A 60,948-nucleotide genomic window follows, 5' to 3' on the forward strand; every position below is an offset into this window, starting at 1 on the left:
GGCATTACCAAGGCATTGTAAAGTGGTATTAACACTTCACGTAATCTTGATTCTATCCCTCTGTTAATGCAGCCTAGCCATGTGTTGGCTTTTTTTGGCAGCTGCAGCACACGGCTGGCTCATATTGAAGTGATTGTCCAGTAGGACACCAAGATCCCTCTCACAGTTGCTACTATTGAGCAAGGTACCACCTCTACTATATCTGTGCATTTGGTTTTTCCTGCCTAAATGTAGAACCTTACTTTTTTCACCTCTGAATTTCATTTTGTTAGATAGCGCCCAGAGTTCAAGTCTGTCAAGATCCTTCTGTATCTTAAGCCTATCTTCTGGAGTGTTGGCTATTCCTGCCAGCTTGGTGTTGTCTGCAAATTGGTATGTTCCTTAAGGAGCTGACTAGGGTAGCCGAGGACCTGGCAGCACAAGAAAACAACAGCCAACCACTGGCCATCCACACACCAATCGATCAGTAGGAAGGCACCACATACATACAAAGCACAGAATAGCCCGAAACACAAATTCCGCTAGAGAGATGTTTCCTGTACATGAAAGCTGAAAGCTCGGAAGACTAAACCTCTGGTCTTGGTGACTGACTCAGATTGGATCTTGATTAGAGTAGATCTAAAAAAATCTTCATTCCACCTTCCAATGGAACAGAAATTCACTTCCATTTCAAAGTATATAATGGAAGAGATCAATGGGAATGAATGCATCAGAGTACCTCTCTTTCAATCAATGATACAATAAACTCTATTTACTGTTCTAGAATAAATGGTGATTTCTCCAAATGGTGAATTATCAGTGATAAAATAAACAAATTGTGGGTGAACCATCATTTAAATATTTGTATTTATATCGAAATCTGTACGTATGACATCTTTGGGAACCTGGGGCAGGCTTATTTTGGGTGTTACCTTCACTCACGTGTCTCCATGCTCTGCAGGTTGGATTGCAACATTAGGAATAAATGTAATTTGCAGAGCTGTAGAGAAGATAAAGAGCAGTAGTGTATGTGAATGAGAAGAAGGTATCGCAAACCATCCAGTGCCCTCAAGGCATTGGTAGGCTTTATCGTCTAAACAAAGATCTGAGACTCTAGTCAAAAATATACGATGCAACGTTTTCTTGAAGCTAAACAAGTCTGAGCGATGAGCGTTTGATAGAAGATTGGTAAAAACCTGAAGGAGGCCATTCTGGATTATGTAATCGAAGAAATATGGGATGAATCTAATAATTACATCGTAGTAGCTTGAATACCAGCCCATGAAAGAATATATTTTGCAGAGCGGTTCCACTCAAATGCACACACCTGAATTCTTCCAATTCCAGAGTGAAAATATAGAAATGTCAAAACTAGGGGGGGGGGGGGGGGGGAAGAACCAACCAACCTAGCTATCCATCAGTGAATAAAAAAAATCAGGTTTCAGGATGTCTGGGATCATTTTCAATGCACAACATCTTCCGGATCAGCATGGATTGAAATATTTAGTTAGCATGGAATACACCATCTGTGAATGTTGACCTTTAGTTACTCACCTCACTACTGAGTTCTCCGAACGGTACCATCTGCAGAAGCTGTGCTACTTTCAAGAGATCTGACTTTATGACACTACCGTGCCACTGTTTCTCCACATAGTCCCACTGGGAATTCTCCTGAACTTTAGGTAAAGGGCAGAGGCTTTAAAAAATACTCCTGCCAGAATAACATTTTCTCCATAAATACAGCGGCTCTCCAAAAACTATCTTACCAGCGGTGTGCAGAGCAGGTATGCCTTGAGAATAGAAAACAGAAATGTCTGGTAAAATTCCTTGACTTTTGTTTGCTTCCTCACATTGGACATAGTTGTTTATTTTAATTTTGAACTGCTGAAAACAGAAGTGAGATTTCTGTATCATCAGAGCGGCCCCTAGTGGTCACATGTTGTACACCTTCAGCAAGGAAAAAGCTGGCGTGGTAGAGCTAACATAGAAATATAACAAAACACACATTTGCAGTGGATTCATAGCACAGGAACTGTTGAATCTTGGTGGGCTTTACTTTCCTTTTGAAAGGAGACAATAGATCGCCTCTAGTTGGGGATCTTCTCCAAACATTTCTATAGTTCTGTTTCCTAAGGTAAAGGTTCCCCTGCACATGCGTGCTTGTCGTTTCCGACTCTAGGGGCCGGTGCTCATCTCCGTTTCAAAGCCGAAGAGCCGGCGCTTGTCCAAGGACATCTCTGTGGTCATGTGGCCGGCATGACTAGACGCCAGAGGCGCACAGAACGCTGTTACCTTCCCACCGGAGTGGTCCCTATTTTTCTACTTGCATTTTTACGTGCTTTCGAACTGCTAAGTTGGCAGAAGCTGGGACGAGTAACAGGCGCTCACTCTGCTATGCGGCACTCGGGATTCGACCCGCCAAACTGCCAACCTTCTGATCGACAAGCTCAGCTCCTAACCCACTGAGCCACCGCGTCCCCTTCTGTTTCCTAACACCACCCCATATCCTGGGAAAGAATCTAATGCTGGAAAGATGGAAGGAAAGAGAAGAACGTAAGGACCAACCACAAGGTGGATAGACTAAGTTACAATGGTGATGAGCGAACCATTGAGATACAGGTTAGGGATAAATCCTTATAGAGAAAAATCTATGTGGTCACTAGGAGTCAAAAAAATGACTTGATAATCATTTATAATCAATCAATCAATAAATAAACCTGTATACTATATTTCACATGTCCCAAAGGTGCTTTACCAAAAGGCAACTGGACTTTCTCGAGTTTTTATCTTTGAAAACATTTGTTTCACATCCTAGAAGTTTCTTCAGATGGGAAGCTTCTGAAGAACTAAAGAAGTTTCTTGGATGAGAAGCAAAATGTTTTCAAAGAAAAAAAACAACCAAGAAAGTGCAGTTGCCTTTTGGAAAAGCACCTACGGGGCAACCATGACCTGGATGGTTGAGAGTCTCCATAGATATATCTCTTTCATACATTTTCCCCCAATGTTACTATCAAAGAATAACTGGAACTGGCATGCAGTTTCTAGATATAACATGAGGGAGAATTGGACTCAGTCTATGATCCAGGGATCGCTTGAGTTTTAGGCTGTAGTTTTTAAAAGGATCCATTTTTAAAAAAACTGAGGATGCCACTTGAAATCCCAGGAGATTGTGATGCCCCTCACCAAAAGCTCACAAGATTTCAAGTGTCAACATCAGATTCTTGCAAGATGTAGTCATCTAGAATGATCCTGGCCATTTTTTAAAATATCATTTAATTTGGGGGTCCCAATGAGGTCATGAAGTGTCCTGGCTCCATGTTTTTCAGTTGATTGTTTATGAGGAGATCCTCAAAAGCTTGTGATGATTTTGTAGAGTTCTCCCAAAGACGCTTTTTCATGAGGTGACTGGACTTTCTTGTTTTTCTTTGAAGACATTTTGCTTCTTATCCCAGAAGCTTCTTCAGCTCTGACTGGATGGTGAGTCAGAGCTGAAGAAGCTTTTTGGATGAGAAGTGAAATGTCTTCAAATAAAAACAAGAAAGTCCAGTTGCCTTGTGAAAAAGCATCTTTGGAATAACTATGACCTGGATGACTGTGAATCTCCATAGACATTTATTTTGTAGCATTTAATCTCAGTGAAAAGACTGGGAATACTGATTTATGAAAAAATCTGGAGAATAAGTAATGCTAAATGAATACAATGCAGACCACCAGCGTTTTAATACCTCAGGGGCCCCCTTCCCCAAATTTTCTAAAATATCATGACATCTGCTATCTCACCGTGAGATTTCTTCAGATTTCACACAAGGTCCTCTGAGATAGGCTTTGGCATTCACAAATGAGGAGATCTTGAGAGATGGAACATTCCCTCAGGAAATCTCATAAAAAAGCAAGCAAGAACGCCAAAGGCTCGATATATTTCAGCCATGTATTTTCAAAATCATTATTTTAAATTTATTTTGGGTGCCCCGGGGGTCACTTGGGGCATAAAAGCACTTCAGCATATCCAGGCCCCACCTGACAACCTTGTATGTGAAATGCATGGATGTCTCTTTGATCTGATTTGATTTCCAGAATAAGTAGCTGCAAAAGACTTGGCTTTCTAACTATATCTTATATAAGAAAAGATCTCTGCTGTGACAGTTGTCAGAAACTATTCAATAGTTGGATAATCTTTTTTTGAACAAGACATCCCTCTTTTTCTACAAGTGTAAGCAGTCAAAGTAAAGTACTGTGATTTAAAATCAGGGAGAAAAACCAATGGACAGATTTTTTAAAAAAATATATAGATCATCCATGAGACTGGTGCTTTGTATTTTGTTAAATTAAAGTTATCTAAATAAAATAAAAATCTGAATCTCTGCACTATCGCCCAACTGGATTTCCAAACTAAATCAACAAATTCATTCAGAGCATTGGTTTGATGATCCGTTGAGTTCTAAGCATTTTTCTCATCTGTTTAGCATTCAATTCAATTCAATAATCTTCAATAGTCTTAACTGGACATCCAAACCAAATCAAATTCATCTGGCCAAATCAAATTATATGTCAGAGTTCGTATGAAAATCTAAATTAACAATTTGAAGTGATTTCTCTCTGATTCATGCATTCCTATCAGGAAATATAAACCTTGGCAGTTGCCTTGGGACATGTCAGTGGACATATTGATTCATTTAGATGCCATGATAAGGCTTCAGGAATGAAGAATCTAGGGCAAATACCATTAACATGGCATTTTAGCTTAGATTTTAATTTCAGAAACCAAGTAGACCGTTCACTGTAATCAACTATCTCAAGAATTATGGAGCTGTTTGTTATTCTCAAATTCTCTCTCTCTCAAATTCTCTCTCTCAAATTCTCTCTCTCAAATTCTCTCTCTCTCTCTCTCTCTCTCTCTCTCTCTCTCTCTCTCTCTCTCTCTCTCTCTCTCTCTCTCTCTCTCTTGTGTGTGTGTGGTCTCTCCAATGTTGTCAATTTCATCATAAATGGGATGGAGGAGGGGGATGAAATTGCAACTGCTCCATGCAAATGTCTTCAAATATCAGATTCTGAAGTTAAACCTCTAGTAGTCCCAATATATAAAGGGAAAGGGAAAGGTTCCCCCGCACATGCGTGCTAGTCGTTTCTGACTCTAGGGGCCGGTGCTCATCTCCGTTTAAAAGCCGAAGAGCCAGCGCTTGTCCGAGGACGTCTCCGTGGTCATGTGACTGGCATGACTAGACACCAAAGGCACACAGAACGCTGTTACCTTCCCTCCGTAGTGGTCCCTATTTTTCTACTTGCATTTTTACGTGCTTTCAGACTGCTAGGTTGGCAGAAGCTGGGACGAGTAACAGGCGCTCACTCGGGATTCGACCCACCAAACTGCCGACCTTCTGATCGACAAGCTCAGCGTCCTAACCCACTGAGCCACCGCGTCCCTCCCAATATATTTGGAACATTAAATTGGGATTGGCACCTTTCTTCTTTCTCTCTTTCTTTTGAAGTCCCTCTTTCTGAGCAGCTAAATGCTAGACAAGTGGCTTCCTCTCTGTAAAGTAGAGCATAACCCAACAGAAAAAAATGCCAATCACTGAACATTCAGTTAGACAAGATGCTCTACCTTGTCCCTTGCTATCCATTATAGGATTGGTTTAATTAGTATTTTGTATTTTAAAAAAGAGAATTCTGCCCACATTTTTCCTTCCCCCTCAAAAAAAAGAAAAGAAAAGAAATGTTTAAAATCTGCAGCCATGTGCTGCAAGAGAAATATATTAGTGAATAATGCCAGTGACATGATGTTGTTGCTACATCCAACAGGGTTGGCAAGAAAACCATTTGTTACTCCAGTTTTGGAACACAGTTGCCTGTCTTCTGACTTTCTGGCTGGCTGACAACATTACTTGGGAAAACTTTAAAAAACTGAAAATGGTGGGCTTCTTCCACCACATATACTCTATAGCCCCACAAAATGGAGTGCCTGGAATTATAGTCTTACAGTTACAGATCTGGGGAGAGTCTCATCAAGGACATCCAAATAGAACAAAATCCCAGGATATCAACATCATCTTCTCAATAGTAAGAAAAGTTAGGGTTAGGGAACCCTAACCAATAACCTAGAAAGATAGTGGGCATCCTTTTATTGGATTTGTCCAAGCTGAAATGGAACAGTTGTTTCTTATGGCTGTTTTAATTAGGATTGCTACACTAAACAGAAGCATAATTTTGTTCCAAATCCATGAGTTTTTCATTTATGGATATTCAGTGACTTCTGATGCTTTATCTTGGTCAAGAGAAGCAATGACCTATATACATTCTCAGTCATCTTTTCAGGGATTCTTCCATGGTTTAATTCTATTTCCTTCAGGATTATGGATTGTCCACTTGTTAAGAAACATAACCAGTCCAGCAGTAGAGGGTACATTATCTCCTGATCTCCTTGTCTCTCTCTCTCTCCTTCTGATGGAGCTTTCTTGGCTGCCTGATCTACTTCTGCATGCCAAGAAGGAACATTTAATCAAAACAATGGCCTGATCCCCACCCTGAAAGTGGCTAAGCTATTCATCACTGAGAAGACTGGGGGATGAGACAGAAATAGCTCCCAATTTTCACATCTGCCTGACTTCCCTTCGTTCTGGAGACGAGCTGTTGACATGTGGTGCCAGGCAGCTGCCCAGCCATTTCAAAACACCTCCGTTTTCATTAACCAGTCAGAATGGCAGCTTGCTGGTTCTCTTTCGGAACCTTCCTAGTTAGCATCCAGTGAAAATCCCACAGACATGCCTGTCAATGAAAATGACCTGCAAGTGGCTGGCTGGCTGGCAGCATAAAGCCAAAACATTTATCCACCTAATTTCATTTCTCAAAGACTCTTAGCTTTAAATGCAGATTTACAGTTGAGTGATAGGATTAGACAAACTCTTTTTCTGAATGTAAGCAATATGCTGAAGAGTGTTCAGGGTGCAGAAAAACAGCCTTTCGCCCCTAACCAGAGAAATAAAAGCATAGAGCAGAAGGAAGTTAGCCATTCTCCCTAGGATTACTCACCCAGGATAATCTGGCGGATTAGAATGAAGCATACAAATACAGTTAATAAACCAGGCTGGATTTACAATCATCCAAGTATGCTTATTTCCGCATAAATATACTCCAGCCCAGGGTGCAGGATTTCTCAAGAGCTTTTGGCAGGGTGCAATGATGTAAGTCAAAGCTCAACAGGGTGTTTTTTTTTTTGTAGCCAGAGGGCAGCCTAGCATGTAAGATGATGGTCCCAATCACATGACTGAGAGTGGAAAGTTTCTTTTCTTGTTCTTGCTTGTGTGTTTTAATTGCGTTGTGCCTAAGCTTGGCATTATTATTTTTAGAGCGTTATTTTCCCCATATGAAAATGACAGGAAACCACACTACTGATCTGGAGTACTTGAATGCCAAAATTCAACTGTAGAATTAGAGAAGGCTTAGAAGCCATAATCTTCTCACTTATGGCATTAGCACAACAGTACAATGGATCTTAGGTTGCACTGTGGATCACTCAATCTACATTTAACTGCATCCATGCTGCAACACACACTCCCTTCTTTGGTTGGGCCTGTAAAGTCGCATGCTTCACATAGAGACGGACACAGAGCTGGGGTAGAGATGAGTTTATTCTGAACAGAACGAACTGGGGAAACAGGGAAGCCTGGCGTCTATTTGTACCTGCCCAGGTGGATGGCATCCAATCAGTTCAAACCTGGGCTTCCTGCCAGTGCAGGTGACAATGGGTGTAGATCCTGGCTTCCCACCAGGCTGACCATGCCTGGGGCTGTCAACAGCTTAAGTCATTAGGCTTATCCTGAGTGAGCAGTCATCGCCCGGAGCTGTCCAGCCCCTCTGCTGATCTGCACCATCAGCCTCCTGCTGTGCTGTCCTTTGTGTATGCTGGGAGGCATACACTGCAGGGCCCAGCTTTAACGAAGCAGATATTTTATTATCTTCAGTTAGATGTCATGTCTGCATCGTACATTTTTCCAGGTCTAATAACTGAATGTCAGTGGAGATTCTCAGTCATCTAGGTCAGATGCTTTTTCAAGAGGCAGCTTGGACTTTCTTGTTTTTCTTTGAAGACGTTTCGCTCCTCATCCAAGAAGCTCCTTCAGCTCTGACTGGATGGTGGGGAATGGAAGGATTTATATTCCTTGCAGACAGCTGGTCATTTGCATACTTTTAGAGAGTCCTTTTGGCCACTTGGACATTTGTCTGTGTCCTCAGGGTCACCTGAGTAGTGAAATGGGTGTGGAGCCTTCTTGGAACTGCTGATAAGGTTGGGTTGTGGAGCCGCAGGATGTTTTTTCTGCCCTGTGTCCCTTCACTGTTGAACACAGGCACAGGCTGTGGGGATGAGTCAGTGTTGTCTGCATCTCAGACTGAAGGGCAAATGGTCTTGTAGTCTGCAATTTTTTCTGGAAATCCATTCATACTCCTGCACCATTCGAAGGATGTTCATCCCAAATACATTCAGGTTAAATAACTGAACGTATTTGCCAAGTATGTGAAGTTTGCTTTAAACTTAGCATAAAACTTGATTGAGTTAGTTTGATTTTCTTTTTATCATGTGAACTCAGAAGGTAATCTAATTGGCTTTGGGGAAGAATGGCAGACTGAAGCGAGCTCAGTGAAAAGCTTTGAGTAATCTCTCCACAATTGGACAGAACTGGGGTTGGTGTTGGAGTTAATGTTAGGGTTAGGGTTAACATTAGCCTTGGCATTAGGTCTCTCTGAATTCAGAGAGCAAACTGGACATCACCAACGGATTGGAAGACATGAATTTGGGGGAGAACCTTATAAAAGAGGTAAGATCAACTTACACTTCAGAGAAAGGACAAATCATTGTTGATGTAAATCCAACAAATGTTGCTGAAAAAGGGACAGGACAGGGATGTCTACAGTAGCTTCCCTCCTTTATCTTGGTTCTTGAAATATTGAATAGAGATGTAAGACAAGATCAGAGTGTTGTAATAAGTAATATTTTTAAAAAAGATAAGAGCTTCAACATATGACTTGGTGCTTGTTTTAGAAGATCCTTTAAAATTAAAATATTAATGGGCAAATTAAAAGAATTTAATGTACGAGCAGGTTTCAAGATTATTAAAACAGAAATTGAAGATGTTAGCATAAAATGCGGAGATAGATAAACAGAACTGATGAATAAAACAAATTTTAAGACTGAAAAGGTAAAATATCTGTATATCATTATGACAAATATGTATTGTATGTTATTTCAAAATAACGTTAAGACATGAAATGACATTTTTTTTAAAAAAAAAGCATATTAAGGTGAAAGAAACTACAACTGTCATTGCTGGGGAGAATGTCTTGCCTAGAATGATGTTTTTGTTTCAGACAATACTAGTTTTGACAACCGATGCACCATTTAAACCGTGGCAGAAGGATATACCTAAATTTCTGTGGCAAGGAGAAAAAATGTGTGTCAGGTTAAACACAGGATCTTTACAAGATGCAGAAGAAAGAGGAGGATTGGTTTTACCTGATTTGTAATTATATTTTGCAGCATTCAGTTTGATATGTATGAAGGAGTGGATGCTGCTTGTGGAGATAGAAAGGCACAACATGAGACTTAGATGGCATGGATATATAATGATGATGATGATGATGATGATGATGATAATGATAATAATAATAATAATAATAATAATAATAATAATAATAATAATAATAATAATAATAATAATAATTGGAAGGGACCTTGGAGGTCATCTAGTACAGTCAGGCAGGAAACCTATACCATCCCAGACAAATGGTTGTCCAGTCTCTTCTTAAAAACCTCCACTGTTGGAGCATTCACCACCTCTGGAGGCAGGTTGTTCCACTGGTTAATTGTTCTAACTGTCAGGAAATTTCTCCTTAGTTCAAGGTTGCTTCTCTCTTTGGTTAGTTTCCATCCACTGCTTCTTGTCTTGTCTTCAGGTGCCTTGGAGAGTAACTTGACTCCCTCTTCATTGTGGCAGCCCCTGAGATATTGGAAGACTGCTATAATGTCACCCCCTCATCCTTCTTTTCATTAAACTAGACATACCCAATTCCAGCAACCTGTTGTGATTCAGGGTCAGCCTGTGGGTTCGGCAGTTGGGTCGGACGATTCAGAGGAGGAGGAGGGGGGTGTTGGAGAGCTTGCTGAGGGTGTTGGAGAGCTTTCTGATGATGGCCTTGAGGCTCCGCAGAGCCCTCAGCCAGGCCCCTCCCATCTGGTTACGACGCAGACCCATCTGTGTGAGCCTGACAGCGTGGATGAAGATGACCCACAGCTGGCCCTGTTCAAGGACGCCCGATGCAGGAGGCAGTCAATCAGGAGTAAACAGAGGAGGGCAATGGGGCACCTCAGAAGGAGGCAGAGAGAAGCCACGCCCTGAACTGTTTAAAAGGGGAATGTGTGGGAGGGCTGGTTTGCTGAAGGCAACCGTTTGAATACCTCCTGTTTCATGGTTCGTGTCTTGTTTTGCTCTGTTTTATGTTAATAAATTTGGCAGGCTTAGTTCCAGCCTCTTGCCGTTTGTAAAGGGGTTGTCCCTGCCTTTTCTGCAGGGCCGGTAGTAGGCTGGTACAGAACACAACCGTCCCTTATATGTTTTAGCCTCCAGTCCCCTAATCATCTTTGTTGCTCTTCTCTGCACTCTTTCTAGAGTCTCAACATCTTTTTTAGAGCGTGGTGACCAAAACTGGATGCAGTATTCCAAGTGTGACCTTACCAAGGCATTGTAAAGTGGTATTAGTACTTCATGTGATTTTGATTCTATCCCTCTGTTAATGCAGCCTAGCAATTTGTTGCTTTTTTGGCAGCTGCAGCACACTGCTGGCTGATATTTAAGTTTGTCCACTATAAAGTCAAGGTCAACATGGATATTAAAAATCATTATGTTTCACATGTCATATTAAGAACATGGAGTAGATACAAATCCAGGTTGTGTCCAAAAACACCTTTGTGTCTCTGAGTACAATAAGCATTTTGTATATTTTGTTGTCTAATGAAAAGAAGCACTAAGGGTGACATGATAGCAAATTTTGTTGTTGTAAAATAACAACAGCTGACTTTTTAATTGCACATTTTTCCATCAATTTTCAGTTTCTAGAGCAGTTTGTACCGGTATTAACTGATCTGAAAAAGATCCATATGGACAATTCTCTCTACTTTATCTTTCTGTGAAAGAGTTGAATGCCAGAGAGGCTGCCCAACCTTAAAGAGATAGTTATACAATGGAAGACATGCATTCTTCACCTTATACTGAAGGCTACTGGAAGATCCCTGCATTCAGCCATGATAATTTCACCAAAATACTGTATTCTTCCCCTTTGCAAACATTAAAAAAAACCCTTTAAAATTAAAATAATTTTATGTACATCAGATTGAGAGTAAAAGGTGGAGAAGAACAGAAAGAAAATTCTCATTCCAGATTGTTTGGAAATCTGTGACACTCTACCACCCTTATTTTTTCTCTATTTTTTCCTTAGTCCTGTTATGTTAACCAAAATAGGTATTCCCTACTTGACTTCAAACCTGACCTAGCAACCAAGACCTGCCTAGCTTGAATTTGCCCTTTTGGGGTCACATTCAAGTGCCCATTCCCTGTCAGACAATGGGCCCACCGTCATTTGTATACTTGCACATACACTTCCCAGGAATGCTTTGCAAAGGGCATTTCTCCTGTTAAGCCAGCATGAGCAACTCCACACGCTTGGAAAAACACAGTGGGTGGGAGGGTAGCTGTGCTTCTCCCGTGTGGTGTGTGCTTCCACGTGTCTCTCAGTCAAAGCAACTCCCTCTCCCTCCCTCCGTCTCTCTCTCTCCCTCCCTCCCTCTCCTTCTCTCTCTCTCTCTCTCTCTCTCTCTCTCTCTCTCTCTCTCTCTCTCTCTCTCTGTGTGTGTGTCTCTTTCCCTCTCTCCCATCCATTGTTGGATAGGAAACAAATGTGTCCCTGGACATGCCAGGGCTTAAAATAGATGTGAAGACTGCAGCCCTTTTTCCTCCTTGCAGCCACAGCGTCGGGAGCAGCAGCAACAACAGGAACAGCAGAACGGAGAAGAGGAGAAATGGCTGGCTAGATCTGCCAGCTGCCTGAGGAAAGGAAAAACAACAATCACAGCGTTGACAAAGGTAAGGGAACTGGGCTGTCTCCCACCCGCCTCGTGCTCTGCTTTTCTCTCTTTGTTGACTGCCAAGCATGCAGAATTGATCACTCCCTTCCTCCCCGGGGCCAAAGAAGTCTATGTCTGAAGCTCTTGCGTCTGAGAAGCTTGCTGTGTAGGGCATGTTTTCATCAGACTGGGGCTGAACATCAGGCTTTGGTTGTGATGGAAGGTCAAGGATGGCGAGGGAGAGGGACAAAGATCTGGGTGGTGCTCCAGCAACTGGGATCTCGGTCCTCCCTTTAAGCGTCTTCATTCAGGGATGGGATTCAGATCATTTCGACAGATATCCGGATGGGACTTTTGTAGGTCGCTTCAGCCTCCTCTTCTCTCTAAGGCATGAAGGACTGATTTCATTCCTAAGCATCTCAGCCTTCACAGTCCTCAGTGACTTTCCTTTCCCCTAAATAATGCCTGTTGGAGCATGAAGGGCCCTTAGATATTTGAAGTGTTCATTGGGCCAGGATACAGAGACCATTGCAGGAGAAGCAAAGGGCTGACAGAAGGGTGGAGAAGGTGAAGACCTCTGACCTTATCCATAGGTTGAATTGGACACTGAAGACAAGATGCCCCTGATCCAAACTGTACCTAGTTATTCTGCCTATGTAAAATAAAGCTACGAATGGTCTCCCATGACACCGTGATTGTAAAGCTAGATCAGATAATCCCTGCATCAGTTGCTAGGCTTGCAAAAGAACCTTGTGTAATGCACAGGGTGGAAAGATGGCTTCTTCGCTTCCACACATGAGGCTGTAGGAGTAGGAAGTGAGGCAAACTGAACAACGAGGAAGAACAAGTGAGTTGTTGTTGTTGTTGTTTTTTCCTCTGCTAATGATCCGTGGCTATTGTTAAGAGAGAAACGCATGGCACGTACAACACTGTGGAGCAGAAGAAAAGGTGGAGCTGAACACACACAGCCAAAAGCCCGGCCCTCAGCCTGTTGCAATGGTCACCGGTTGGAAACGTGCTTTAAAATAATGAATAAACAAATACACAAACTAGAGTTGCTGAAAAAGATGCCGTTCAAAAGACACCTGTTATGATTTGGGAGCACTTAGATTTTCTCCTCCCTTGCTCCCTTGCTCTTAGCTCTCTGTCCAAAGTGTTAGCACCTGCCAGACCTTTTCATGTACATTCTGCCCTTGGCAGCCCTCATACTGGCATAACTGTGCCAGCAAAAACCTTGTTTTGAAGGAAAGCAACAGCTGAGCCCAGACAGATCCTGATTCATGCAACTTTGCCAGTTCGGGCATTGAGAGAGAAAGAGTCTGCTCCCCACCTTCACGTCAATTTCATTAAAGCTGATGCAAAATATTAGAAAACTCATTGATAAGTCCCATGGGTGGCATTTAGAGCTCAGCTTGTCTATTTGCTTTAATGGAAGACCAGGCTCAATTTGTCTAAATTGGAGAGCAGCAACTCTGCGTGGAGTTGAAAGAAAAGAAGAAGTTGAGTAGATGGAAATAGACAGAGTGAAAAACAGTGATTCTGTAGGATTCAGCCAATAATATTTTGCTCTTTGATCAGCCTTCACTTTAGTAATATGAGAAGGGCATCATTGGCAGGGATGGGTTGGCCTAGGTCAGGAGTAGGCAACCTCAGCTCTTTTATGACTCATGGACTTCAACTCCCAGAATTCCTGAGCCAACATGGCTCAGCTTGGAAACCTCTCCCTTTCCCCTCAGCATAGCTGACTCAGGAATTCTGGGAGTTGAAGTCCATGAGTCATAAAAGAGCCGAGGTTGCCTACCCCTGGCCTAGGTTGTCAGTATATCTCATAGATCTTTTGAAGATCAGAACAGATCTGTTCCAATTCTCCTATTTGACAAAAGCATCCTGTTTTTCTGACTTCCTTTTTTTATGTTCTCAGAGTGCCTCAATCATCTGTACGCTGGATGCATCTAATAGTAAGTGCAGGAGTTGGGATTTCTCCCAAGGGCATCAATACAGAGCATTTGGGCAGGGCTCAAGGCCAGGAGACAGTGCAATGTTTAATGTATCTGATGGACTTTTCTGCTTGCATAAGAGAAGTCCCTTTTCCTAGCCCAGTACATAAAGCACTGTTCTATACTACAGAATCCAAGACGCTTCTGGGGAAAAATCCAGTTGTGGTCACCACGATGTAAAAAAGATGTTGAGACTCTAGAAAGAGTAAAGAGAAGAGCAACAAAGATGATTGGGGGACTGGAGGCTAAAACATATAAGGAACGGCTGCTGGAATTGGGTATGTCTAGTTTAATGAAGAGAAGGGTGAGGAGTGACATGATAGCAGTGTTCCAATATCTCAGGGGCTGCCACAAAGAAGAGGGAGTCAAGCTATTCTCCAAAGCACCTGAAAGCAGGACAAGAAGCAACGGATGGAAACTAATCAAGGAGAGAAGCAACCTAGAACTAAGGAGAAACTTCCTGACAGTTAGAACAATTAACCAGTGGAACAACCTGTCTCCAGAAGCTGTGAATGCTCCAACACTGGACATTTTTAAAAACAGACTGGACAGCCATTTGTCTGAAATGATATAGGGTTTCCTGCCTGAGCAGGGGGTTGGACTAGATGACCTCCAAGGTCCCCTTCAACTCTATTATTAGTATTAGTATAAAAAAATTGCTGAAAAATCAAACTAACTACAGGTAGTCCTTGACCTGGAACCATTCGTTTAATGATCGTTCAAGATTATAATGGCACTGGAAAAAGTGACTTGTGACCAGTTCTCACACTTGTGACAATTGCAGCAACCCCGCAGTCACAGATCAGACTTTGCCAACCAGCATGTATTTACGATGGTTGCAGTATCCCAGCATTGTCATTCGCAGCCTTTCTAAGGAGTTTCTGACAAGCAGTCAGCTGGGGAAGCCAACCATGTGAGTCGCTTAACAACCATGTTTAGCAACAGAAAATTTGGGTTCAATTGTGGTCCTAAGTCCAGGACTTCTTGTATTCCAGCAAAAAAACAGCAAGCAAACTAACTGATTATTACTGTAGTTCAAGGTGCTGGCTCTTACTTATAAAACCCTTCCTAGTGTAGGACTAAGTTTTTTGCTGATCTTCAGTTATTTCTGCCTGTTCAGTAAGATCTGACCTGGGTAGCCTGCAGAGCCTCATCCCTTCATCAGGACTCAGGAATCATGTCTTCTCTGGCACTGCCCCCATCTTTTGGAACATCTACCTAAGATCTCCCTCCCTTGTCTGTCTTTCCAAACCAGTCAAAGACCCGGGTCATTCAGCACCGGCTGAGTAGTATGATTTCAGTGGGTGATGATTCCATTGGTTGAATGTTTTCCACTATTTTTCGTCCTTGGGTCTTCATAGTTTTGATTGTTTCTCCATCATATTATTTCTGTAAGGATTTAATTGTTATCTACCGAAGATATGCTTTGCTCTAAGTCGAGCAATCAATAAATCCATTGATCCGTCAGTTGTCGGAATGAAGTTTGATCTGCAAGCTCTTATTCTCCTAATAGAGGAATTGATGTAACTCAAGGACTGAATTTTCCATGGCTGCCAGCTTCACCCAAGAGAATTATGGTAGCATCTGCAAAACAATAGGAAAAGGCACACTAAGATGACTTTGTGTTCTAAATACATGCACTTGCAGCAATACTTTTCTCATATACACACAGCTTTCCCACAAGGAAGCAGTGCCCGTATAAGGAAATCATTGGTTGTGTTCCCATAATTTAAAATCGAGTGGCCGCAGTGACACAATATGCCAAGCTTGGTGAGCTGAAGACTGGTTAGTTTGTTTGCATGAGCCTGGGTGCTTCCTTAGATTCCGATTCATGATATTTTGCAAATGGGCTTATTCAGAAACCTCAGATAGTCTCGACATACCACAGTTCACTAAGTTAGAGGTCCCCAACCTTTTGGGCACCAGGGACCAGTTCCGTGGAAAGACGTTTTTCAGCAGACCGAAGCACATGTGGTTTTGTGTGCTGCCTGCATCCCAAGGATGGGGCTTTGCTTGTTTGTGTGGACTGGTTGCTGGCATGCTGTGGCCCAGTATTGGTCCATGGACCGGGGGTTGGGGACCCCTGCACTAAGTGACCAATCAGAGTTACAATGGCACAGAAAAACATTCACACTGGAGGTGACTGATTAATTAAAATCTAATCCCATGATTTTAATGATTTTATCAGCTTTGTTCTTTTATAATTGATGATTTTAATGGTTGTTGTTTTTTTAATGTTTTATATTATACGCTGCCCAGAGTTGCTGGACACGAGATGGGTGCCAAACCAATTTCACAATAAATAAATAACAAATAAATGCCCTGGGTGGTGGAAGAAGGAATCTTCTTAAAAGTGCCTTCTTTTAATTTTCTTTGCAGGATCGAGATCAACATTCAGAATGCAGCCAATACAGGAAGTGCCCAACCTCATGAGAACCTCATGAAAGGATGCTTTGGATAACGTTCTTCTTTCTTTTTCAGACTAGAAACCGACCGTGGGTGGTGGGCACAGCAGAAATACTGACCGGGCCCCAGCCCAGCGCCCTGAAACAGCCCGGGATGCAACAGGGGGCACAGCGGCACCCACGTCCTTCATGTCTCTGTTCTCCAGGAACACATCCAGACCTCCTGTCTGGAGGACTCATGATGACACAGTCCACCACCCCATCCTCAGTGTTTTTGAGCTGGAGAGACTCCTGTACACGGGGAAGACAGCCTGTAACCATGCGGATGAAGTCTGGCCAGGACTTTACCTGGGAGATCAGTACGTATTGATCCCAATATTGGAGGCAGGCCAATTCCGGGAGGTGGGGAAGAAGCAAAGAGGCAACATAGTGATGATCAGGGAAAGGATTCAGATGGGAAAAGGAAAGAAAGAACCCATGAGTAGTTCCCACCTTACAATCACAACTGAAACCAGAGTCTCATCTTTAAGTGATGAGGTCATTAAGTGAGTTACCGCATGACTGGATCTGATTTTACTGCCTTTTTTTTGCTGCAGTCATTAAATGAGTCTGGCTTTCCTCATGACTTTGCCTCTACGAAGCTGGCAAAGAAGGTCGTAAATGATGATCGCATGACCCAGGATGCGGCAACCGTGATAAATACATGCTTAGTTGCCAAGCACCTGAATTTGGATCATATGATTATGGGGATGCTGTGACTGTCCTATGGGGGAGGGCCAATCATAAGTCAGTGCTGTCATAAATTTGGTCAATAAACCAATGTCAGTAAATCAAGACTGCCTGTCCTATATTGCCACAAATCCCTTCTTGAATATACTACGCAACATAATTTGCAAGCAGGATTCTATCATTACCGGTTCTGCTATTAGTCACTGGGGCCCCAGGCACAGATTGGAGTGGGGGAAGGAAGACACTGATGGAGGAGGAAATTGTCACAAAAGTTGCTGGGTGCACAGGAGGGGAAGATACTCTCATAAGATTTGGGAGACGTTCAACAGGATAAAAACGTTATTGTGTAGCTCAGTCTGAAAGGCTCCTCCATCAAATGATAATCAGAAAGCAGCAAGAATCCAAGATCAGATGGGATATTTGCACCGTGGTCTCTGGGCTTTTGTGTCAACTGGTCTCAGGCATGAACCTGACCACAAAACTACCACTTTGCTAGGAATGGGCTTAGCAAAACTCCCACCACATATTCTTAGAACAGGACAGCTAAGTGCAGATTGGAAAAAAAAAAATGTGAGAAAGAATAGAAAGAAGCAGTGATTCTGAGAACAAGAGGATTTCTGAATGACCCCTACTTTATCGTTCCCTCCGTATAGAGATATAGCAGCAAACCGACGTGAGCTGGCCCGACTGAACATCACTCACATCCTCAATGCTTCTCACAGCAAGTGGCGGGGAGGCGCAGAATACTATGACGGTACCGGCATCTGCTACCTGGGCGTTGAAGCACACGATTCGCCCACCTTTGATATGAGCCCCTACTTTCAGCCTGCTGCAGATTTCATCCACAAAGCCCTGAGCAAGAGGGGAGGTGAGTCCAGAGAAAAGGGTGACTTGACCCACAACTAGAAGAGGTATACAGTATGTGCATGTTTCTCATTCCAACTGTACAACCCATTGATATTCCACTGCTGACATAATAGAGTCTCTCTCTAACACAATGTTGCTGAGATCCAGTTCATATTCTCAGGTTGTCCTACCTGTCTATCCAGCTTGAGTTTGGCCTATAACAGCTTCCCAAAATATATCAGTTCATATTTAGTAGATTTAATTTCTTCTCCTCTTTTGCTTTCTAGGTTGTTGGGGGTTTTTTCCCAGCTAAATCAGAGCCATGGGGGGGGGAGGGGGAGAGACGTTCGAACAATGGAGTGCAAACTAATGTAGCAGAAGGAAGTAAAGACTCCTTGAAATCAAGCTGGACCTCTGATGATGAACATGTTTAGGCAAACTACTGGTATTCCTCAAGCAGAATGTACATTGCTAAGCAAGGTGGTTCTTAAACAAGTCGCATCTGATTTTACAACAATTTTGCCATGGTTGTTCAGAGAATCGTGGCAGTTGTTCACTGAAACATATGGTGGTTAAGCCAATCTGCCTTCCCCATCGACTTCGCTGGTCAGAAGCTGACTGGGAAGGTCACAAATGGTGATCACATGACCCGAGATACTGCAACCGTTGTAAATACATGTTGGTTGTCAAGCACCTAAATTTTGATCACATGACTGCTGCAATAATTGTAAGCGTTAGGACCAATCATAAACGACCCGCATTGCTTTCAGTGATGCTGCAATTTCAAACGGTTGTTAAATAAATGGTTGCGAGTCAAGGACTATCTGGGCCTGGGGATTTTCCATCTGTAGTTCTGGGTGGGGTTGCGCAGGAATCCTCTTAGAAACCTTAGCTCTTGCCTAAACAGCTAATAATAGTCTGTAACCAATAAGGTTTTTGCTCAGCCCAAAAGAACTGACAGTATGTGCATTTTCTGGATCCTCTGTCAAGGTTCCGACTGACAAACCCAAACAAACAAACACCTTCAAGACATTCTGATCTCTTAATGTGAAAATTTATTGAGTACATCACTTTGGCATTAATGAAAGCAAAACCAGCTCTGTCAAGACGCCTCCCAATCCCATATAGTAAAAGCATTGAATTCTCTCTCCTCCTTCTGGGTTAGGTCACATTGCCAAATCATGTGGAAAAATATTGTTATGAGAAAGCCTCTCTAGGTATGGCCAGACACCTGGTGTAACGTCCTTGAGACTTACAGTCTGGCTGGCTTTTTAATCTTTGAAATCTGCATTCCAAATCTCTCTCCGCCCCACAAGTTTGTTGGAAAGCTGAGAAGCTATATTTGTCACACCAGAAAAACCGTGCTTCGAAACTTGACATCCTCTTTATAAAAGAGTGTCATCTGGCAGGATTCAGGAAGTGTACTATCTCTGTTTTGGTACCTGCCACCTGGAATGGCCTATCCCTCACCCACACCCTAAGATATGGGTAATTGAAATGTGTTGGTGTTCGGTAAGGCCTTGAAGAGTCGGTTTTGCCTCCCAGATATGAAGCCAGAATATTGGATGATCCCATCGTATGAAACTGAAAGATTGTAGTGTGGGATCGATAGTGGCATGTTGTGATTTGTGTCATTTTCATTTTGTTTGTTTCTGGTTTGCAATTCTACGCAAGCTGCCAAGAGTCACAGTTGGTGAATTTGGTGACCTTGTAAATGGATCAATTGATTAAATAAATGTCAGGGACAAAGAAGCAGGACTACACATTAAGTTCCAGTTAAGCTGATTTATTGCTCATACCTATACACAAGAACTTAGTCAACTAATGGTCAACACTAAATTGGTGCTGGATAAGAGTTAATGAAATTCAAGAAGGGTTGGACTAAGAATGTAAAGACTGCAGGCTGATTCCTCTCTTGACTTCATCCCCAGACTATCCCTCTCCTTCTCCTACAATAAATAAATAATTTTGAATTATGCTGGCAAGCTAATAAGATGTAGTGTAGTATCAGGTTCTTTGTCAGGACAGGTGATGAAAGTCTGAAATGAATTACTTCCCCTGAATCTCTGGGGCCAAGATTTCTTTGTGATGGTTGACACTGACATTTTCTTAAATTGACCTTCTTCCCTTAGGGAGGATCCTTGTTCACTGCGCTGTGGGGGTAAGCAGATCAGCTACCCTGGTCCTTGCTTACCTCATGATTTACCACCGCTTGACTCTGGTGGAGGCCATAAAGACCGTCAAGGACCATCGAGGCATTATTCCCAACCGGGGTTTCCTGCGCCAGTTGACCATCCTGGACAACTCCCTCAGGCTGAAGAGGAGACCGTAAGCAGATGAACCGTTGGGAAACCATGATGGCGTAGTTTCTGTTGGTAAACATGAGGCATTACTAGCCTTATTTGGGCTCAGCTAGCCACAACCTTCCACAGATCCTGCCTCACAGAAGTTCAGCTCTAACCTTTCAAGATGTACCTCCAATATTCTCATTGGTTAGGTTCAGGAGTCAACTGGAAGACGAGCAAGTTCAGGTTTCTGAGAGGAAGAGATTTTCTTTCTCCCTCTCCCCGTTGGCTTTCGAAAGCCATTTTCCAAGACAACGTCCCAACCTCACACTGAGGAAGCTTTTAATGCTGAAATTCCCGTGATCTGTCTTGTGACCCGTTTCCTCCTGTTTGTGTCTAGCTTTTGTTTTAAAAAGTGGCAAGCCTCCATGTATTTTAACGATCGGAATAAAGTTCTACAGAAGAGAAGGATGCTGAATGGTCTTTATTTTTCACGTCCAGGCTGAAAGAAGCTTTCTAGAAATTTCTACCAGCTGAATTAGAAAAAAAGAAAAGGTCCCCGTAATACCACCACTAAAAAAATTCAAAGGGAGAACTTGGTTTATGACATCTTCCCCTAGTATTTAATAGAAACAGAAAGGCTGCAGACCAGTGAACAGAATGCTATAAAATAGTCCTCAACTTATGACGTTAATAGCAGTGGCGGGATTCAGCCGGTTCGCACCGCTTCGGCAGAACCGGTAGCTAATTTTTTTGTTGCCCAGGCCCAGAATGGACGTCTGGAAGTAGCATCCATACAGAGAACCGGTTGTTCCCCTATTTGGATCCCACCAGTGGTTAATAAGAGTCAAAATTTCCATTGCTAAGCAAGACAACTGTTAATTTTATAACTGTAATTTTTTTTTTGCCAGAGTGGAGTGCTTAAATTAACCATTGCAGTTGTTAAGTGAACCTAATGTCCCCATTGACTTTGTCAGGTCGCGAAAGGAGATCACACAATCCTGGGACACTGCAAAGGTCATAAGTAATGAATCAGTTGCCAAGGGTCTGAATTTTGATCAGGTGGCCACAGGGATGCTGCAACATTTTAAGTGTGAAAAACAGTCCAAAGTCACTTTTTTTTCGGTGCCACTGTAACTTCAGTCACTAAACAAATGATGGAAGTCGAGGACTACCTATTGGTTAAAAAAAACAAAAGCCTCCTTCAAGTCAAGCTTAACTCCTGATGTCTCTAGGGACACTTCCATTTTGTTTCTTGGGTAGCATGGTGGAAATAGTTTGCCGTCGCTTTTTTTTTCTACCATAGTTTTGGAGTTGTCAATCTAATCTACGGTCCTGAAATAGTCACCCTTCTAAGTTCCACTCCAGGCGTGACCCTGCTTAGCTTTAGGGAATCTGTCAGGTACGCAGAGGATATGTATTAAGTAAGTGGAAGGGCACTACAATTCCCCACTGAGAATTTCAGTGATTTTTTTCCCTTCTGAAAGCTAATGTCCTGGGGTTGAAGTCAGAAGGCAAAAGAACAGCAGGTGTATCGTTCCATTGAAGACAGATCACGGGGTGTCCGGTTTAAAAAAAAATAGTTTTTTTTTGTCTGCATGCTGATTCTAAGCTTTCCCTATATTGGAGTCTTTCTGACTCCATTTAGCCTTAAAATAAACTGGAGGATGGATCAAAACCCATCAGCATCTCTGGTGCAATAGTTTAATGTGCATAAATGCCAGGCTTAAGAAAGAAGCAGCTTGTCATACTTCAGAATAAACGCCAAGGGGCGGTAGAACCTGGAGAATTAATAATAGCAGCTAGGCAGAGGAACAGGAATGGCAAAACACAATTCTATTTGGCCTCTACCTTTCCCTGTTGAAAATAAAGTCCTTCTGTTCTTGTTGTTCCTCAACCCCAGACGCCCATCTGGTATGTGCCAGGGGTAAGAAACAATGGATGGAAACTAATCAAGGAAAGAAGCAACCTGGAATTAAGGAGAAACATCCTAACAGTGAAGACAGCAGCTCATATTGCATTATATTTCAGCTAGAACTGAAGGCAGCATATCTTAAATACTGATTGTCTGGCTTCCAGATTAAAAACCCATTAGGCTGGACACTGGGAAAGATACATTTGGCCTTATATCGTCACGTGAACTTGGAAACAAAAATTGGGGAATATGGAAAGGGGTTAAATGGAATCAAAATCTCCTCCATATTCCCTGATTTAATTGCCTAATGAGAGAAAATGTGTAATAAAGATCTGGAAACAAAGATTAAAGCAGTTCACGGAATACAGTAGATGACTTTCAGCCCACCAGTTTAAAAATACAGAACAATTTTGATCCCCAATCTGTACGCACTGAGACTATCACAACACACGCCTCATCCTGTTTACAGACATACAAGTGTATTTTGTACTTATCTCTCAGAAAGCTCATGAGACCAGCTTCTCCAGAAGATACTGATTTTATTCCCTTCATACCTTTTTAAAGCCAGCTGATTGAAACTCTGACAAACATCCATGAGACACCAGAATTTTGTTCTGATACAGCAGTAGAATGGAGTCATATTACAATGACGATCACTTGAGATATTTTCATTTTGCAAAATAACCTTGGATCCAAATCCCTGAAAGAGCAGCACATACCTATATAGAGGAAATAAAAGATGACCTGGCTAGAAGTGTGGGCATTGTAGTCCAATAATAAAGGAAAGCCTCATTTGGGAGAATCTCTAATCAATGCCAGACTGGGCTATTGGCAGGCAGTGCTTACTTCTTCTTTTGTGTAGTAATTATGCACAATTCTGGACACCAAGAAAGAGAGGAACTGCACATTTTGGTGAAATTTAAGCCCTTCTTCAAAGGGCTGGATTAACTAATATCCAGAATAATCTGAGGTCATTCTAATGCCCACTTTTCTGTGTACAGCCAATATACTGAGAATTCCTCTTAGTGTAGTGTTGGCCTTGCAGACAGGACTTTTTTGTAACAAGGAACCTTAACTAAGTAGTGGCTGGTACCAGAATATTAAAATAACCAATCCTGAATTGCTACAAGGTCTCAAGAGTTAAAAACAGAAAGTTAGGATTCCAAATCAGATGTTCCAATCATTACTTCTTTGTTGAAAATGCTTTACGGTCCTCTCTTCATCCTTAAGTGATCCACAAAATAATAAAAGCCAGGTGATCTCTGCCTTTTAGCTTAAAATCTAAATATAAAATAAACGCAGACGGGAAAGGGGTGGGGAGGAAAGGGGGAAAAGAAAACGGAAGATATTTCACATCTGTCAGACAGCTGGAGACAGGGCAGAAGAAGAAAAGCATCAGTGTAGTAAACTTTACAGTGTGGCTAGCTTCAGAACAACTTTTTTGTTATTCTGGCTTGCCCAAACAAAAGTGAAACAGTGGCAGTGATATGATCCCACTCGACCCCCTTGTTGTTTCTTTCCATGTCTGGATAACAAAGCCAAATGGAGGAAATTAATTTAAACCCTTCTTAGGTCCTGGATTGTAGTGTTCATACAACCCACCAACCTTCTAAACACACGTGTCAGCACTGAGAGTAAAAGAACATTGGCGGCCTCCTCCAACGTAAATCATGCTGAATTTAAGGCTAACTCAGTTATGGTGGAAATGGGCAGGCTGGCAAACCAAGTTCGTCTTTGTTTTCTTTAATGGGCAACTTTTTGTTGTTGTTGTTAGCTGCGAAGTCGAGTCCGACCCATCGCGACCCTATGGACAACGTTCCTCCAGGCCTTCCTGTCCTCTACCATCTTCTGGAGACCATTTAAGCTCACGCCTACTGCTTCAGTGACTCCATCCAGCCACCTCCTTCTCTGTCGTCCCCTTCTTCTATTGCCCTCAATCTTTCCCAGCATTAGGCTCTTCTCCAGTGAGTCCTTCCTTCTCATTAGGTGGCCAAAGTATTTGAGTTTTAGCTTCAGGATCTGGCCTTCTAAAGAGCAGTCAGGGTTGATCTCCTCTAGGACTGACTGGTTTGATCGCCTTGCAGTCCAAGGGACTCGCAGGAGTCTTCTCCAGCACCAGAGTTCAAAGGAATTTTAAAATATTGTAGAGCCTTTGGTTTAGCCAGGATGGATACTTTCTCCTGAGTCCTTCTTGGATGTTTTAAGGGTATTCCTATATACCACAGAAACTGTAGATCAAGGGCTATTAAACCGTTCCCTATATAAGCTCCAAACAGACCCTTACGTTTCCTGTCTTAAAGAAATTTCTAAGTAGGGAGTGAGATTTCTATTTAATGCTACTTTTCTCAGGCAGGGCTATACCTCTCAAATCACCGAGTTCTGTGCTACCGTTTGTACAGTACATAGTGCCATTACTTAGGATTGGAAATTATTGTAATAGTATTTTATTTGGCTTTAATAGCTATGTTCTCAATTATTTCTACTATACTTATTGTTTTTCTCTTATACACATACTGTATATACACATGCGTGCATATACAGTACAGTATGTGTATATACAGTATGTGTGTGTGTGTGTCTGAATGCATGTATAGGTATAGGTATAAGTATACCAGTAGGTACAAGGACAGGTTACAGGTACAAATACAAGTACAGTATATACAGTACTGTATGTATAGGTATAGGTACAGGTACTGGTACAGGTATAGGTAAAGGTTTCCCTGTCCAGTCATGTCCAATTTTAGGAGGCGGTGCTCATCTCTTTCTCAGCCAAGGGAACCAGCATTGTCTGAAGATGCTTCCATGGTCATGGGGCCAGCATGACACTATAAACTGAGGTACACAGAACACTGTTTCTTGCCCACTGAAAGAATAGGTATTTTTTTATCTACATTTGCATGCTTTCGAACACCTAGGGTAGGACCTGAGGCAAATAAGGGAGCTCACCCCATTGTGTGGGGCTCAGGTCTCAAACCTAGGCTGTCAGCTGACAAGCTTAGCATCTTTAACCACTGAGCCATCGCGCCCTGATAGATAGATGGATAGATGTGTGTGTGGCTGTGTGTGTGTGGGTGTGTGTGGGTGTGTGTGTATACACATATATAATGTTTATGTAAAGAACCACATAATATTTATTTTATTCAATATCTTGTTTGTATCTGGCCCCAGGGCTGTAATAAATAAATTAATATTAAGGGAGATCTACCACTCATAAAAAAATCTATCGTTTTCCTTCAAAAATGCACAGCTCATATTTCACAGGCAATTCTCCTGTTTTGTCAAAACAGAAAGGAAAGGAGAAGGGGAGAGAAAGAGACAAACAAGAGGGAGAAATACTGCTGCAGATAAATAATGGAATACTGGTTTAGCCCAGTCTTTGTTTGAAATGGCAACATTGCTCAAAGACACACAGGCACTAGCGTACGGCAGATCCCTCCTCAAACAAATGTTTGAAAGCAATGTCACATATATATTGTTGTTCCAAAATACCCATTGTTTTCAGTGACCCTTAGGGTTATGTGCCTAGGGCATGAAAGATTGCAGCCTCCGGCTATAAATCTATATGAATCCAGTTTGTGTAGGTGCAACAAGGAGCAGGGGAGAGACATTAGGAGAGAGAGGAACCCTCCTGTTTCTTGGGTACAGAACTTCTTGGGACTCGTAGCAAGAGACCTATGTTAGTTCGTGGTGGAAATAAGTCCATTGTAATAAAACATGGACTCCAGAAGATAGTAGAGGACAGGAAGGCCTGGAGGAACGTTGTCCACAGGGTCGCGATGGCTCGGACACGACTTCGCAGCTAACAACAACAACAACAATAAAACATACTGGTCAGAAAAGATGCTACTAGAGTCCCAATTTTTTTGAAGAACCAGACAGGATCATTTACAGTGCTGTAAAGCTTAGCCTTTTGAGTCAAGTTCTGTTTCTTGTTATTCTATTACAAAAAAAAAGTTAAACTCCTATTTACCACCTGGATAACAGACATGTACTTTTCTTACGGGAATACAGAACTAATCTGCCAGCACTTTCTTCTGAGATGTTTTTCAATTTCTTTGTGGTCTGCTGTCGAAGCATTTACCAAGTCTGACCTGGTTACTTCTCAGAATCAGCTCAAGTTTGCTAAATTTGGTCCCCCGCAGGCATATTTCACTTGTCCTGTCTTCTCCAGCCCTTTCCTCCAATGTCAGCATGTTTGGTTGGATTTTTAATCACAGTTGGGGCAAAAACCGTGATAGGAAAAACTTTTTTTAGAAAACTTTCTAGAGTCAATGCATTGATCAAATTCTTTGCTGTAGCAATTTTTTTTTAAAAAAACGAGAGAACTAATCACACGGAACTATCTTAGCTGTTGGTAAATATCACTTTGAATTGATTTTAAATGTTGCAGCGCATGAGCCATCTGAGAACTGCCTATACATTAGAATGTATGAGACATAAATATTTATATACATAAATAAAATATAAGAGATTAGGGATTTGATTTCAGGGCAGGTGAACCCATCACAAGAATTTTATCATCTTCCGTTAAATATAATTTTGCCACATGAAAGATTCAGTGTGCACAGTATTCAGTCGTGACCTTGAGAAACAGGATGCTATAATTTAGGCCTTTTAAAAATTATTAATGCAATGTTTGCACTCCGACCCCCTAAAAATTATTTCCTCTTATTTTCATCTTTTACCGGAGTTGGTGATGGCGATGATTTTTCCACCAAAATTACTGAACTCTTGTGGTGGAGGGCTAGATATAGAAAAGATTCCCTGCCTTTGTGACCACAATTGATCCATCCAATTTTCAACCTTCCTTCAGTTCTTCCACACAGGCACACCCCTCCAACTGTGGGTCCCCAAACCACTAAATCCCTTCATCTTTCTCCTAGAAGAGAGCCAGGCCATGTACAATACATAAGCAGCAATCACAACCAGGCTGAGAAAGTGGATGCCAGACAGTGCCACACAGTCTCCAGAATGAGACTGAACAGATGGATTTGAAACGACAAAGAAAGATAACAGAATAACAGCGTTGGAAGGGACCTGGGAGGTTTTGTAGTCCAGCCCCCAACTCAAACAGGAGACCTATACCATTCCAGACAAACTGGCTGTTCAGTTTCTTCTTAAAAACCTCCAGTGCTGGAGCAACCCACAACTTCTGAAAGAAAGTCGTTCCACTGATTAATTCTTCTAACTGTCAGGCTATTTCTCCTTAGTTCTAGGGTTGCTTCTCTCTTTGGTTAGTTTCCATCCGTGGCTTCTTGTCCTGCCTTCAGGCGCTTCGGAGAATAGCTTGACTCCCTCTTCTTTGTGGCAGCCCCTGAGATATTGGAACGCTGCTGCTGTGTCCCCCCTCGTCCTTTTCTTCATTAAACTAGACTTACCCAATTCCAGCAACCGTTCTTTGTACGTTTTAGCCACCAGTCCTCTAAACATCTTTGTTGCTCGATAGAATAAAATAAACCAGCATTAAGGGGGGGGGAAGGAATTGAGGAACTGCATGGCTTCGTGGCGGTGACCTTTCTCGCTGTTTATTCTGCAGCTCATTAAATGGGACACCATTGTTTGCCAAAACTGAGATTAGCAAGATGTGACCCACCCAGGTCAGATTTGTTTGATGGTGGATTACAGATGCAGCCCAGCAGGTAAAGAGCAAGGTCTTATATGGAGGGGCTGGTCTCAGTGTACAGTTCGCCGTTCACACGTGGTGTCTGCCATCATTTGTCGCAGTGAAGAATCTTCCATTGCAGGACGCTTCAGGCATTTATTCCTTTCTCCCCTGCAGTCCACTGATTTGGCGGGGGAGGGGATTGGGTTAGTGACTTAAGACCGTGTCACTTCTTTACTAGGGCTGAGAAATGTCTACCTGGCATCCAGCAGCCGACATCAGCAACTGGACTTCTTCCAGCTCCCTTGAGTTCTGCTGGCTTCCTCCCTACCTCTTCAGTTTTAATCCATAGAGGTTGCAAACTTCTATCTTGATGCAGTTGACTCTGCCGGAAATACAACACATATTATTGGATAAAAAAGGTAAAAGTTCCCCCGCACATGCGTGCTAGTCGTTTCCGACTCTAGGGGCCGGCGCTCATCTCTGTTTCAAAGCCGAAGAGGACGTCTCCATGGTCATGTGGCCAGCATGACTAGACGCCAGAGGCACACAGAACACGGTTACCTTCCCACCGTAGTGGTCCCTATTTTTCTACTTGCATTTTTACCTGCTTTTGAACTGCTAGGTTGGCAGAAGCTGGGACAAGTAACAGGCGCTCACTGTGTTATGCGGCACTTGGGATTCGACCCGCCAAACTGCCGACCATCTGATCGACAAGCTCAGCGTCCTAACCCACTGAGCCACCGCGTCCCTATGATGAGATAATAACAGACAATCAAACAAACAAAAATGCAGCTCAAAGGAGGCCTGGACTGGTTCGGTTTGGAAGTGTGTGTCCACCTCCAGAAAGAAAAGGCAGTGGGAAACAGGGAAGGGTATTCAGAGTCAACTGATGGGGTGCAGGTAAGAATTTGACCAGGTCACCTCTGGCCCTTGTTATTGTGTGGGAGAAGGTGCAGGATGCAACTCACTTTGCCCTGTAAACAAAATAAAGGAGGAAAAGAAATGTCATAAAAGAAGGGAGATTCGCCACGTCCTTTTTTGGGGTGAAGAGCAGGAAAGGTGTTCCTTTTAAATTATTATTATTATTATTATTATTATTATTATTATTATTATTATTATTATATTATATTATATTATTATTATTATATTATTATTATTATTATTATTATATTATTATTATTATTATTATATTATTATTATATTATTATTATTATTAAAATATTAATAAAATCGGGCTTCAGCCCCTCCATCGGCCAAGCTCTGCCTTCCGTCCAAGGCAGGGGTCGGCAACCTCGGCTCTTTTATGACTCGTGGACTTCAACTCCCAGAATTCCTGAGCCAGCAAGGCTGGCTCAGGAATTCTGGGAGTTGAAGTCCACGAGTCATAAAAGAGCCGAGGTTGCCGACCCCTGGTCCAAGGCTACCTGTGCCGAGAACAGTCCTAAGGAGCAGCGAGGATCTCTCTCTCTCTCTCTCTCTCTCTTTGGGTCCGCAACGCTATAGGCTGGAGCCCCGTTCCAAGCCAGCCAATCCCGAGCCACCCCTTGCCGACTTCAAAAGCCCAGATGCTAATCGGCTCCTCTCCTCCAGAGGCCCCGATTGGCTGGCGGAGTGAAAAGGGGGAGGAGAGGGGGCGTTGACCGGGCGGAGGGTCGGTCTCCGAAGCCGTGTGTCTCTGTGTGTGTGTGTGTGTTTGTGTGTGTTGGACGAGGCCCCGAGAAAAGAAGCTGCGGCTCGGCTCGGCTCACTCGCTCCGCGGTGGCTCGTCTGGGATCGAGCCGTTCGAAACAGCCCGCGCCCGAGCCGCGAGACTCTCTCTCCCTCGGATAGACTGCGACGGGCGCGGGAGGATCGCCCGCGATTGGCATGTTGCGTCCCGCTCCGAGGCTGGGCGGAGGAGGCGGTCAAGGCTGGTAAAGCCAAGGTTGTCATCGGGGGCCCCGCGCACTTCGGAGTATTGTTTCGCCTTGCCTTTCCGCCAGCAGCTGCTCTGGGGCCTCTGATGCACCCCTTCCAGTGGTGTAACGGTAAGTCCGCCCCCGGGAAGGGGCAAGCAAGCCACCCACCCACCCACCCACCCACCCTCTCCCGTGGAATCCCCCTTCTCTTTGCTCCGTCCATTGGAGGGGGTGGGAGGCAGATCCACTCGTGGGCTAGAGCTTCTCCTTTCTTGGTAAAGCTGCTAGCCCAAAGGGTGTGTGTCTGTGTGTGTGTGTGTGTGTGTGTGTGTGTGTGTGTGTGTGTGTGCGCGTGGAACCCTCTCCCACCCACCACCCACCCCGATCAAAAGGGAGCTGCTGCGGGTGGGGGGGGTGATGAGTCCGCCCCCCTTCCAGAAGCGGCTGGGCCGGCTGTTCTTTGTCTCCGCCGAAGGAAACAGCACCGCCTTGAGGTGCCCCAACCCCGTCCGAGCAGCCAAGCTGGAGCGGGTCGACGCGTCGCCAAACGGACGGGGCTGCACGTCTTTTGTCTCCGACAAAGCGGGGCAAAATTAGGGCTTCCCTTTCCACCCTGCACGCTGGCTTGCGTGGGAGCCGCACCACCCTGCCGTTAGAGCCTCCGAAGCCAATCCTGGGGGATAGTAGCAACCTTAACTGGGTTAGTAGCAACCTTAACTGGGTTAGGATTGCAAAAATCTGTGCCGGCTCCTGGCCCACGAAACCCACCTGGGAAGCCTGCTTGCTGGCTTTCTACAGCACGGAGAGCTCTTGGGTTGGGTGACCTGGTGTTTGTCTTGCTTTGTTGTTAGCTGTTACCAGCTTGTGCAAACCCAGCCCCTTTGGTTGAATTAGAATTCAGGGTCAGTACAAACCCTAGGTTTCAGCCAGTAACTGGGTTCTGTCGCTCCAATGTAAAGAAAGGCTGTCGGATCATTAAGTCAGTTCCACTGGGTTTACACATTATTGTTGCCTTGTTGAACAGTGCCTAGTGCTGCCAGTTTTGGACCATGACTCCCATCAGCCACGGCCAAATGTTTACAGAAAGTGAACACCCAAATAAAAAGTGGACACGAGGCTGCAGGCTCCTGCGCCGATTTTTCCAATTAATATTATTTATCCCCTCTCGATAAAAACAATAAAGCTGGATTTTCTTACATGGAACTATGCACAAAACTTTTTCTCCCATCCAAATGAGGCAGCAAAGCCAAGCAACTTTGAACAGATCCAACAGCCAGAGACTCAAAATGGCAATCGGACAGTGAAAACAGTGAAACGGGGGGATCGAATGAGATCAGCCAATCTTGTGAATTTTATCCTGGCACTTTTTGCTGTTTTAACTACTGTCCATGTTCACCTCCAAAAAGCTGCTCAGCTGATCCCGTTTTGTAGATGTTTTTACTCCAAGGAAGATTGCTTGGCTGGCTGGCACATTCCTTTTGCTCAAACTTTTTGTATTTGGGATGTTTCTTTTTCCTCCAAATGAGGAGAGGCGGGTAAGAATGAATCCATCTTGGCTGGCGGCACAAAGGAAAAGCACAAAACTCTCTTATCATGCACAGTTTAGCCAGGGAAGTTTCTTAAAATCCTATTTTGCATGTTGCGTTTTGTGGCCCTGGGGAAGACTGGCTCCCTTGCAGAAGAAGCCTAGCAGATGGCGACTGCTTTTATCATGGGTTAATTAAAAGGGTGAAGCTGTGCTTGGGGTGAATTACTTCAAGCAGCTTTGGTTTGTGTGGCTTCCTTCTTCATTTCCTCTTTTTCTCCCTCCTTCATCTCGCCTCTCTACTTCACCAAATTTAACAAATCCGCCCCCACCCACCCCAAATCTCTGGGCCATGTGCTTCCCAGACAATGGCAGGGAAGGGAAACGAGGAGAGTAGGAGGGAGAGACGGTCTATTCTGAGTATCCACAGGGACAGAGTCAAAGGCAGAGTATTCACTTAACCTCTTCTGCTTTGCTTGAAGCAAGTTCAGCTTCTCCTACCACCTGCAGCTTCATGGATAGAATTAGAACAAAGGTGGGGTGGGACAAAAGTCCCATCTCCCACTGTCAGGACTGTTTGCAAAAAGATGCAGTAAACAAAGTTTGTTTTGGAATCTTTCCAGCAAAGTCTAAATAAAACAAAATTGCTTTTCAGTTGCAGGTTGGCTAGCTAAATCAATTCCATTTTACTTCTCAGTAGGATCTGTGTTCCTTCTGTTAATCAAGGTCTTATTCTGGTCTTCCAGTTTTGATTGTGGCCCAGCTGATAATTTTATTATTTAAACTTGTATACCGCCCTATTTCCGTAGGACGATCTTTCCTCCGCCTCCTTGCTTGAACGATCTTTCCTCCGCCTCCTTCCTCCTTTTTCCTCTTCTTCTCTGAATGATACAAATATTAAGATCTGTTATGTGATCATGACTATGATCTGTCACTATATGTGTGTTTCATGTACAACAATCCTGGAAAGGTAAGCAGGTTATTTCTCATTATTGAAGACAAGGATAAACATGGAAGAATTTCATTCTATTTTAAAAAAAACAAAAAGAAATATGAGCTTATCAAATGAGGCAAATTTCTTTCATAAACAGGATGAAAAGAAATAAAAGATTTGGCCATTCCAGGCGGAGCATTTGAAGTCTAATTTTTAAAAGTCAGAATTGGAACCATGATTATGGTGTGGAACAAGAGTTGCCTTCTCTTTTTATCTCTCAGGCTTCTCAATTTTAACAGCTACGTGCCAGGCTGGAACACCCTGGTCCCTTCCATGCTGAAAGCAATTGTCACCTATTCCCCTTGGCACTTCGAGGAGGGTGAGAATTTGATCTTAAGATACCATCATTCAGAAATAACTTGCAGTTTTAAACATTTCGGTGGGAAGTAAACAAAACCGGTAGGTTTCTTTGTCCCCAACTACAAACTGAGGGATGAAGAGAAAGTTGCTTAGAGTAAAACTAGAATTAGCTTGTCCATGGAGATTCTCAATCATCCAGGTCATGATTGTCCCAAAGGTGATGTTCAAAAAGCAATGGGAGTTTTTCTCCTTGAAAATCTTTCACTTCTCATCCAAGAAGCTTCTTCGGTACAACTGAAGAATTGAAGAAGCTTCTTGGATGGGAAGCAAAACATTTTTTCAAGGAGAAAAACCAGGAAAGTACAGTTGCCTTTTGAACAGCACCTTTGGGATAGAATTAACTTGATAGAAGTCCAGGCAACAGACACTCATGAGCCCCAGATGGCGTTCATACATCATCATAGTGAATTTGGGGTTAAAGTAGTATCTGATTGATTCATTGAACAATAAATTCATTGAACAATTGAACCATAAATCACAACTTAAAACCATGAGTAAGCCAAGCCAGATTCACCCACAGCCCAAAGCTGGTATCAGCAACCTTGGAATTGAGTGTAGGGCTTCCATTATGCCAACATTTATTTTTAATCCAGAAAAGGCTACTTACAACTTCCAGAGATCCAGAGACAGTGACCAGACTTTTAAACACAGGCTCTCTTTCGCTCAGGATTGGCGATCAAATCAAAATCAAAGCTCTCTATGGCTGCTTAAAGGGGGGGGGGATTGGCTCTCCTCTTATAGATTATCCTTCGCACATCTGGTGAGGCTCTTACAAGTAAAGTCCTGGATAAAACATTTTGGCAGCATCTAAGGAGCTATGAATAATTGAGTGCCCTGGTCTGGAGACTGTAAATCTGAAGGACTGGAGAACAAATGGGCTTTTAAGAAATAAGATGAAGCTCAGTGATAAAACAGCAGGTTTCCAGGCTAGATCTTGGCTGCTCTAGATCAAAAGGGTCAGACAGTGGGAGGGTCTAACAGCTGCTGCAGTTGAAAGGGTTAGAATTGGGTCAGGTTTGTATAATGCACCTTCCAAAATGCCAAGACAAGAAATTACCACAACCAGGCCACAGGACATGTATCCACCCACATCTTGCCAGCATCTTCATTTTGCATTTCATTTTGTCCAAACAAGCTATTCATCCCCTGATTTTTAGAAGTAAACATAAGAGCCGTGATGGCACAATGGTTAGAAGGCAGTAAAGGTAAAGGTTCCCCCGCACATGCGTGCTAGTTGTTTCCAACTCTAGGGGCCAGTGCTCATCTCCGTTTCAAACCCGAAGAGCCAGCGCTTGTCCGAGGACGTCTCCGTGGTCATGTGGCCGGCATGACTAGACGCCAAAGGCGCATGGAACGCTGTTACCTTCCCACCGTAGTGGTCCCTATTTTTCTACTTGCATTTTTACGTGCTTTCAAACTGCTAGGTTGGCAGAAGCTGGGACAAGTAACAGGCGCTCACTCTGTTACGTGGCACTTGGGATTCGACCCGCCAAACTGCCGACCTTCTGATCGACAAGCTCAGCGTCCTAATCCACTGAGCCACCGTGTCCCTATATATTGGAAGGCAGTACTGCAGGTTAATTCTGCTGACTGCCAGTAATTCGAACCTGACCGGCTCAAGGTTGACTCAGCCTTCCATCCTTCCGAGGTCGGTAAAATGAGGAGCCAGATTGTTGGGGGCAATAGGCTGGCTTTGTGAACGGCTTAGAGAGGGCTATAAAGCACTGTGAAGCGGTATGTAAGTCTACGTACTATTGTTATTTCAACTTTAGGCTGGGCTAAGTTGAGCTTGACAAGTATATTGACAAGAGTCCTTCTCTGAGGTAGATGGCCAGTTTTAAAACTTGATAGATAATGAATACAATTTGTGGTATGCCACAGCACTAGACATCTCTGAGGAAGCCACCTCTCCCTCGATAAAATCAGAGGCTATTTGGTCCTTTTGCCAGAAGATTGGAATGTTCAGATGAGGACCGTGAATGGGTTGGGGCCTCAGTCAAGCTACTGTCCTGATCCATTCAGTAACGGGCTTCTCACCTCATAATTTTTTTCTCAAGTGAGATTTGCTTTAGGGAAATCAAAATGCATCACCTGACCACCCACGGATAAACCTACTGTATCACTGTCCATCTTGCTTCAGGCTTTCTTTTTTTTTAAAAAAAAGCATCTGGTTCATTCCTGGCATTGTAGCAAGGTGACTTTGAATTTGACATTTAGTCCGCCTTACTTGGGAATCAGCTCAGCTTATGCTGTGTCCGAGTCTGATCTGGAGTTTACATGAAATTACTGTCTGGATTATTTAGTCCCCACCACCCAACCCCCATTCTGTTGGACAGAAGCAACTAGCTAAGACTGCCTCCCTTAACCCCTAATTTGTCAGTTTCATTTTAGAAAAAAATGGAAAGGCCTGGGAAAGAAAAAGTAACGCAGGAATGCTCAGTTACATGTTGGTTGCAGTCATGCTTTGCAATACACACACACACACACACACAGCCCCTGTGTTTTCTGATTCACCGACACATCTGAATCATGCTCCTGTCATTAAATAGCCCAATATCAATTTCTAGTCTCTTGGCAAGATCAATGTGCACAGATGCCTTTGTGATGTCACTTGGGGACAAGAGCAGCTTAAGAGCAACTTTGCCGTTACATCAAAATTGCACAGCAATTCAGTTACCAACTTTTTTTCCTAAAGGTGATAAGCAATGGAGGACAGACTATGCCAAAGCAATCATGCAAACTTCAGAATCCAAAACAAAAAAAAAGGGGGGGGGAGGGAGAAACCATTGTTACTCTCAATACTGTGTTACTCTACACACTGTTGACCTGAAAGGAGCTCTATTTTCTCCCAATGAACCTACTTTTAAGAGATGTGTGGGAGGAAGGTGGTATCTTAAATTTTCTGGAAATACAGAAAAAGAAAGCTATACATTCTCTAGCTTTCCTTTAGGGGAAGCTGATCTTACATTCAGTACTTTTGCCCCGAATTTCACAAGGCAAACTTTATTGTTGCTATTAAATCATGTAGTCAAACTGTGTTCAAACTGGGAAGAGAAGGAAACTGCTTCTTGTTCCTTGATGCTCTACTGATGAGGAATCCTGCTTCTGGGCACCTTCCTTGCACGCCAAGCAGCCAAGTTTCCATCTGTGCAATCCTCAGCGGGGACAGTCTTAGGCACCAGGGGGTGGAAGAAACCTCAGTCCGAGGTTAGTAAACCAGGTATCAGGACCAACTGTAGCCGGTTAGATGGAGAAACAGTCTTGAGTTTTCATCTAATCCTTCTCAGCCTCTCCTGGTAGACTAAACCCCACCATCTTGTATAAAGGTAAAGGTTCCCCCGCACATGCGTGCTAGTCGTTTCTGACTCTAGGGGCTGGTGTTCATCTCTGTTTCAAAGCCAAAGAGCCAGCGCTTGCCCGAGGACGTCTCCGTGGTCATGTGGCCGGCATGACTAGACGCCAGAGGCGCACGGAACGCTGTTACCTTCCCACCATAGTGTTCCCTATTTTTCTACTTGCATTTTTACATGCTTTCGAACTGCTAGGTTGGCAGAAGCTGGGATGAGTAACAGGCGCTCACTCTGTTACGCGGCACTCGGGATTCAACCCGCCAAACTGCCGACCTTCTGATCGACAAGCTCAGCATCCTAACCCACTGAGCCTTTCTGGTACCCTACAGTATCCTTCTCCTCCTGCCTCCTTGGCTGCTAATGTCCTTGAATTTTTGCTCTCTTCCTTGCCTGGAACAAAGCCATTTCACTGCATGCATGGACAAAGACACCTGAAATTTGCATATTTTGATTGAGGCATATAGTGTGTGTTTGGAATGTTTTTCTTGCTCCTGCTGGCAAAGGGCCCTACTTGGTGGATCCTTGCTGTTCGTGCAGGCAGAAAGGAGAGCGGTAGGTCAATGGTATGATGTAATGATGCAGCAAGGCACACAATAAATCTTCTACTCCTTCATTTTATTATTTATAGCTAATCACCTGTCATCCCTGACTGCATAACAAATGAATAAGAGAAGATTTTCTCTTGCTGTCTCCTTGAGAGCAGTAGTGGAACGGGCCCAGAAAGAGGAGAAATATGATTTATTTATTTATTTTAGAACATACCAGAAATAATGGTTGGGAAAACCAACCTCTAAACCTGCATCCTTCTGAAAAGACTGACTTCTTCAAAACAAAATAAACTTTCCCCCTTCTGGTTTGGCATGGGAGCAATCAGAAGCAATCTTAGTCATATTAGTAACATCTGTCTTCATGGAACATAACTGTTTTTAGTCTGGGTATCCGTCTTGGTCAACCGTGGCAACTTGAAGATGTGCGGACTTCCATTCCCAGAATTCAAGCTTGCTGGGGGAGCCTGGGAGTTGACATGCATGCATCTTCAAGTTGTTACCCATTGAGAAAAACCGCTGCGTATCACCCAAACTCTACAGCACTTGGAAAAATTGTCTTTAGTATGGGGCAATGGATTTGAATTCTCTACCAATTTGTTTCTGAAGATCTGCTGTAGAACATACTGCAAAGCTTGAACTAATCTGCACCTCCACGTGGGTAACATCCTTAATCAGCTTTTACTGAAGTGGCCTATTAAAGAAGTAGCAATTTTTCCCTTCCTTGTGCAGTTTCCTAAGATTATCTGCATACTCATCTTCAGAGGACAGGTGCAACTTCAAAACAAACCAAAGCAGTTGCAGGGAAATAGATCTGATATCTTATCAATTCAGTGATATTTCCTCTATAGTCATTTTCCAACTTGGGTTAGGAGATCATGCATCCTTTAAATAGCAATTCCCCAGCTAGGTACCTGCCACAGCTGCTGGGCTTTTGGCCATGTTGATTTAGATTTTGGAGAACCATAATCCCAGTTGGCTTGGGTGTTTTCTCTGAATGCAGTTTCCCCCTTCTCACAATCACTGTAGAGGTTATCTTATGGCAGGGTTGTCAAACTGCCGGTCCGCAAGCCGGATGCATCATGGCGAAACCGCGCCCCACCCCATTGCCAGCAATGGGGAAAAAGTCGTGACACGTCACGTGACATTGCGAGTTTGACACCCCTGTCTTAGGGAAATCAGGAAGCAGTTCAGATGTGAAGTAGACTTATTATCAGTCTTGCTGAACTATGATTAATCTGATAGGCCATAAATTCAAGCTTATAGAACATGCGACAGTGTTAACCATATAATGTAACCTCAAAACTAATAATCATGGCAATGCAATAAAAACAAAGAAACGAGAGGGAAAAGTCCTGGAAAGTTAGCTTATTTATTCCTTATTAGCTTATTTACTCCTTATTACTTTAAAAAAAAAGTAATCATGTTTGCTGTTCCTTGTCCTTTTTTTGACGAATTAAAAAAAATCACATTTGAGAAGCAATTCATACAATTCTGTAAACGGTATTTGCTTCCTTTTTGATTTTCTGATATATATTTTTTTTTGCCTAACTGTACCACTGAATGATATCAGAGCTTCATGCTTTTATATGCTGGCAAGATCTAGCAATCGAATGATGCACAACACCAAATTTAGCATTTGATTCATTTATTTCATCAGCCAAGTCATCCAACATGCAATGTGTCAGTCTGAAATAGTTAATGCACCCCTAGATTCATTGATTGGTTTGCAGCATTCGAACTACAATCAAACCAACCTTTAATAAGCCTTTTTGAGGTGTCCCTTGCACAACAGTTCATCTCAGTTTAGGATCTCAGGAGACCAATTACACACTATTTACCAGGAACAAGAACTTTTTCAGAGCTTATTCATTTTCTTTAAAATGCAAAGCATGGGACTTTGTTCCTCCAGAATTTCCAACTGTTCCAGAATTTCAGAAGCAGCAATAGCACAATGGGCCAGTTAAGCTAAAACACAATTGTTGGAGCTAAAGAAACTGTCAAGAAACACTAGGAGATAAAGCAAAAGGGTTTTTTTTATTCCACAAAGGTTTTTAAAAACAGCTTCCTATTTGAACCAGTCAACAGCAGCTTTCAAGCGACTTGAGTAAATCATGTCCTCTGTGAGGATATTTTGATTTCAATTTACTCCCTTGAGCTGGGGACCTGTCATATAATTTTAATAAATGTAAAGTAAAAACATGTATTTTAATTAGAGAGGAGAAATGAACTCCAGGAATGCTGTTGTTATAGGTGGTGGCCACAACTTCACAAGAGTTGTTCCAACCTAGTGGTTGTGGAAACCTACCCCTGGTGGGGTACAATACAAGATTAGGGCCAGAGAGATGTCAGAACTGGCTCTAACTTTTTTTGGCTTTTGGAGATTCATCATCCTGGCAAGCCCCAAAGGTGCTTTTTCAGGAGGCAACTGGACTTCCTTGTTTTTCTTTGAAGACATTTCGCTTCTCACCCAAGAAGCTTCTTCAGCTCTAACTGGATGGTGGGGAATGGAAGGATTTATATTCCTTGAAGACAGCTGGTCATTTGCATTCTTTTAGAGTAGGGGTATCAAACTGCCAGCCCGCGGGCCGGACGCATCATCTGGAAGCCGCGCCCACCCCATTGCCGGCAATGGCAAAACTGGCCCGATAACGTCGCATGACGTCGCGAGTTTGACATGTCTGTTTTAGAGAGTCATTGAGGCCACCTAGAGGTTTACCTGAGTCCTCCAGGTCACCAGAGCAGTGCAAATGGATGTGGAGGCTTCTTGGCTGCAGGATCTTGGATGAGAAGTGAAAGGTCTTCAGAGAAACACAAGAAAGTGCAGTTGGCCTCCCGAAAAAAGCACCTTTGGGACCACCATGACCTGGATAACAGAGAACCTCCATGGACATCCTGGCAAGCCTTTGCAGTGGTTGGGAGAAAACGAGCTGGTCGCTCCTCTGTTTTCATTTCATCAGCTTGCAAATTGGCTTCTGCTACCAAGGTTACTCCGCAGCAGCACTGAGGAGATAGCAAGAATGTAGAAGCTCATCCAAGGGAAAGTGTTTTGGACAAGGCAAGGAAGCCTCTCTGTTTTTCTGCACAATAAGGCCTTTGTCAAAGGAGAACCCCTCTTCCCCTCTTCCTTTGGGGCTCAGAGCATTCCTGGACTCGGCACCTCTTGAGGTACACATGTTCTCCTTGCTTTTAAAATCCCTGCCTGATTTCTCCCACTTCCACCCTCTTTGGGGAAAGCAAAGGTCAAGTGCTGTGTGTATCTATGCTTGTTGTTGGGATAATTAAGACAATGCGCTCATCCTGAAAATCACCTCTTCCCTCCATCTGTGGCTTGGTGCTGAATGTCCAGCATTTAATTATCTCTGCTTCATTTTCATACCTTGCTTGTGGGTTTCTGTAACCCAGAATTGATGTTTTGAGTTGTGTTTGTAGGGTTATTAAGACAGACTTCCTTTTACCGCCCGCAGGTGTGGTCTGTGTTTTGCGTGAAATCAACAGAGTTTCTATTTATTTCTGTAATGCCAATGGAGGAGAATATTGGTAGCTCAGGGCTGAACTGAGGGGTCCTTGGTGCTCTCTGAGCTTGCTGGTTTCCTTGCAGACGTTTCATTACCCAACTAGGTAACATCATCAGAGTTAGAAGGGAGTGCGGTCTGCTGTCAGTTTATACTCTGCGGTCTTGCCTGTCTGTGTGGGTGGCGGCAGTCTTAGGGATTCCATTGATGGCTAAAAATGTGACAATCCTAGACCAGGCCAAATCCCAAAATGCCAGGGAATTTCTAGGAGCCTGGCATTCTGACAAATCAGCCATCAATAGACTAATAGACATTAACAGCATCTATGGATTATGCAAAAGAGACAATCAACCAGCCCCAAAGACAAAAAGACTCCAGCAGTAATCAGCACTCAGTTCAGCATAGATTAACTCCAAAGCCACCTTCAGACCAACAGTCAAGTACACAACACCCGAATCAAGAAACTGCCAAAGAATCCCTAAAACTGCTCACCCAACATATCCAGATTGGCTGTAACAAGAGGACGCAAGGTCTTGTTAGCCTTTAAGGGCATTGTCTGCCATGGTGAAATGGATGTTGAGGAAAATGCTATTTTACTTGATGTCCTCCAGTGCTGCAGTTCTCTTCAAGGCCTGGCCATCTGGGTCTGGTTTTGTGGTTAGAAGACCTAAACTACCCAACGTATCGAGTATGTTGCACTCTTTTGCTCCTGGGCTCCTTGAGGAAGGAATGTTTGGCTTGTTATTTATGGTCTCTTCCAGCTGTCTTTTTCTTTGCCTCTTTAAATGTCACAATACCCTGAGCACCATAGGACTATTTGGCTAAATGCATGAAAATAAATGCACATCCATCTCTGCTTAACATTATAACTGCAAGCTTGGGGCCCTCCACTTGTTGATGGATTACTATTGCCAGCAGCATCTGTGAAAATGTTTAGTGATGGGGGATATGGGGAGCTCTACAATAGCCAGAGGGCCATAGACTCCCCATCTCTGCTTTAGAAGTTGTATTTCTAATCGATGGCTGTCCCAATTTCACAAAATTCTTTCCTTGGTTTCTTGGTATTAGCACAAGCAGAATTCTTGGGCATTGTCGAGAGAAAGCGTGTTGTGCTGCTGCCTCTTTGAACTTCTCTTCCTAAGACACACTTTCTGATTTGACTTAGGGGCAATAGTTATTGTCCAATCTGTGTTAGTCATCAATCTTTTTCAAATTTCCCACAATCACCTGAATCAACAGTACTGTAAAGCATTGTGGGAAATTTACATGGTTACTTTCAATCTGTTTGTACTTGGTGCCAATGAACCTTGTGGGCACGCCAGACCTGTGGAACCGCTTGCCGGTTGAGCTCCGGATGGCCCCCGACCTTCGCTCCTTCCGGCGGGATCTAAAAACTTACTTATTTGAGCAATCCGGCCTGGTTTGATGGGTTTGGGGTTGGGTTTTTAATTAATTTAATTTAATTTAATTTTAATTTTAATTTAATTTTAATTTAATTTAATTTAATAACATTTATATACCGCCCTTCTCCCTGAGGACTCAGGGCGGTTCACAGGGCAGAATAAAATAGTGAATACAAACATTAAAAAAGATTAAACAAATTGCCCTAATTAAAACAGTATAAATACAACACTAAAAACCCCCAGAAAAGTTAAAAAAACAAAAATAAAATAACCCCAACACTCCCCCTCAGGCTAGGCCGGCTTGTACAAACAGAAATGTCTTAAGATCGCGACGAAAGGAGCGAAGATCGGGCGCCATCCGGAGCTCAACCGGTAGCTGATTCCACAGCTCCGGAGCGCCCACAGAGAAGGATCTCCCCCTGGGGGCCACCAATCGACATTCTCTGATCGGTGGCACCCTGAGGAGGCCCTCTCTGTGGGAACGCACAGGGCGCAGGGAGCTTGATGCCGGCAGCAGATGTTCCCTGAGGTACTCCGGCCCCATGCCATGGAGTGCTTTAAATACCGTTACCAGTACCTTGAATCTCACCCGGAAGACAACTGGCAACCAATGCAGCTCACGGAGCAGAGGCGTAACGTGGGAGTATCGGGAGACTCCCGACACCACTCTCGCGGCTGCATTCTGTACCAGTTGGAGCTTCCGAGTAGTCCTCAAGGGCAGCCCCATGTAGAGAGCGTTGCAGTAGTCCAGACGAGAGGACACGAGCGCATGAGTGACCGTGCATAAATCGTCCCGGCTAAGATAGGGCCGCAACTGACGCACCAGGCGAACCTGTGCGAAGGCCCCCCTAGTCACGGCTCCTATATGGTCTTCTAAAGTGAGCCGTGAATCTAGGAGGACCCCCAAGTTGCGAGCCCTATCTACGGGGGGTAATAGTTCACCCCCCATAACTAGAGGTGGAATGTCCGAATAAACCCGGGACGAAGGTATGCAAAGCCACTCAGTCTTGTCGGGGTTGAGCTGAAGTCTGTTCCTCCCCATCCAGACCCGAACCGCCTCCAGGCAACGGGACATGGTTTTAACATGGTTTTATTATTGTATATATCGGGCATAATTATTTAATTGTTTTTTTAACTTTTGTACTTTGTTTTTTAATATTTATTGCCCTGTACACCGCCGTGAGTCCTTCGGGAGAAGGGCAGTATAAAAATTTAATAAATATAAATATATAAATACTTGTGTTGAGTTCTCAGTAGCTACATAAGGATGCTATGCATGGATATCAGATGTGGCATCGATATAATTTTCATTTTTTTCCCTGTAAGTTTTGACATCTGAAAACACTGAGGAAAAGTTTATGAACAAAAGATCTTGCATGTCCCAAGCAATATCATGATATATATATACTAATAAAATAATACGCACTAGGATTAGTGAGAAAAGTTACTACAATTTAGATTAAGTCTCTCCTCTTTTCTTCCTTTTTTTCATTCTTCTGTGTCCCAGACCTGATTCACCTATGATGCTGTATAAGCCATGTTTCTCAGCCTTGGCAACTTGAAGATGTGTGGATTTCAGCTCCCAGAATTCACAGCTGGTTGGGGAATTATGGGAATTGAAGTCCACGCATCTGGAAGTGGCCAAGGTTGAGAAACACTGCTATAGGTTATGCCATAAGGTCTTTTGGTATGATACGTCGAGAAAATCCATCCTCCCCAAACACAGCATTTGGATATCCTATTTTCTTTTAACTATGGCTTCTTCTTTTTTGCTTTTGCTCTACACGTTTCTCCTAGCATTGGCAGAAGAAATGAAGAATCAATTCTAAAATGAGCCCAATAGGCCCCGAGAACTTTGCCCATCTGCAAGATTGAGCCTGGCCTTATTCCAGGCATGTTCAACCGATTGTAGTTAGAACAGCTCTTGGTTCAGCATAAATGCAGCCTTTAACTCCTTCTCTTTCTCATTTCTAGGATGCTTCTGTGGTCTGGGATTGATCTACACCAACAAAACGTGCACCATGCCTCCCATCACTTTCCAGGACTTGCCACTGAACATCTACATGGTGATTTTTGGCACAGGTGTCTTCATCTTTGTCCTCAGCCTGATTTTCTGCTGTTACTTCATTAGGTGAGTCAAAGGGAGTCTTGAGTGCAGATGGCAAAAGAGAGGAAACTCAACAAATGCGCCTAGGCTACTGGCTACAGTTGTGTCTTCTCTTGCTATTTTCAAGCTGAATCAATTACTTGAAAGTATTGATTCTTCTTCAATCTAGCCCCCAGTTAGATTGAAGAAGAATCAATACTTGCAGTAACTTTAAACCTCTTTGGAGTAGCGGATTTCAAACTAAATCCCAAGGTCAACAGTACGATCCTTGGGAGCCTGTTGTGGATTCTTCCATAAAACATTGGGTGGGCTTTATATAACGTACGAAACCACTCTTTTATTTTAATCCTGACTTACTGAGCAAGAGGGTTTTTACAGTCTCAGGCAAAAGCTCTGTTGCTTGTTAATCTACTTGATTCTTTTAAATGTCAGGGCTAGAACTGAATCTGGATATTTTTGCATGCAAAGGGATCGTCCAGGGAAATGTATGATCCTTAAGGCATTCAAATCATAGGCTGGAGGGATCAGGACATGAAATCCGCCCTGTTCATTCAAGATAACCAACTGTGCTGTCCTTAATTTTGTCCGTCTTCTCTGCTGACTCTGATTGAAGCCTCCATTATGAAAAACGTAAGAACTGGTGGGCAGAAGGGTGGAATATTACAAAGTTTTGCCCTTTGTTATGCCAGTTATGCCAAATGGGTTAGATAGAGAGCGAATGTATCTAGTTCTGCAAGATCCCTTAGTTTTAATGTTCCCAAGGCAAATACAAAGTAGAAAATTCTGGATGTTATTTGGAGCCTTTGTCAACTTAAATCAAATCTGGCTCATAAAATTTCCAGGGCAAATCTTGCTACATGCTGGCAAGCCATTTCTGGCTAAACAAAAGGTGCCACTTCCGTTTAATTTCCTCAAATCAAACTCTTGTTCATCAACCACGCCCCCCCCCCCAAATAGACGTAAACAATACAGTGGCTGGAAACTTGGTATAAATCTTAAACTGACAGTTCAAATGGTCGCTAAACGGACAGTTGTAACTTTAAAACTTCCTGTACTGTAACTCAAGAGTTCCCTAAACTTTCCGGCTTTGTAGACCACAGGGGGGGAGAAGGGATGGTTCTGCACAAGCGGCAGGCATGCACACCTGCCACTCATGCAAATGGAGGGTGCACACACGCCCGCCGCTTCCGCAGCCCGGCTTTGAAAAGCTCATGGCCCAGTAGTGGGGCCAGGCCCAGCAGTTGGGGACCCCTGTTGTAACTTATTATTAGCTGGAATACTACTCCTGAAAAATTGCTTTCTTTTCTTTGCTCACTGATTTAACTGGACCGCTCTAAGGGATGAGCAACTCTGCTGTCCATATGGTTTGGATTTCAACTCCCATCAGGCTTCGAGGGACTGTAGGAAATATGGTTCAAATCATCTGCGCGCACATGCATTCTTTTTCTCCTCTGTAGCTAATTCCATCTTTCTGAACTTAAAAATTTCAAAATATTTTTATCATCATTTCTCAGATGAATTGGTGACTTCATCGTGAGCCTGGAGTTGCGTGCTTAAACCTTTCCAAGGATGTAATTTGTGATCCAATCCTGAAAATAATAGCCAGCCGTTTCAGAGGACCAATGCTTGCTCAAAAATCTAGCAGGAAATGATAGGAAGTTGGGGGAAAGGGTCTTATTCCAAAGGCTGGAATAGATCTATTGTCTCTATGGAAGATGTCCTGGCTCCTTATCTATTTATGGAAAGCTTATTTTTAAACTGTGCAGTCATCTGCAGCCAGAATGTCTAGAAGGAGGCTGGTGAATGACACAGAACTGCTGTCTTCCAACTCATTCTGGAGCTTTGGGACCACAGAGCATTAAATGGAAAGATACAGGACAGATGTCAGGTTTGCCTTTTTCCCAGCTAATCAATGAGTATTAGCTTGGGGGGGTTGGGGGGGGGGTTGTCAAGGTTAAACTTCAGCTGCTTTAATTTTGAAGTGTCAACACTGAGTTGTCAGGCTAATAAATCATGACAGAAGTTTCCTCAAGAATATTTACTGCTAGCTTTTCAAAAGTTGTGTTGCTCTGTCAGGGGGCTTAGAGTGGCTTTGGTACCTCAGCTCAGGTCTTAGGACTTGAAAGTGGATCAACAGACTATCTGTCTCCGACCTGGTATCCTTTGAATGCAATCGGGCTGCAGTTTCCTCCATTGTGGATGTTGCAATCCAACTGTAATAAAGCACGCTACAGACCTGTGTCGACATTTGCCCCAACTTCTATCGGCACTCTCATTCCTTTGGTTAAGAACTGCAAAGTTCTTCATTTTTCTCTGATCGTAATCCATATGGCTGAAAGCCCAAGATGCTCATCAAAATGGCTGGCCTTTTATCCTAAAGTAGGAAGCGGAGGCACCTTTTCCCTCAGAATACCTTCCAGATGGAAGCTCTTGCAGGGAAGTACAGATGGTGATTTAAATATGCAGAAGGTCCCAGATTCAACCACTGGCAGCTGCAATTCAGTGTCTGAGAGAGCAGGTGATGCAAACCAAAATAGACAGTCTTGCTCAAGATGGACCGGTTTCCTGGTCTGATGTAAGGGAGCTTTATATCTTTGTAATATAGCAGGATACATCTGTGCAGGCAATGGAACAGCCAATGCACATTTATCCTCGTTTCCCTAAGTTCTGTATGCCAGACCCACAATGCACAAACAAAAGCAGGGAGGGAGGGAGGGAGGGAGGGAGAGCTTATCCAGCAATCCATGATGAAGAGAACCAAGGGGAAGACTCTACTTTGCTAGCTGTGATATCATCAAGATCTGCTGGAACAAACACAGTTGCCACATCCTGTGCTTCTTTCTCGAAAGATTGAAATTCCCTGCATGAGAAAACACATCAGGAGGCAGGGAAAGTGCCATTTCTGGAGCCACCTTGGCTTGTTTTGTGTTTTGTGTTGTTTGCCTACTTTATTTGCTAATCACACATACAGTGCAGGAGAAGGGCTTTCAGCATGCTTGCATTGTAGACATCCCCACTATAGAATTTTGCTAAAGAATGTAAAGAACAGAATAAGAGAGTTGGAAGGAACCGTGGAGGTCTTCTAGTTCAACCCCCTGCTCAAGTAGAAGATCCTATACCGTTTCAAACAAGTCCAGTCTCTTCTTAAAAACCTCCAGGGTTGGAGCACTTACAACTTCTGAAGGCAACTCGTTCCCCTGGTTAATTGTTCTCACTCTCCGGAAAATTCTCTTTATTGCTAGGTTGGTTCTCTCCTTGATTAGTTTCCATCCGTTGCTTCTTGTCTTGCCTTCTGGGTGTTTGAAAAAAATAGGTTGGCCCCCCCTCTTCGTTGTGGCAGCTCCTTAGATATTGGAAAACTGTTATCATGTCACCCCTTAGTCCAGGAGTTCCCAACCGGGGGTGCGAGACGATATTCCAGGGGTGCGAAAACTTGGCTTTTCAAAATTATAGTGTATGTGAATAATTAGTTGTCGTTATTTTGAACTTTTGTAAAGGGTGTGAGAATATATCAGAAGTGTTCTACAGGTACGGGGTATAGAAAAGGTTGGGGGCCGCTGTGCCTAGTCCTTCTTTTCACTAGACACCTCATTGTACACTTGTAACCCTTTTAACACTAAGTAAACCAATTATTGCTGCTTGTATCCTTCCTCGTGGACTGATTAATATTTTAGATGTGAGAAGGCAGTAGGTCAGAGCATCTCCTTGGCATACAAAGGTGCCAAATCTAATGCCCAGGACCTCCATGTATGGCTGGGAAATACAAGCTGAAAAGGGACTCTGAAAAGTGCAGTTACTGTCAAAAGAAATGAGTTGAGTGAAACAATCATTTGAGTATTTCTCAAACTCAATTCCATAGGCTCATCCCTTTGGGGCTACACTTAGCGTTCCCAAAATCCTACTACTTACGTTCACTGGCAACCTCCCATCTCTACCCCAAAAATAACTCTGGTGTCCCCACTCTATCCCCATCACATTTACTGCTAAAACATGCCATTTGTAGCTAAAAAGCCAGTTAAAGAGACCATTTTCTACTGGGGGGGGGAAAGGTTGCCTGCACCTCCTCTGAATTTTACTGGTCTGTTTCAGGATGAAACATCAGATTATTCATCTAGATTATTCATTTAACTTTCCCCCCCCCCCAAAAAAAGCTTTTCTTTCCAAAGCTGCAGAATGCAGCTTTTCGTCTGCACTCTCTTTTTTTAAAATTTCCTTCAACAATCCTGCAGCTTCACAGAGCAATAGTATAAGCTCTTCTTGAGCAGCCATATCAACAGCGTCAGTGTTTTGTCTCTTCTCTTGCCCCTGATCCCGGTTTTGTGCAGCTTGGGCACAAAGGAATCTCTGTCCACACCGAACAGAACGATGATTCAGAGTCGATTTTCTGCTTCCCGCAGCTCAGAACAACTGGCTTGTCTTCCTCGGCAGCAAATGGACATTTGTCCCCTGCATAATGTTAACTTAAGCATTGACCCAAACGTTCAAGCAGCAGAAGAAATGCCGAGCTCACCGTTAACACACTTGGAAGCTTCAACTGCCCCGTGGCAGCTGACTCTGGCAGCGTAAAACTGAAGAAAAGCCAAATTCTTGCTGACTCATCTTTAGCCATCATGTCGGGAGGGCAGGGATAATCCATGCACCAGATGCTATATAAGCTATCGAGGTGAACATCAACCACCTTCTTTTTTAAAACTTAACGGAACTACTCCAGCCAGCCATTGTGGTGATTCTCAGTCATCCAGGTCCTGGTTGTCCCAAAGGTGCTTTTTCAAAAGGCAACTGGACTTTCCTTTTTTCCCCCATTCCCCTCCAAGAAGCTTCTTCAGTCTTTCAGCTGAACTGAAGAAGCTTCTTGGCTGAGAAGCAAAACGTCTTCAAGGAAAAACGAAGTCCAGTTGCCTTTTTGGGAAAAAAGCACCTTTGGTGCTCCAGCCATTTGTAGCAATTGCTCTCCATCTGGATGTTGTTTTGTTTGTTTGGCGGCATTTATAGCACTTCTGAGCTGCCCCCCCCCAAAAAAATACCCCTGAGCAATGAGATTCCCAGGTTACAGGTAGCCCTTGAGTTACAAAAAGTTGCTTGGCAACCCTCTGAAGTTCCAAAGGATCTACTTGGGGGAGGGGGTTACTTACGACTTGGGTTAAAAGTTCTGATGGTCACCACTATCCCCTGCAATCATTTGACAGCCAGGCCACATTTACAGCCCTTTGCACCATCCTGCAGTCACATGACCGTGTTTTAGGACAGTTTTGCTGAAAAACTGGCCTTTATTTCTGGTTTTCAGTAAAACTGCTCCATAGCAAATCATGGGTTGGCTTAACAATTGCGGCATTTGTTTAACCACCACTACCCCCCCCAAAAAGGTCACATGACCAACCCCCTTTATGACCATCACCAATTCCACTTGTGGGCAGGCTCCATTATGGTCGTAACTTGAGGACTACCTGTATAGGCAATACATACTGTAGATGTGTATGCTCCTTCTTAGAGCTCTGACATTTCATGGTTTATTAGCCATATAAATGGATGCAAATAATATTGCAACCTTAACGATAAACATAAAACTCTTTGACTTCTGAGGTCTTGCAGGCTGCTACTAATAGCAGATGAGCACGGTGCAAATATAAGTAGACAAACATGTGTTATGTTCCAGCCACTTCCTGCTTTGTTTTGTTACTTTGCTTTCCCATCACGAACCACAGGGTTTGTGGATTTAGTGGAACTAGGAGCAGACCTGGTGTAAATAGTAGCCATAGACTGCTACTTTGCAGTCATGATCAACTGCATTTACAATATAGAGGTAGCCCTTGACGTATGACCACAATTTATTTAATTAGATTTGTATACCGCCCTTTCCCGAAGGACTCAGGGCGGTTTACAGGGTAATTAAAACAAGAAATACAAAAGTTAAAAACGATTAAAAAAAATTACAACAGTCCCTGAAAAAGTAAAAGCCCCCAATTAAAATTAAAATTCTCAGCCTGGGCCAGAGAGCTCGAAGAGCCAGGTCTTAAGTCCCGGCGGAATGAGCGGAGGTCGGGGGCAGTCCTCAGCTCCACGGGCAGCTGGTTCCAGAGGGCAGGCGCCCCCACTGAGAAGGCCCTATCCCTGGGTGTCACCCGCCGGCAATTGAGCCCAAACCTTCTGTTGTTAAGCAAGGCGTTTTTGTTAAGTGAGTTTCGCCCCATTTTACTACCCTTCTTGCCGCAGTTGTTAAGTGAATCACTGTAACAGAGTTGTTAAGCGAATCTGGCTTCACCGTGGACTTCACTTGCCAGAAGGTCACCCAAGGGCATCACATGACCCTGGGACACTTCAACCATCGTGAATACATGCCAGTTGCCAAACATCTGAATTTTGATCACATGACCATGGGGATGCTGAAATGGTCATAAGTCGTTTCTTTCAGTGCCGTTGTAACTGCCAAGGGTCACTAAACAGGATCACCTGGGCTATAAGCTCTTGTGATCTGTAGTTCCTCTGGTTCTCCCTTTGCTTAACATGATTTATCCCTTGGAGTCTGTTTCCTGACTCGAAGGGGAAAGAAAGGTTCTCACAACTTTCACTTTCTGTTGTATATCTAGCCATTATGTTTACAGTGCCGCAGTCCGAAAACATTTTCTCCGGCAATTTTTATAAGATCCATGATGATGATTCCTGTATAATTTGCCTATAAACTTGATTTTATTAGTGAGCAATTGCTCTGAGAATTGGGATTAAATAAGGCAAAATGAATATGGAATAATAATAAAAGTCGAAATAAAGCAGGGATCGTCTTTCCCATGCTGAGTGTGTACTATTATTAAATGGAGGAACAGAGTTTCCTTTTTTTTTTCTAAAAATACACAAATGTTTTAATAGGATGTTTAAACCCACAATGGATCGTAATGCTGTCATTATAGGAAAACTGTAATCCATTCAGCAACATTTGCCATCAGGGGAAAGTAGCTTTTGAAGAGCAGGGTGGGACTGGATATATATTTTAGGGATTTTCCATGACAGATGGCAAAATCGTCAGTTACTGGAACAAAAACCTCTTGCCAGGATTATAAAAACGTCAGGCTAGCTGGTACCTCCTAGCTAGCATATGAAACAAAGTTTTCAAAGGCAAAAACAAAAACACACAATCTAAATGCGGCAACTTCCAAAGAAGCTCTTGTTTCCATCTTTAGCAGCATGACAACAAAAAAAGTTTTGTAATCCTGAGTTAAAAAAAAAAAGAACTGTCCTCATACATCAGGCAAATCGGAGATGTGCATTGATGGTTATTAAAATTGTTCCTTTTTTTTCCCCCTGCAGCAAACTTCGGCATCAAGCACAAAGTGAAAGATTTGGATACAAAGAGGTAAATAAGCAATTTGAGTCGTTTTCCTTTTTATTTATTTTTTCCTTTCAAGAGAAAGGCTTTGTTTTCAAGCGAGTGAAGGAAGAAGCCTTAAATGTCACCTTCTTGGCACAATGTAAAGAGTTCTGTTTGTCATTTTGAGAGGCAAAAACCGCTGCACATTTGTCTTTAAAAACATCTGGATATTCGGATCTTCCTCGTGCAGTTGGCGCCTGGGATTTGTTTATTTGCTTGTTTGTTTATATTCTGCTTTTATTATTTTTATAAATAACTCAAGGTGGCCAAACACCCACAATATTTGAGGTGAGTTGGGCTGGAAAAGAGAGTGACTCAAATTCACCCAGCCAGCTTTCTTGACTAAGACAAAGCTAGAACTCACAGTCTCCTGGTGATTGGCCCAAAGTTACCCAGCTGACCTTCCCACCTGAGGCAAGACTAGAACGCAGAGTGGCATAGATGGCTTCATGCCCACCTAGGCTTCGTTCTAGACCAGGGGTTTTCAAACTTGGCCCTTTTTATCACTTGTGGACTTCAACTCCCAGAATTCCTCAGCCAGCGTGCCTGGCTGAGGAATTCTGGGAGTTGAAGTCCACAAGTCATAAAAGGGCCAAGTTTGAAGACCCCTGGCTCTAGACCGTGACAGCTATATACCCGTCAGCATGAAGCCATCTACATCAGCCTGATGTTATGGGGTTGCATTTATACAGACCTATCCTGCAAGACATATCAAAGCACGTGAACTCTGGTGGAATAAACCAAGAAACTCTACTTGCATAAACCAAGTTTCTCAGAGCTCCTGATTGTAACTCTGCATCAGTGTTAAGACATTAAATGGAAGCACGAAGCCCTGCCATGCAATTGCCCTCTAATCTATCATATGTAGGAAACTGAAGCTTTTGTAGACTACCTGTTACAGTAAAGGGAGTACGTTCTGCTGCTTTCCAGACATAGTGGGATTACAACTCCTGGAATTATGACATTGATATTGACTATGCAGAAACGATTAAACACCGTTTAAAATTTAGAACATCGATAAAATGATCTTGCTGGCTTAGAACAAGAAATCTCATGCATCCTTTTTGGGGGAAGGGGCAATCAATTTGTCCTGCAACCAGCTATGCTGCAAAACAGAGCCCGAAGAACAGTGTGAGGACAAGATCAAAATCATGGATTCTGCTGGAGGGAAGAAGGCTTGAGAAAGTGAGAAACTCTACTCATGCAAATATTAAAGAATTGTATCACCTGGGCCGGATCTTCCCAGCTCGGAAAGTCTGCCTCTGGTTGAGTTGCGGTTTCTGCATCAACCAAAACTGTTGCGGTTTAGCAGCTGCCGCTGTTTGTCTTTGCAATGATCAAGGGGATTAGCTGTTTTGGTCATTCAGCACCAGCGTTCAGATCCTAATCTAGTCCCTTCCTTCCTTCCTTCCTTCCAGGTGGTTTTGAAAGGTGATGCCAGAAAGCTAAACTTACATGGGGTGAGTAAACCCACCGATGAGTCAAAAGAGTTGATTTCTCAGCAATAATGAACGCAAGATGTCCTTTCATGTATTTACAGTTCAAACACATATAGGTGTGGTTATGCAAATATGTGTCTGCAGGAGACAGCTTTGTGGTGGGTTAGCTCGGGATTCTGTCCTACTCGTACAATATTTTTTAATGTGAGATTAGGAGAGAGAAGGGATGTTTAGCAAATCAGCAGATGGCCTCAGACTGGGGGCAATTGTTAACTTCTCAGAAAACAGGTTCAAAAAGATTTTAATAAGAGTTTAATTTTGAGTCCTTTCCAGCAAAATGTAGTTCAATGATGAGAAATGTATGGCACAGCATTTAAAATAGGGAAAAATGAGATGTGCAGGTACCTGGCTCAACACAACCACATCTACAGCCATTTGCAGCATGCAGGGTCAGATGAAAAGCATTTTACAACAGTTGTGCTAAAAACTAGCACACACTTCCAGGGTTTTGTTTTGTTTTTTTTGGGGGGAACGCACCATAGCAAACAATGGGTTTCCTTAAGGACCATGGAATTCATGCTAACAATTGCCCCATTCGCTTAATGAACAACGCAAAAAACATAGTAAAATGGTAGCAATGTTTTACTACTGTTGTGACTTACAACCAGAATGAGCAGGTTCCATTAAGTCAAAACTCGAGGACTATCTATCAGTGAGATCCATATAAGGAGGACATTCCTGAGAGCTATTAAGCAGCAGTAGGTCCAGCTTCAAGGAATCATGGGTGTTCCATCACCCTGGTTTTCAAACAATAGTTGGACAGACATTTGTCGGGGGATAGTCTGAAAATTTCTGACCTGGACAGGGAGTTGGACTAGAAGACCTTCAAAACCGCTTCCAATGGTACGATTCTATCACTCCATTTAGTGACCAGCTAACAAAGCAAAATCCACAGCAGAAAAAAGAAGAAGAAACCCAACATGCCAACATACTTGACAACATGAGCCGTGGTGGCACAGTGGGTAGAAGGCAGCATTGCAGGCTAACTCTGCCGACTGCCAGCAGTTCGATCCTGACCGGCTCAAGGTTGACTCAGCCTTCCATCCTTCCGAGGTTGGTAAAATGAGGAGCCAGATTGTTGGGGGCAATAGGCTGACACTGTAAACCACTTAGAGAGGGCTTTAAAGCACTGTGAAGTGGTATATAAATCCAAGTGCTATTGCTATAGTTGAGTGGAGAATTGTAGTTGAGAGAATTGACAAAAAAGATCACACTTTGGCATCTCTAGCTTAAAAGATCAGAAAGCTCAGGGTCAGGCAGATTACACCCAGGTTATATGTGTTATTCCTTTACAAGATATCTGCTCTCCCCACCAAAGAGACTCTATTGCAAGAAACATAGGTTATCTGAACAGCCTGTTTAATCCAGTTATTGAATTAACCTGTTTTCTAGCCTTTCCCAATACATTCTTCTAATAGAACACACTGAGTTGCAAAAATCATAATCAAGGTTAACACTAATCGGGCTTAAGTGTTGTACAAATACAGCTACTGCTTCTTCACCTGAAAAGATTAGGTAAACACAGGCCTTAAAGGATTCTGAACCCAGGGTCGTTTTTTTTCTGAACTCCAAAACCGAATGCGTTATTGTCTGTCCAAAAAAAATGATCTTCTGATGACCCATAAAAGCAGGATAATTTAGGAGGTGAGAGATTCATATTATTACTACTGTTGAAATCAGAAATCTTCAACAATCTACTGCAAATTACTTTAAATCTGTATACCTTAATCAACCTTTGAGATGGTAAATGGTAGGGAAAATCTTTTTCCAGAAACTTTCCAGAATTGTTGTATGCTGGAATCCGCTAGCCTTCTCCAATTGATCCATGTTGGAACTACCATGTCCAGAATACCCAGCCAACACAACCAAACTAGTTGGACGTTCAAACTGGGAAAGGTTTGATTAGATAATGCTGATTCATAATCAAATACGGTACAAAACAATTTCCTAGGACTATTTGGGCTATAACAGATCTATACAACCCCACATTCTCAGGTGGTTTTATAGACTGCAAAGATAGTTTCTGGCTTGTGGAAGACACATTTGTAGATTGATGCTATTGAATAAGCCCAGATAAATGCTGACCTGCCTTGATAGCCAAGGAACAGTGAACTGTGAGCTAAGTAATTTTGCATCCAACAAATCATGATTAGAAGCAAATGACTCAGCAGAACATTGCCTCTTGATAACCCTCCCTATTCCCAGCTTTTCCTTCTGTTTCCCACAAAAGTATTGATAGTTTGCTGTGGAATCTACAACCGGTAAGCATGCGTAATTCCTGCTTTGAGGGGTCCTCAGAGCTTTCTGAGCTTGGTTGTTTTCTTGCAGACATTTCATTGCCCAAACTAAGTAACATCATCAGTTCTAGTCTCTGTTAGGACTAGCATTGATGATGCTACCTAGCCTGGGTAATGAAATGTCCGCAAGAGAACCACCAAGCTGAGAGAGCGCCAACGACCCCTCCTCCTTTCAACCCTGAGCTACAGATATTCTCCTTTATTGATTCCTGCTTTGTGATGTTTGCCCCTTCTCTCCTCCTCCTCCTCTTTCTCCGCAGCAGACTTGTGCCGTCTGCCTGGAAGACTTTAAAGTGAAAGATGAACTGGGAGTGTTGCCATGCCAACATGCCTTCCACAGAAAGTGAGTAGATGCCAAGGACAGCCCCAAAAAGCTGCTTTGTGCCTCTCATCTTGGCAAGCAGCCACAGTATTCATTCAGCATCCGCCATGGCCGTGGTGGAGAAGAGGAGGTGGGCGCCTGGGATGACAAAGAGGGAGGCCATTTGTTGTCTTTTGAGATATTTGAGCCAAGGGAGAGCAAATGGGGAAGGAGATTAAGCACAGACCTGAATTAAATGGATAAAAACCTATCAGAGCTAATTCATCACACTCAGGAACTGTGCCAGGTTGCTGTAGCCAAAAGCCTGAAGCAAACACTGATGCCAAGAACATCTAGGCCTAGGCCTATTTTTTCTTCAGAGTTCATTTGAATTGGGGGGGAGGCGTTTGGACTCAGCTCTAAAGTAGGAAGGATGGGCAAGTTGGATCAGGGAAGAAGAAAAAAATGTTCTTCTAAGGCAGGGGTGAACCATTAATTTCCCAAGGAGCTGTGTAAGGAACTGGGACTATTGTGAAGGAATGAACCAGTAGGGCTGTGAAGGTGCATGGATGTGCACCCATGTACATACATAAATTAAAACAAAACAGTATCCTTCAAAATAAAAGCAATCCTCACGGGCCAGGCAGGGAGAGTCAAAGGACCAGATGTGGGCCGAGGGCCATAAAATGCCCAGCTCTCTTCTAAGAGAATACAAATCTGCATTTTCTGTTTCAGGACAGGTTCACGTTTTGCGTATATCCAGCAGATCCAATTTAGAACCAATATTTTTAGGGTGAAATGTCTATGGAGATTCTTAGTCATCCAGGTAATGATTATCCCAAGAGGTGCTTTTTCAAAAGGGCAACTGGACTTTGTTTTTCCTTAAAGACGTTTTGCTTCTCATCCAAGAAACTCCTTCAGTTCTGGCTGAATGGTGGAGAATGGAAGGATTTATATTCCTTGCAATCATCTGGTCATTGGCGCTCTTTCTGAGAGTCATTAAGGCCATTTGGAGCTTTATCTGTGCCCCTAGGGTCACAGATTTAAGATGAAATAATCCAGTTGTGTTTTTTTTGTTTTTAATTTGGTGTCCCACTTCTTCTCCATAACAGAACTTAAAAGTGACCTAGAACGGATGCTTCCCATCTTAGCATATACCAGGCTCAAACATGCTTAGATTTAATTACTAGCAAGATCATATGTTCTCCTTGATATCCATGCTACTGACAACAGCAGCTGGGGAAGGGGCTTTTCAGTTCACCCTCGTCTGAAACCAGCATGGATGGCTGTTGCTTTCAGCTTACCTGGTTTCACACGGAAGTCCAGATATGGAAGATTTAACCAGAGCATGTCCACCTCTTATAATAAATCTTGCTCCTGTCTCTTTTGTTAAAAGGAACAAAATGTTGGGTAATTGCTGGACTAAAAGCAGGTTCAGAGTGAGTTGCAAATTCATTTTAGGATCTTCCTTCTTTCCTTCCTTCCTTCCTTCCTTCCCCACCTTATAACCAAGTCTGGACGGCTCCCAATCAAAAGTAAAAACATGATAAAAAACCATAACAAAACTTTTAAATAAAACACATTAAAAACAACGAAAATCTGGCGCCAAGCCATATCATCTCTTATCCCAGCCCTTGGGGGGGAGGGGGGGGAAAGCCAGGTCTTCAAAGCTTTACTTATTTATCTTGCCCACTTTCTCACCTTCGGTCCTTATTCCTATGAATTTTTTTCTCATATTGCAGTCCCAAAGAATGTGCAGTGGAATTTTGTCCCAAGGAGGTAACAGAGTTGGTCCATCTCTGAAATTCCAGCACCTGCTGCACTGGGAAAACTTAAAAGAGTTAAATGATAGCATGTTTCCTGAACATTTTTTTTTCTGGCTATAGCCAAGCTGGGCCTATTTTATCACAATCCTTCTATGTTCCAACAGGGAAACCTTAGTTATGTGCAGCTGCCTTATGCAGAGCCATCAGCACTGTAATTTAAAGCATGTCTCTGGGCCATCGAAAGTTAAATCGCATGACTAGCTTGCTGTTGGCCCTGCTAAGCTGAAAGACCTTTAAAAATCTTTTCTTTTCGGACCAAAAAACCTGCCCCTAATTCAACAGTTCATGTGCAAATATGACTGTTTCAGTTATCTGTTTGACCAATTTTTGCATAAGGCTTCTCAGCCCTTTGAAATATGCCACATCAGAGAGAAAAAAATACTATAAGGAGTACTACAACTCTATTTTATTGTTAGGTGTCATAACCAAATCTTGAAGAGTGACAGAATTTCCTTCTGCCTTTTGTATATTAAAGAGAATCAAGATGGGGTTATCTTGAATTTCTTTCTCATCTACTCTTCTTTCCCAAGACAAATTTGTACCTTCTTCAAAGTTAGCTTCCTATTTCTCTAGACTAGAGGGCTGCAATATGTGGTTTGCAGTACTCTCTGCACTGGTGAAGTTACCTAGTTTGGTAATGAAATGTCTGCAAGAAAATAACCAAGCGCAGTGAGCACCAAGGACCTAATCTCTTTATGAATAAAATATAGCTAAATAAATCCTTAACTTCTAGGAATCATCTAATCAAATTAATAAGCTCTTTACATTTTGCTGACTGACTGCACAGATTTTCTTTGCTGAAAAAGCAAATACTGAATTGGTATTCATCTCAAAGTAAATATAGCATCTGATGTTTAGAGCATTTAAATACTATTTTTTCCCCTGGGATAGCGATATAAGGAAGAGAGAATAAAATGGTAACATTACATTCTGTGCGCAGCCATTTACTGATGCTGGGTAAATCTGATCTAACCTGTAAATTGACTTCCAAAACTTGAGGCTTAGGGAATTGTAATGCAACATATTTGAGATCAGGAAATTAAGTAAAGCTGCTGCAAATTTAAAAAAACAACAACCAAGAAAAAAAACTATAAATACAGTACCCTCATAATTTAGCCTTTCAGACAAAATAATGTTAATGTGTCAGCAATATGTCTTTGGGATGGGCAGGAGCACTTTGATAGGCTGTGGCCCAACGTCAGTTGGCCCAGGTAAGTGTAAAATTGAGAAGGGATGCTAATCAGAAAGAAGATGCTGCTGCTATAGGGTCTTCTTGAAATGTTATTTAAGCTAATAATATTTTCAAATTATACCTCCCCGTCTCTTTACACTCCTACCCCCATTTGGGCTGCAGGTGCCTTGTGAAGTGGCTAGAAGTTCGATGTGTTTGTCCCATGTGCAATAAACCTATAGCGGGTCCCTCAGAGCCTCACCAGAACATTGGGATTCTCCTGGATGAACTAGTGTGACCATCTTCCTGCCCACATTTCCCCACAAAAAGCCTTTACTGATTATTGCCTTGGGGTTGTGGGCTTCAACAGTCTGAGACTGTCTCCAGGTGGATGTTCGTCTTAACCTTCTTAGAAGGCAGCATAGACCATTCCGAGGGCCAAGATGGAAAGCAAGCTGGCCTTGTTCTCCCATCTACCATCTGGGAGCCATTTCTGGGGAAGACTGATCAGAACTGCAAGGGGAACCTCTATTTGGGATGACTAACTGACAAAGGACTCAAAACAAGAAAGTCTGAACTTTCCCAGGATGACTCTGGTGAACAACTGAACTTCAGCGCCAAAAGTGTCCACAACTGGTTGTTGTGATGCCAACTGTGAGATCAAAGTCTTCCCTTTGTCTAGGGCTTGCTGGTCCGAATCCACAGGTGGCGATATAGCCTCTCTGATTTCTAATGAGCCCTTTCTTTTTATATAGTAAGTCAGCTCCTGCCATTTGGGCTGTCTCGATTCCTGCTCCTTAGGGATCCCTTCTGCAATTTGAAAACAAGAGCTACTGCTGGCTTCGGCTAGGCCCTTCTCTGCAAAATCTACAGTGTTTACATAAGACTCAAGCAGAAAGCGATCCCATGGGCTGCAGGAGGATCACCAGTCAGCTTATATATGCTTGACCAAGCAGAGCTGCAAAGAGCCCGCTTTCTTTCTCCAGTATTGTGGAGAAACGGAGCCACATTGTGGCATTTGGGTCACCCTAGAGGTGGCAAACCGACAAAGACAGGGGGATGAAAAGGGAAAGAAATCAACTCTTCTCTTAAGATTTCAGAAGATGAGCGAGACTATTTTCGTAAGTGGCCTTTTAACTTTCTTTTTGCCTATTCTGTCCTTGTATAGAAAAATTAAAAAAAAAGTACTTTCTCTGAAACCGGATCGTTGTTGGTTTTTTGTCCTCTTTTGATTATGTGTTTGCAACATGAGTAATCCACTTAGCAGGAAGGAGGGCTGAAGGCAACATGGTAGATTAAAGGGTTGTTGAAGCATTGTGTAACCACCACCACCACCCAGCATACAGGAACAAATGTGAATGTACCTATTAGGGATATGCATAGCTTCACGTGTGATACCAAGAACATACTCTAGAGCATATGAAGCTGAGAACATAGCTATACAAACAACTTTAATACCCGTCCATCCCCAGAAGTAGAAATGAAGCTCTGCTCTCCACATTTCCTACCTGAAACTCTGGGAAGGTCCCACAATTCTGACTACAGTTGCATAACACAGTGACAAACTAAACACATTTCAGCCTAGGATGTTTTGCAAATTCACCCTGTGATGGGTTTTTTTTTATTTAACGTAATGTACAGAAAATTGGATTAACAGACTAAACTAAGGTTAATCTTGTTGTATAAACACAGCTGTTTTCCTCTAGTTGAGGTCAACATCTCTGTGGGAGGCAACATATAAATTTGAAGAAAGAAACTTTCATTTTTCTTGTCAGCCACGCAAAAGGGGTTGATCACTGCTGCTGTCCAGAAATTTTTGGAGATTTTCAATTAAAGTGCTATCTCCTTTAACATTAATGAAGGTGAGTTAAATGGTGTAGTCAGTCATGACTGCAAATTTTATGTATAATACAAGAAATGAATATAGGGGGGAAATGTCTTACAGACTTGGTAACAGAAATTAGAGCACAAATGCTTAGGCAATAAAACTTAATGTAAGAACAAACTATGGGAATATATCCAGTGACAGAGCATAGATCTAAAACAATATTGTTTTAGGAAAAAAAGGTACAGAAGTGGATGAAAGGAAAGAAATCAAAACGATAGGATAGGCATATATTCCATTATATGTACAAGGGAGAAGAAAAATAGAAAATTCAGTACTATAAATTACAGATTTAGATGCTCTTCAACGGTTGCTTCATCTGAACTTGGGATCTTCAGCAAAACCTTAATTAAAAAAAGTCCGCTCAATACTGTGTTAAACTTTAAACTGTAGGGGTCAGTTCTGTTTTACTCTAGATATTACACTGTATTGTTAAAAAAAACCTAAAAGACATTATATGAACATGAAACGCAGACACCTCAAACAGGAAGCATGAAGATCGGATGTGACCGTCTTTAAATGAAACATGGAGACAGAAATTCTGATTGGTAACAGTAAGAAAAAGGTATTTTCAGGCACTTAAAGAGAGATACCTACATTAAGCTGCTCCCTTTGGGGCAGGTACCTTTCATGCATTGGAAACATATTTCCAGCTGTGAAGCAGCAAATCCGAGAACAGTGTTTATGTTTAATTCAGACATGTATATTTACTACCGTTCACAACCATTTGATGACCACACACACACACACAGGATCACAGGTGCAGAACCAGAGGCCGTATGTCTTTATAACCATGTTACATTTCTACTGGGTATTCCATGCAGAACAATGAACTTGGCAAAAGTTATTCTCTCCTGTTATCCTCCCTAAAACTTCAGATAGATTTGATTGATCAATATCCCCTAGAAAATCCCCTTGTGATTGCTAGAAAACCTAATGCAGATAATAGCAGGTCTTCCACATTTTTTCTGCCTAAATATAAGATGCTTTTGTTTCATTCCCAGAGGTCCTTAAGTCTACGTGTCACCATCAGTTTTTTTGT

General features: G+C 42.9%; 2 protein-coding genes across 3 annotated transcripts; both read left to right on the forward strand.

The window, feature by feature from the left end:
• Positions 1-11,845: 11,845 nt before the first annotated feature.
• Positions 11,846-20,815, forward strand: DUSP26 (dual specificity phosphatase 26). Its single transcript, XM_083368833.1, has 4 exons — positions 11,846-12,107; positions 16,567-16,849; positions 17,873-18,087; positions 20,198-20,815. Exons 2-4 carry the CDS (start codon positions 16,680-16,682, stop codon positions 20,395-20,397), a joined length of 585 nt encoding a protein of 194 aa, XP_083224959.1. The 5' UTR covers positions 11,846-12,107; positions 16,567-16,679; the 3' UTR covers positions 20,398-20,815.
• An 8,746-nt stretch (positions 20,816-29,561) lies between these two features.
• RNF122 (ring finger protein 122) lies at positions 29,562-59,258 on the forward strand. Of its 2 annotated transcripts, none has more exons than XM_083368374.1 (6): positions 29,562-29,897; positions 43,435-43,591; positions 50,867-50,912; positions 52,346-52,387; positions 54,984-55,066; positions 58,205-59,258. In XM_083368374.1, exons 1-6 carry the CDS (start codon positions 29,873-29,875, stop codon positions 58,317-58,319), a joined length of 468 nt encoding a protein of 155 aa, XP_083224500.1. In that variant the 5' UTR covers positions 29,562-29,872; the 3' UTR covers positions 58,320-59,258. The 2 variants fall into 2 exon arrangements, with proteins under 2 accessions (XP_083224500.1, XP_083224501.1); XM_083368375.1 differs by lacking the exon at positions 29,562-29,897 and adding an exon at positions 42,930-43,352.
• The last annotated feature ends 1,690 nt before the right edge of the window (positions 59,259-60,948 follow it).

The sequence above is a fragment of the Vipera ursinii genome (genome assembly GCF_947247035.1).
Source record: "Vipera ursinii genome assembly, chromosome: 8".
Lineage (NCBI taxonomy): Eukaryota > Metazoa > Chordata > Lepidosauria > Squamata > Viperidae > Vipera > Vipera ursinii.

Coding starts and splice junctions, on each gene's coding strand:
- RNF122 (XM_083368374.1), top strand. CDS start 29,873: ATGCACCCCTTCCAGTGGTGTAACG. Junction 29,898..43,434: donor CCCCTTCCAGTGGTGTAACG/GTAAGTCCGCCC, acceptor TCTCATTTCTAG/GATGCTTCTGTGGTCTGGGA. Junction 50,913..52,345: donor AAAGATTTGGATACAAAGAG/GTAAATAAGCAA, acceptor CCTTCCTTCCAG/GTGGTTTTGAAAGGTGATGC.
- DUSP26 (XM_083368833.1), top strand. CDS start 16,680: ATGTCTCTGTTCTCCAGGAACACATCCAGACCTCCTGTCTGGAGGACT. Junction 16,850..17,872: donor GGACTTTACCTGGGAGATCA/GTACGTATTGAT, acceptor CCCTCCGTATAG/AGATATAGCAGCAAACCGAC. Junction 18,088..20,197: donor AGCCCTGAGCAAGAGGGGAG/GTGAGTCCAGAG, acceptor TTCTTCCCTTAG/GGAGGATCCTTGTTCACTGC.